The sequence below is a fragment of the Arachis stenosperma genome, chromosome 6 (genome assembly GCF_014773155.1).
Source record: "Arachis stenosperma cultivar V10309 chromosome 6, arast.V10309.gnm1.PFL2, whole genome shotgun sequence".
Taxonomy (NCBI): Eukaryota; Viridiplantae; Streptophyta; class Magnoliopsida; order Fabales; family Fabaceae; genus Arachis; species Arachis stenosperma.
In genome coordinates, this window is record NC_080382.1 from 20,833,374 (window position 1) to 20,894,321 (window position 60,948).

The following is a 60,948-nucleotide window of genomic DNA, read 5'->3' on the forward strand; positions in this document are numbered from 1 at the left end:
TTCCAACAGAGAGTGTTGTAACCTCCGAGTTCCCAGTTAACCCTAACTCTCCTTCGTCTCTGCATTCTCTCCGTCATCCCAGGCTCCCAGCCAGCAACCTCTGACCACCATCGTCACGGCCTCGTCACTGTCCGTTTCAGCCGGCCCACACTGCATCATCACCGCACCGCCCCGTGCGCCCTGTTCCGTTCGCTCTCTTCCCGTCGTTCGCCGCTCTTCTCGTCACCGGAATTTCTGACATCTTCATCCATTTCTCTCTTATCCCTGGTAAGATTCACTACTCTCTCCTTTTCTTCTTGTATTTTGGGATTTCAGTTTAGGTTTTTGCTTTTTTTCATGAATTTGATGGTGATTTTGATTTTTTGAAGTTGGTGGCTGTTGTTTTTGTTAATGGATATTTTGTTCTATGAATTTCTGATAATTGGTGGCTGTTTTTTTTTCATTTTTTTCATACTTTATTTTTTTTATATTCCATTAATTCTTAATTCTGATTTTATTAGCTGTTGCCTGTTGATGAGTTTATGCTATGCTATTCTGTATTAATAATTTATATTTTGTAGAATGAAAAATTCTAATTTGCTGCACCATTTATATATTGAATTATAACCCAAAACGGTGATACATGAATCGACTAAACATAAAGCTGATTCACCTTCTTATTGTGCTTAATTTATTGGTTGAGCTACTTTAGTACAAGGATTAAGTGTGTTTCAGGCCTCAAATTTCAGGTTCTTTGTTTGTTGTAGTAAGTGTTAGTTATGAGTTTTGATTGCAATTAGGATTCAGTATATTATTAGTTCTAAACTTAAGTTTTCACCTGTTTTGTGTTGTAATTTCTGACTTTAATATGTATGTACACGGATTTGAGAAAACTCTCCTTGCAGTGCAAAATGTGATTGATTGCATGTGGTTGGAAGAAAGTAATACATAGGTTTTAATCCTTGAGAGTGATGTAATTAGTAATTTGAAATTATGTTTTAATCCAAGTTAGAGCACAGATCTTTTTTTTTTGGGCGTTTTGTCTTTAATTATTTTCTCTATAGGTTTTTTTTCTTGTAATTCTAAAATTGGAATATATTGTTCCCAGTGGTTCCTCCAAATTAAGCTATCTTGACATTTGGATTGATTAGCTTAAGTTGGAAATGGTTAAAAGGTTAGCTGGCCAAAATGAGATGATGAAATATAAAAATTACTAAGTGAGATCCTTAGAATATTGATTACTTAAGGGATGTAAAATAAGCATCTAACTTCACAAAATGATCAAAACACAAGCTCTATAAACTGTTACTGCATGTGTATGTAATCTATAACATCACATGTTTGATATTTTTCTATGTTATAGGAATCATTAAAGATCATACTATTTTCCTGAAGTTTTTTTTCTGAGCCACAAATTAGTAGTATGCTATTTCCTGGTGCGGGATTAATTATATTGAATTAGAAAAGTACAATAAGGAAAAAGGCACTTAATAATTTGTTTCCTTATGAGAAGAAGTTAACGAAAAAGGCACTTAATAATATTTGATTTCGTGTTTATGTATTGAATTTTAATTTAGTATTTCTGTATTAAATCTTACTGTATAGGATGGATAGTTTAAGCTCAACTCCTATTGACAATAATAATGAGACAGAACAAACTCAAGATGCCGAGGGTCAAGCAATTGAAGCACATGTCCAAAGAACACAACAGGAAGGACAAGAAGAGACACAAGAGGGAGGACAATAAGTTAGCCAAAGTGTGGAAAACAGTCCTAACAAAAAAGGATTAACTTCTGAGGCTTGGAAACATTTTAGAAGAGAGCAAATAGATGGAAAGTGGAAGGCAATATGTAAATATTGCGAAAGAAAGATTGGAGGTGACACGAAGCAAGGAACTAAGCACTTGCATGATCACATTAGAATTTGCCTGATTCGTACTGTCAGGGGACCAAAGCAATCAATATTGAAAACAATGCAGCAATCATCAGGTTCGACAGGAACGGGAAGGCCAACGGATTCACTTTTGGTTGGAAACTTCACATTTAGTCAAGAGGGAGCACGACGAGCATTAACAAGATGGGTTATTAGGGACGAACACCCTATGTCGTTTGTTGAGCAACAAGGTTTTCATGAGTTTATGGCTGAGACTCAACCTTTGTTCAAATTTTATACAAGAAATACAGTGAGAAGTGATGTTGAGAAGATGTATGAAGCTGAAAAGGAAAAGCTTCTAAAATTGTTGAGAAAAAATTCAAGCCGCATTGCTATAACTACTGATATGTGGAGTGCTGATTGTCAAAACAAAGGCTATATGGCGATTACAGCTCACTTTATTGATGATGATTGGAACTTGCAAAATTAGCTTGTAAGGTATTATTTATACTTTTAGCAACTTTTAAATATTTGAATTTTTAATGTCATGATTGTTTATTATATTTACATTACTCTAGGTTTGCATATGTGCCTGCACCCCATATTGCTAAAGTTCTTAGTGATGCTTTGGTGAATTCCTTGTATGATTGGAATATAGATAGAAAATTGTCAACTTTAACGGTTGATAATTGTAGTACAAATGATGCCATGATTCATCTTGTGCTTGATAAGATTTCACCGTCTAACTTTGTTAAGAGAGGGGAATTTTTTCACATGCGTTGTTGTGCTCACATTGTGAATTTGATTGTGAAAGATGGCATGAATGCAATATATGGTTCTATTGAAAAAATCAGAGATAGTGTTTCTTTTTGGGTTGCAACACAGAAGAGGAAAGAAAAATTTGAAGAGACTTGTAGGCAATTGAATATTAATTATAGGAGAAAGCTTGCACTTGATTGTAGAACTAGATGGAATTCAACTTATCTAATGCTTGCTTCTACTTTGCCATATAGAGAAGTTTTTGAGCGTTTAAGACACCGTGAATCTCTGTATAAAGTTGTACCATCTGATGATGAGTGGGAAATGGCAAATGAACTTGTTGATAAATTAGAAGTCTTTTATAGTGTAATTGAATTATTCTCGGGCACTTTATATCCAATGACAAATTTGTACTTTCCCAAGGTGTGTAAAATGAGATTGACATTGAATGAGTGGTTGCTTAGTCCCAATGAGATTATTCATAGAATGGCAACAAATATGATTAGTAAGTTTGAAAAGTATTGGGATCAAATTAATGAAGTCATGGCTGTGGGAGCTATCTTAGACCCTAGGTATAAAATGAAGTTATTGAAATTTTTTTCCCTAAAATATATGGAACTCAAAGTGAGCATCATCTGCGCAAGGTAAAGAAAATGATGGAAGAATTAGTATGTGAGTATCAACTTAAGGCTAGGGTTAAAAGAAGAGCAACAAATGATGATAGTTCAGCTTTTACTTTGAATGTTGGACATGATGAAGGATCTTCAAAGAAAAAATTTAACTCTATCTACTTGCAATTTGTGGAAGATACATCTGAAAACTGTGTTGCAAAAACTGAGTTGGATTTCTATTTAGAAGAGAGTGTTATGGTAGATAAAACAAATTTGAAAAAATTTGACATTTTGGGCTACTGAAAAAATATTGGAGTGAAATATCAAACTTTACAAAAGATTGCAAGAGATCACTACAAGAAAAATACCCATTCAGCCACACTTTTTTTAAGCTACATTTGAAAAGCGTAGCCTATTCTAGAAATAGGCTACGCTTTTCTCCGTGTTTCCTTTTTGCAGGAGAATAGGAATCACATTTGTGGCATCGCTTTTCTTAGATATTATAAAGATCACTTATAAAGTGTAGCCTTAACTTAAGAGTTATGGGTTCACTTTTTACACCAAAGAGAACACTTTTAAAGTGTAGCCTATTTGTCATATTTCAGGTGCATTTTAAAAGTATTGCCTAATGTATTTCAAGTCAAATATGTCAACACTTAGTAAATTTTTTTCACCTTTCACCAAATATACAAGTACGCGTACAGTAGACACTTAGGCAAATAAAAACAAAATAACATGGCCACTGAAAACATCACTCGCGATCCCTAGCTACCATTCCCTTCATCACCCCCAAATCAGAGAAGACCACTGACGGCGTCACTGCTCACGGCGTCACCATCTCCACCACTCACTCATCTTCATCACTCACCTCTCACCACGCCGCCACTCATCTTCATCACCGGTTCTCTTCGCTGCGCGCTGACATCAGGAAGATCGACTCTGCGCTCGACTAAAAGCTTCTCTTTATTCGCTCACCGTCGTCAAGAAAGATATGTATCACCTTCATTTGGTTTCTAAAATCTGAGAGGGTAGGGTTCCGATTTTCGGGTTGCAATTTGGGGGTTTGGTACAAAATCCTTTGAATTCGTGAATTGATGAACATGCATGCTAATCTTGTGGTGCAGGAGAACTCAGAATTTGCTGGTTTCATTCCGTTATTGCTGCGGCGCAGCAGAACTCGTGAATTTGGGATTGTTGTGGCACAGGAGATCGAACTCGTGAATTTGGGATTGGGGTTTCATTCCGTTTACGCAGGTGAGTGATGTATAGTTCGTAAGCCAACTTTCATTTTAATTCCTTGTTCATATACATTATCTTTCAGTATAACAGAGGAACAACTTCACATTGTTTTTACGATTTTAGTTCCTAAGTTCCTAACTGAATCTACATTATAATAATTCTTATAAGTCAGAATTTCAATTGGATCCCAATTTTTTTTAAGTATATAATATTTACTAATAAATGTAAACAAAATATTTATATTATTTGTTGTGTCATACCCTGTTGAATATGAAACGAATCTACCAGTGGATTTTGCCATTTTGATTATATCCGGTAGAAAAATTTTACTTTTGGTAAATGGGTTTTGATTGGTGAGCTTGTTCTGAATTTTGGATGATGTTGTAGTAACTATGAGTTTGGGTTGGAAAATTTTTTTTTGTTCTCTTCTTGCATACTTTTAATTTTTTTCCCCTTAAGTAGTCACACTAAACCTTTTGGTTCAGTTATTATTGTCTATTATGAATGGATTTTGAGTGAAAAGCTTTGTTGTGTATGATGATTGATGAAAAAGCTTCCCTATTCCATCCATAATTACTTGTTCTATTAGGAATACACAAGCTCAATTAAATTCCAGCACTTCCTTTTTATTTTTTCCCTCTGATTTCTCCAATTCAAATCAATTTGCACATTTTAAAACTTGAATAATTAAAATCCTGTGTGTAGAGCAGTGTCAAAATTGGGAAATAGATTTTATATATAATAGATTTTGATATGTCAAAGTAGTGGAGTTAGCTGTATTAGCTTTTAGGGAAGTTTGAAGTTAGAGCCATAGTGGCACTTAAAAGGCATATCTAGTTCTAAAAGACATACAAACTTTTAACTAATTAAAAAGAAACTGTGATTTTTTAGAGATCTATTGTCATAAAAATAAAATTTGAGTTTCGTAATTTAATTGATTTGTAGTGTTTTCTAGGGAATATAATGTTGTAGTGCATTTTATATTGTAGAGCACTTTGATTTGATTTGATTTATAATGTTGTACTATATAAATCAAGAAGTTAGGGAAAGGACACTTCAACTAATGAGAACTATGGGCTCTTATCCCTGAAAGTAGACCCTCACAGATAAAGCACCCACTTATTTCCTCTGCAATTGGTTTTCTTCTCAGTATCATAACATCAACGTACTATATAGATAAGATAAGAAAATAGTTTTTAGTTTGATTGAGATTGTTCAATATTCCAAGCAAACTGCATATACTCCTTAATAAGAAATTTGAAGCGTAGCAGTGAGCAGTGAAATCTAAACTGAAATCATAGATATTGATATTGTTAGGGACAAGTACTAACTTGCCTTGTTTTGAAGGCATCAGTGGCACAGATCAATAATAAAAAAGCCGCATCAGAGAAATCTCATGAATTTTGGTCTCTTTTAAGTGGTAGTTTTGTTTGTTTATTACTTTTGAGAATAACTTTGATTAGAAAACATAATAGTAGTAAGTAGTAACAGAGCAGAGCAACACATGGAGGCAAAATCTTGGTAGCATTTATTAAGGTAATGGTAATAATGTGTTAAAATATGAGTCTTCACGTTATCATCATACTCTATCACTTGATAATAATTCACATCACTCACTGTCTCACTCTGCCCACCTCCATCTATTTTCATAACTTTACTTTTATTTTTTAAAGTTAGAACTTCCAAGGTTATATTATATCACAGGCTCTGCTCCGTAACAACTTCAAATCCGTGACTTATTGAGATTTATGATAATATTTTTATTCTTAATTATAAGTCGTTTAATAGTTAAACTGGTCCATGTGAAAAGATTTACGTTGTTCAATTCTGCATACTCCACATATAAAATAGTAATACTCCATTATATGTAGGACTGGCCAAAAATCCATTGTTTTTAAAATAAAAAGGGCCTTAAGATAATAGTGAAATACATTTTCATTATTATTTTGCTGCTTGAAAAGGGATAATCGGAAAGGTATAAAAATTTCTAACTGCAATATCAATATCAAGCATTCCCATATTCACGTCCACCAAAATTGATAGATTTCTATATATAATGTGACCATTGACAAGGCCCAAAGAGGCGCATGGATGACCCATGTGGTTTGCATGAATGGCTGCCAAGTTCATGGCTTACCAATTACCAGGATAATATTTTGATTAGCTCATGACTTACCATTAAATCGTCTCACTTCTACTGACCTGAATTGAGTTTTGAGAAGCAAGATTGCTTCCTTTTATTTTTAGTTACTCAGTTACTCATGCTTTGGATTTGAATTTTGGGCTGTTATCAGATTGCTTTTATTTTCCAAATAAGTTACCGACCTGAATTGAGTTTTTTTATTTTTTTCCCTTTCATTTTAATTATATCAGTTTAGAATTTATGAAAATAAATCAAGACTAAATATGATTATAGTCTAATCTCTTAGAATTTTACTTGGTAACAAACAGATTGAAGTTTTTGGTTAAAGCTCTCAAGTGGATTTTGTCAAAACATTGATCGTGTCATGGCAAGGTACAATGCATACTTTTTCTTTTCACTTTATTATTATGCTATTAATTCATGTGTAGCTCCACTTTGATTGCTTTATTAGTTATGAAGTTGTAATTTAACTTATTATTTATGTACTATAAATTCTTTGTTTTCCTTAATTTGTTTTGCTTCAGCGAGTTTCTAGTAAAATGTTTAGAGAATTAATACTTCTAAGACTAGGAACTATTTCCTAACCTAACTACAAGGCTATGAAGTCCGTTTCATAGCCCATGCCCCTTATATTTCATAACATCATTCCTCCTCTACTCTTGTTATCTTCACTTTACGACCCCTTATAAATTTTCCTCCAAAAATTTTAATAATTATCGATTAGATTTTGTGATATGCCGAAGGATTGGATGGATCTACCGAGGTATAGCGAAGAGTATATCAATGGTGTTATTAGTTTCTTAGAGTTTGCATACTTTGAGGGAGAACCGAACGGACAACAAATTCAATGTCCTTGTAAGAGGTGTTGTAACATTGAGTGATATAGAAGAGATGTGGTATTTGACCATTTAGTAGCCGACGGATTTGTTAAGGGATATAGAACATGGATTAATCACGGGGAATGGACAATCCTGATGGTGGTTGATGATGACACGGATGATGAAGGTACACGCGATGACATCGAAGGACTGCTTAATGATGCATTTGGAGATCATGCTGAGGGTGTTACTGTAGGTCCAAATGAAGAGGCTAAAAAGTTTTATAATTTAATAGATGGGGCAAGTCAAGAGTTATACCCGGGCTACAAGAAATTTTCTACATTATCTTTTACCATCCGCCTGTACTTGTTAAAGTGTTTGCACGGTTGGAGCAATGCCTCCTTCACTTCCCTTCTTGAGCTATTGAAAGAGGCAATGCCTGAAATTAACATACCTCCAACTTTCCATAAGACGAAGGCTATGATAAGAGATTTAGGTCTGGATTATAAAAAAATTGATGCTTGTCCTAATGATTGCCTCCTGTATAGGAAAGAACTAAAGGATGAAACACAATGTCGTGTATGTGGAACATCTCGATATACTGAAAATTCTAGTGATAATAGCGAGAACCAACCTCACAAGAAAGGTCGTCCTATTCCTGCAAAGACTCTGAGATACTTTCCTATAATTCCAAGACTTCAGAGATTATTTGTGTGCTCAAAAACGGCAGCTAGTCTGAGGTGGCATGATGAGGAGCGCGTTAAAGATGGGACGTTAAAGCATCCTGCTGATGGACTGGCATGGAAGAACTTTGATGAAATGAATGAAGATTTTGCAAAAGAATCACGCAATATTAGACTAGGCTTGTCAAGTGATGGGTTCAACCCATTTCGTAGCATGAATATTTCATGGAGCACGTGACCCATAATGTTGATGGTATATAACTTGCCTCCGTGGATGTGCATGAAACCTGAATATTGTATGCTTTCTTTGCTTATTCCTGGGCCACAATCACCTGGCAAAGATATTGGCGTGTATCTACAACCATTGATAGAAGACTTGAAGTTGTTGTGGAAAATAGGGGTGGAAACTTATGATGCATCAAAGAATGAGACCTTTCAAATGCGGGCAGCTCTTTTGTGGACAATTAATGATTTTCTTGCGTATGCTATGTTGTCTGGGTGGAGTACAAAGGGAAAATTGGCTTGCCCTTGTTGCAATAAAAATACCTCTTCTCTACAACTAAAACATAGTCGGAAGACAGTTTATATGGACCATCGTGTCTTTTTACCCATAGATCATCCATGGAGAACCAATACAAGGTCTTTTAATGGGAAGCAAGAATTAAGACCCCCTCCACCTGTTATAGAAGGAACGGAAATTTTTGAGATGCTACAAAATGTTGAGAATGTTTTCGGGAAGAAGCAAAGTACATCAAATAGTTTCCCATGGAATTGGAAAAAAAGATCAATTTTCTTTGAATTGCCTTACTAGCACAAGAACCCGCTGCGTCACAACTTAGATGTCATGCACATAGAGAAGAACATACTTGACAGTATAATTGGAACTCTTTTGGATATCCCAAGCAAGACAAAGGATCATCTGAATGCTCGATATGACTTAAAATATTTGGGGATCTGGAAAAATCTTCAACCAAAGGAGGTGAATAATGGCAAGAGAACAAAGTTGGCAAAGGCATGCTTTTCTATGACTGCTGCAGAGAAGTCAATTTTTTGTGGTGTTTTAAAGACAACAAAGCTACCTGATGGTAGTGCTTCAAATATATCATGGTGTGTACATCTAGGAGAAAAAAAATTTTCTGGGTATAAGACCCACGATGCTCATTTTTTGCTACACTACTTACTACCAATACCGATTAAAAGCATCCTTCCTGATCACGTGGCCATTCCGTTGATTCGACTAAGTTTCTTTTTTCGTCGCATATGCAAAAAGTTAATCACACTGCAAGAGATAGATCAACTGGAGTTAGAGATTGTGGAAACATTATGCCACCTTGAGAGGATCTTTCCCCCTAATTTTTTTGACATAATGGTTCATCTTCCCATTCATTTAGCAAATGAGGTGAGATTGGGTGGTCCGGTGCAGTTTCGTTGGATGTATCCTCCAGAAAGGTACATGTGTACATTAAAGTCGTATGTACGCAACAAAAGTCGCCCCGAAGGTTCTATTGCAGAGGCATAACTGACTGAAGAGTGCTTAACTTTCTGCTCAAGATACTTGCATGGAGGTGTGCGAACAAGACTTAATAAGCGACCTCGGAATGATGATGATCCTAATGACGACGAAGTTTTGCCTTCAAAGTTGTTTTCTAACAAAGGTCATTCGTTAGGCGTGGGAAATGGAGAACCAATTAATCTCGATGACATATCAAGTGCTCAAGCCCATGTATATGTATTATACAATTGTGAAGAAGTCGCAGATTATGTTAGGTAACTTAATATAACTTATGTTTATTCACTAAATCAAGTGCATTTAGATTTTTTCCGATCAAACATAACTATTATTAACTACAGAGAGCATGAGGATGAGGTTAACAATCAGCGGGGAACAAAATGGAGAAAAGCAAAAGTTCACAGTAAAACCTTCTCGCAGTGGTTTGAAACTCGGGCGAGGGATCCAGTTGTGCCTGTTTGGCTAAAAGAATTATCTCGAGGTCCAAGCTCTGTTGCAAGAAGATTTTCTGGATATATAATTAATGGATATAGGTTTCACACTGTGGAGCGTGAGGCAAGGAGAAAAACACAAAATAGTTGTGTCACATTAACTGCTTTAACTTCAAGCTTTGCAAGTGCTAAAGATAAAAGTCCAATTCAAGACACTGTAGCTTATTATGGCAGGTTATTTGAGATAGTAGAGTTAGATTATTTTGGGCGTTTTAAGGTTGTATTATTTCGGTGTGAGTGGTATGATGCTGGGAGAGACAAGTATGGTCTTACATTTGTTCACTTCAATAAGAAATGCTACCAGAATGAACCTTTCATACTAGCATCTCAAGCACATCAGTGTTTTTATGTGCAAGATCCATATGAACATAACAAACATTATGTTATGGAAACTATCCCAAGAGACTTATTTAAAACAAATGACGAATCTGAGTCTGAGGCCCGTCAAACCTTCTATAGTGAACAACACGAGCATATAACAAGTCCTGCCATACCAACTGATGATGGTGAACTTATTCTGGAGAGGAATGATCTACGACCTACAGTTATTGAAACGGTTCCCCAAGTGACTTCTGCCCAAGAATATGAGGCAGATTTCATTGGAGATTCTGATTCTGATGGGTCAGCCTAAGCAATTTATTGCTTAATATGTACATATGTATAACTAAGTTTTCTTCACCTTTTTATTTGTAAGTCATATTTTTGTTTTAATTTCTCATTTTGTTAGTGTTTCTTATAAGATATGTCACTTTATTGCTTATATTAACTCGAGTTAACTAATTTATTTGTGTAGGAATAAAGAATTTATTGATCTTAAAGCAACATCAAGTAAAAATTTGCTTCGACAATTTAAAGCCAAGAGACAAAAGATTGTAAATGAACGCAAGCAATATGTGATGCAATGTGTAGCACGTAATGACAAGGAGGAAACTATGCCAAGGTTGGATGTAGTCGAAAGTCAAAAAGAGTTGAGTGCAACCAAAGGAGTGAAGAAATGTATGTCAAAGAAGCTAGATTTTACTCATTTACAAAGCACACTCAGCACAATCAACAAAAGGATGAATTTCACGCCTGAAACCTTGGAAGTACAGCCCAGCATTCCTGCGCAACAGCCAGAAAATAAAAAAAGAAAGAATCACTTGACTGTGGCTATGGCTGAGAAAAAGAAGCATGAAGTACAACATGAACCGTCAACACAAGGCTTGAACAATTCTAAGCTTACAAAGGTGGGTGCAGATGAACTTAAAAGGAAGCTCGATGCAATTCGTAATATGAATAATAGCATGCCAACAAGTGTAAGCCAAGATCGGAGTTGTGTAAATTCTACTCAGCCCACAATCAACCAAAGGCATCAGCAGATTATTCAAGTCACACATGGTAGAACTCAAAAAAGGCAACATGACACTACTTTGCTGAGTTCAAACACTACCCCACAAGCTGAAGATTTAATGTCGGAGCAAGATGGATCAAGAAAGGAAAAGAGCAAGCCAAGGGTAAGGGCTATAACTATTGATGAATTTTTAAAATAAAATGGGATAGATGTAGAAATTGACGGACTAAGCTCTGAACTAAGTGATGATGTGGGAGATAGCTTTCCACTTGATGAAAATTATTATTCACATGTGATGGAGGACATTGATGATGACGAAGGTAATTTATTTCTATCATTTTTTATATTTTTTGTAAATCATAATGCTTAATTTTTCAATTGGCATCACTAATTACTTCCTAATTTTCCCCCTAATGCATGAAACTAGGAGAGCCAAAGAAGAAGAAAACCCGAGGAAAAACAACTTGCAAAGAGATTTATGCAAGAACTATGGAACAGCGGGAAGAAGTTATTTTTGATATTGGACAGCCAGTAGGACCAACCGATCAAAGTGTGTCTTATTTAACTAGTTTCGTAGGAACAATTGGTAGAAATAAAAGATTTGTGAGTCTTTTGTACACTAGCTGGCATGCTGTAACTCCTAAAGCTAAGAAATTCATGTGGAACTATGTTAATGTGAGACTCTTCTATTATTATTAAATGTCGATTATTTTAAATATAGGAAGGTGCGTATAACACTGTTGATATCATGCAGACCAAGTTTATCCTCCCAGATAGTGGAGAAAAGTGGGAGATCCAAGCAATTCGGGATGCTTGGAAGCGGTTCAAGGGAAAGATTAAGCAGAAGCACTTTGTTCCCTTTGATACCATCGAAGATATGGTGAAAAATCGACCGACACAAGTTCCAAAAAGTCAATTCATAAAATTGATCTATTATTGGAGTCATCCTACAATCCAGGTAAAACAGTTGGTACTTTAATTGCAAATATATTACTGTTTGTTAAGACATAAGCAAAATAATGAAATTTCAATTGATAATGTTGGAATCTGTCCTCTCTCATGCTGTACGAACACATATCCATTCTGATGTAGGTTCTTGAACTGAATTGAATTTTTTTAGGTTATATTGCTGCCAGTTCCATTCTGAACTTCTGAATTTCTGTATTTACAATTCTATTTTTGGGTACTTTGTTTGCTGTAATTTTAAGTTGCTGCAATTTTATTTTCTATAGTTCTGTTTTGTGCAATTTTATTTTCTGTAATTCTATTCTGTGCAATTATATCTGCTACTATTCTGGTTGCTGTAATTTTGTTTGCTGAAGCAAAATTTAATTATATTGTTCTCTATTTCTATATGCTAACTTTTTATTCAATTATAGTCAATAAGTGAAAAAAACAAGAAACATAAAGAACAGCAAAAGTTTCCACATCGCATGGGGCCAATCAATTTCAGAAGAGTACGAGTGGCTCTGGTATACTTATTTCATATTTGTGCTGGGATTTGTTTAGTTAATTTTAGTTATGTTGTTATAGACTTACTTATTTAAGGCTTTATTTTATAGCGCGCGACAAAGGAAACAAATGAGGAACCAAAAAGGTTTGAAATGTTCCTTGCTACTCGAACAAGTCGAAAAAGGAAGGAAGTTGATCAGGAAACACAAGTTGCAATTGTATGAGAATTCATTGAATTACTAATGATTATAAATCAAATTTAGGATACGGTAACTAATTCTATTTCAAATGTTTCTTTTAATTAGGATGAATTCCAAAACCGGCAAGCTGCTGGTGAAACAGATGAGGAAGCTTTTGAGTCTTTATTTGGAAAAGAACAACCAGGTCTGGTTAGGTGCTATGGAAGATCTATTACACGACGTGACTTAAAAAAGCATGCAGAAATTTCTAAACTCAAGCAATAACACCAGGAAGAAGTCACATCTTTGAAGGCTGAACTTGGAGACATGAAGGCCAAACAGCAGCACCAAGAGGCTGACCTTCATGGATTGTGAAACATGATTAAGTTACTAGTTCAGCGATCTGAACCTGGAATGAGGCCGAAAGAAATTGAAGCTTTGTTACAAGATGCCCAACACTCTCTAATTGATGCAAATAGCGCTCATGGATCAACACATATTCCAAACATAAATATGGTATGACCAGTTTTTTCTTATTCCCTAATATTTGTTTATATATTGTTAATTGTTAATTAGGATTTTGAGTTTAAAATTTTTATTTGTTAGAACTTAGGAGGATGCCATATCTTTTTAATTTGAACTGAAATTGAAGAAGATGGAAGCTGTGATTTAGTTTTTTTGGTTTTGTTTTTTCATTATGTAATTTTAATATTATTGTTATCAGGGTGAAAGTTGTAATTTTTCTGGTTTTTTTGGTTTTTCTGATTTTTCTGGTTTTGATTTTCTGATATTTCTGATTTTAGTTCCCATTTAGTATGAAGTTGTGTTAGTCCATTTTTTAGTTGTCCTTTATGGTGATTTATAGTATCCCCCTGAATGTGATTGTTATTTTAAAGCAAAAAACTTTGGTGATATGAAAAGTAAAGTAGTTTCAATTATCCTATGCCTCTCGGATATTGTATGTGTTATTAGTCTGTTAATTACTTTTTTCTTGTTGTACTTTTTCAAATTATAATTATTTTTCTATATAATTATGCAGGATAATTCTGAAGATGCAAATGAAGATTGAGATGCTTATCATGATGGTTTATTGACAAAGATGGAAATTAAAAGATGTATGGTTGATGATGATGTCTTTTATTAGAAGCTAAGATACATTTATATGATATAATATTTTTATTTTTCCTAGTTTATTAGTAGTAAACTCTAAGTGCATTATATGAGTATACTTATTCTAGTTTGAGATGTATGAATGCTCAAAATTATGATCATTCCAATATTTTTGGTTCATTGTATAATTATATTTTGTTTCAGTATAATTTTTATTGTTTAAAGATTATTGTATGGTATTATTATATATATGTATACATTTTTATTTTATAATAATTAACTAATTTAATTAACAATACATGATTATATATATAATTATATTCTCAAATATTAGAGTTTAGATAAAAAAATTGTTAGAAATTTCTGTTTATATATATATATATATATATATATATATATATATATATATAAACATAAATTTTAAAAAAAAATGAGGGACAAAAGGCTACACTTATATAGAGTAGCTATAGGTATATTATTTGCTACATTTATAAAGTGATGCAGTAGCCCTGAAAAGTGTAGCCTATTCTTTAGAATTATGGTAACTATTAGTGCTGAAAAGCGTAGCCTTAGGTCCTGAACAGCATCACTTAAAAAGCGTACCCTATTCTCAAAGGCGAGAAGCGTAGCCTTTGCTACAGAAAAGCGTAGCCTTTGAGAATAGGCAACACTAGTATAGGCATCGCCTACAAAAGTGTCTCCGAAGCCTAAAAAGTGTAGCCTTTTCCTAAGGCATCATTTTTTTTCGTTTTTGGCTACACTTTTCAAGTGTACTTGAATGGGTGTTTTTCTTGTAGTGGATTTTTTAGCCATTCCCATTTTTACTGTTGCCTCAGAGTCTACTTTTAGCACCGGTGGTCGAGTTATACATCCACATTGCAATAGATTGGATTGTGAACTTGTTGAGGCGTTAATTTATACTCAGTATTGGATACACTCTTCAAGTAAAAGTACTAATAACTCAAATTTTATTTCGTATTAAAGTTCAATTTCATGTTAAATTTAACTCTCGTAAATTGTTGGTTGATATAATATAGGTAAATCAGGGTCAAAGATTCTAATTCCTTGGGACTATATGATGGATATGGAGATTTAAGAGTTTAGGTAATTATTTTTTATTATGTCAAATTCTTATTAATTATATGGTATTCTTGTTTATGATGTATGTTAACATATTCATGTTTGTGTTGTATTTTAACAGAGAACATGGAGTTGTTTGTTGGAAGCTGAAGACTTTATTTTATGGCTTTTTTTAAGAATGGATGTTGTATTTTAAAATTTCGTTTTATGAACTATGATCACTTGATTTTATATTTCTTTATTTGTAAGTTGTAATCATGGATAAGATATGTATGTTTGTGATATGTATGTTTGTGTGTTGTTTTGACATTTTGTAGTTTTTTTATATTTTTTAATTTTTTATGGTAATTTTTATATAAATGTTCAACATAAGCAGATGGAGAATGGGGACCCGCGGAGAACACGGGGAACGTGGAAAATGGGGATGGGGGTAATTATTCTCCCATGGCGGGGAATGGACAGGGACGGGGACAAAATTTGAGGGTGGGGACGGGGAGCAGGGAGGCATCCCCCGCCCCATTGACACCCCTAGAAAGCACCAGATACAACACTAAGCGAGTTCCAAATTAAGGTCGCCACATATGCATTTGACCTTCAGCCAGACCCAATGTAAGCATTTTAATGTTGTATTTTCTTCACTGTGGAATTGGTTGTGTGGCCCAGTTAATCGCAGATTTGGTGCAGGGAGGAGCTTGTCAAATTAGGAGACGTAATCGTCAGGAGAAAAGAACTCCTCACACTCCGCCCAGGAAAAATGCATGACGATATCATTTTCTATGCTCTGGCCATGAGACTAACTCTGGGGAGTCAGACTCCGGATAGGCCAACTATTTGGTGCCTGCCCCCTCATTTGCGGTACATCTCACGTAACTCACATTGTGGCCACTAACAACTTGTTATGCACTTGGAACTTATTTTGTCCCCACTTTGTGTTTTTTTTAGAATGACGTTTTGGAGGCAAAGCTGCTAGCAGAAATGGTTAGGACTTACAAGGACACCTGGATGAAACCCTCCCACAATCTGGCTTACGTGAGTTGCTTTGTTTCTGTTCCTTGCGTGAAAAACATACATAACCCCTAACATCCTTTTATGCATATTAGTTGATCTCCTTTACAGGCTTATATTCCAGTCAAAGACATATCAAGCCACTGGTATCTGATGGTGGTCGCGTTTGATGAGATGAAGCTGTATCATTTCGATGCATGCATGGGGATGAGGAAAGCACCACACAGAAAATCATCATACGGAACTTGGTAATTTCCCTCCATGCACATTAGTTCTAATAATTGTTGTGTATAAATATTTGAAAATCACCTTCACTTTGCACCACAGGGAGATGAACTATCCAAAATTATATCCACCCTTGCATACCCCGCCTATTTCTGAAAGAGGGCCAGGGGAGTGATGTGCTTCGGCATAGCAGAGCCAGATGGCCTTGCATCATGCCAAATCTGGTGAGTTCCGAAACATATATGTAGTTCACGTTAACCAAACATCCTTCATGGTCATTCCTAAAACAAATTCTTATTGTGCAATCATGTTTCTGCTGCATGTGTTTTGAACTGGATGGCCATGGGGGGATTTCAAAGGAAATTCCTACAACAGGTTAAATCTGTTTACTTGGTTTTTCTAATTATGTCACCTCCGTTGCTGGTCTCTCGAATTAATGAAAGTAATCGTTATTTCGCAGGTGGACAACAAATCCATAAGGATGCAGACCGCCCTTGGCCTACTGTTGTCGCCCTTTAACAAACAAACAAGCTGAATTGGGAAGTTTGGGTCAATCTCCCAGAATTGACGGTTGTAACTTATTTGCTGCGTTACTCTTCACTCTTTCATATATTTTGTTAAATTTCTATGGATATATATGTTATCATGAAAACTTTTGTTTCGTTGTTGAACTATGTAATCTGCATTAGCCGTAGCTGTGCTCATACCTCAGTGACATGTGAACCTACTCTTTTGAATTCGATTTCGTTGTATAGCTATTGTTTTTGTGAAATGAATTAGCATGTTTTGGGCCTAATTAACGTTATGGCGTAAATCACGCTTTATTGGGCTAGATCAACGTAATAATATAAGCCCAACAACCACTACTTACTCAGATACTCCTTTATGCCCACAATATATGGGTCGATCAGTTTGTTTTGCGAACAGAACGGTTAAAGCCTTTTAATAAAGATTGATCCAACAAAAAAATTGTTTTAAAAATGAAATCTCGGTAAAAAAACAAAAAAAAGTTAATGTGATCCATCAGGCACGAAACCTTTTGGCTTGTAGAAGACAACTACATCGAAGGGTGATGGCACATAATCCTAACGAGTGAAAGTCTGACTACATTAAGTAGATAGGATTCACCCATCATATCTGCCCGATTCACACGCTATCCATTGTGTTTGTGTTCTTGTAAGTTGTGACTCTCAGAATTTCCCCTTCTTCTCCGTGGTGCCTCAACGAAAAAATGGCCGCAAGAGACGCGAGATTCCCGCATGCACAAGAGCAGAACGATGCGAAAGATGACATGGTTAGGGTAATCAAAGCGGCAGGAGAGCCGTCGTGACCGATGGTAGGTTACAGCTTCCTCTTCTGTTTTATCCAATTTTTGTGACTCTACTCTCCATATTTAGTTCTATCTATTACGCTCTATCTTAATATACCCATATCTGCAGCATCTACCATTACCAAATGGTCTCCTCCCCAATGCTAGCAATCATATCTACATCACAGTCACCGATGGGTCAAAGCAAATGTACAAGATTGCATGTAGCTCGAAGGGGTTGGGAGAGATAACTCCGGGGAGGGAATAGCAAAGGTTTTATCCGGAATAAAAGCTACAACCTTCTAACATTCTGCTGTTAAAGCACAATGGCAGGGACGACTTCAGCGTTTGCATCTTTCAGTCACCCGGAGTGGAGAGGACGTATGTTCTGTCCGGTGGTGACTCTGGCAACATGACAACCCCCCAGTTGCCAACGAACCGTCCACACGCTCCTCCACCGCCCCAGCATCGAACGGGGTGTATCAATATCCCCAGGAGCGCGGCTGCCGTTGAGGTGTAGCAGACATTTCGGTCCGACCACCCCTTCTTCATAATGCACATCACAAGAAGGCTGTTGGGCGTCCATTTCCTGGTAATGGCTTTCCCTCTCGACTATATACACACCTGTTACGTTGGCAGTATTTGGGGTCCACATTATTTGTTTTGTTCTTGTGCTGTTGGTTAATTTTTTAATGGTTGGGTTATGTGGCGGCTTAGGTGGTCCACATTAACTGTTATTCTTTTGCTGCTCGTTATTTTGTATTTGTTGGGCTATGTGGCATTGTAGGTGGTCCACATCTTGTGTGTTGTTCTTGTGCTGTTGGTTAATTTTTAATGGTTGGGTTATGTGGCGGAGCAGTTGTTGAGTTAAAATTCATTAGAAAAATTTGTTGATAATGTCTTTATTTTGTTGTTAAATTCGAATTTATTAGCAAACAAGCACCGAATTGCATGCTAACTGTTCATAATGCCATCATTAGTGGCCGATTTATTTTAGTTGACTTCATGCACATAGCATTCATGTTACACATGACTTTAAGTACATCTTCTTGTCGTTTTTGGTTTGCCCAACCAAATGTACCGCACTTTGGCGTCGACGTCAGCGACAATATAATACTCACTCTGCATGCAGGGGACATCTCCGTCCGAGTCGTTTACGGCCGATACGGGAGTAAGCGAAGGCGCAATTGTGGCACAATTAGCGGAGAGTGGGCAGAATTCTTGCGCAAGTGCAACATAACTGATGAGAAGCTGACCGTCTTTGAGATTTCCAAGACCAACCCGAACGTCAAGCTCTTGGTCCAATTTGTTGACTATGAATGACTGCAACTAAAATGATGAACATGCTGACCATGTTTTTTGGATTGCCTTTTGTTATTTGGCAAACAGATTATCCCTTAATATGTAACAACTCCTTGACTTAACTTTTTGTAGATGATACAGTGTTTGACTCCTTTTATGACATTTAAGTACTTTATTATATACCGTGTTCTTTATCTTGAGTTTCTAGAGTTAATCTTGCCTCCTACAGTCTCATACAGCAGCATGGATGCTCTAGATTAATTTGCAATTTCAATATAGCGCATAACAAAAGAATGTCATATCGCGGCCTCAATATGGTCAATTTCCAACTATAACAGTCCAGAATAGAGTCTCCTATAGCTACCCATTCTTTTTCCAAGCATAGATCATGATGCATGATCTTCTGAGAAACTAAAACACCTATTGCATAACATTTGCCTAATATGAACACCAATTACACGCCCCACGTTCCCACTGGAGTGAGCTGTGAGCGCACTAACCACAGGAATGGTTATGAAATTGTGCCCTGTGAATCATAGTCCTCGTCCAAACCAACGTTCGCTGCATCGTCCCATGCCAACTACAATGACACATTCCATTAGCCATGAACTACCAATCGATAAATGGTCAAAACATTCAACGAAAACGACGACTAAACAAATTTATTGACATTGTGTTACCTCCTCGAACGAGTCATCCATTGTTCCAGTTTCACCCCCACCCTTAGCACCAAAATATGATGCACCATCTTGTGTATTCATTTGGCTGTTAGGATTTAAGTGACAAGATAGTCAATTATGCCCCGTCTAGTGACAAAGACCGCACCTCTTCACCCCCTTCACCGTTTCCTTTCTTTGCCTCTTTCGACACCGCGCCATCTGTGGATCCCTCACGCAGCCCTCTAGTGTTGAAGCTTCTCCACCTTCATTGCGACCTCCTGCATCACCACAATCCTTTATCTCTTTCAGCCGCGCTATCTCATGAAGAACTTTATCCGTCATGTTGGCAAATTCAGCTTCGTCACGACACGCCAAAACACACATTTCCCTGCATAGATCATTCAACATCTAATTGCGGCAGGTGATCGTTGAATCTTAGCAAAACGGACCTTTCTCCATAAACGCCCTTACTTTGGAGCGAGCACTCTTGGACCAACGATCAAAACAAGACTGTCTGGTATGTCAGTCATCTCCAAATGTGCTAGCACTGCTACAATGTGATCACATGGTATACCAAGGGACTCCATTCGACACGAGCACTTGAAACTGTTACTGTCACCATAATGACGCACTTACCACTTCCTACGCGCATTAGCTGACCTCAACAAAGTGAATGTATCACAAGTCTAGCTCCATGTGTGTGTTCGTACCTTCAGTGTGCAAGCGCGGAAAAGCATGGGCCTGAAGTTGAAGAAAATCATCCTTGTGAGCTTCTTTGCAGCTGACCTCTCCAAATCATGAAACGGACTCTGTAGCACTGGTTCCCCAACCACGGATAACAGATCAGAGTGTGCTTCCCTGGACCTCATTTGGGATATGCTACACATAAACTGCTCAACAAAGTCCCTCAAATTATGGCGAGACTGGACAAATTTACCGAGCATTGAGTGCAACCCTTTGCACCTTGACATTGTACGAAAACCCCCAAAGAAGTTGCCACGTATATGTGCAGTTGCCCACATACTTCTCCTAGAGTAAAGGTTAGAAACCCATTGATTATCAGACAGACCCAGCGCATCGAACACATAATGCCAATGATCTTCAAACTTCGAAACCTCATAATTGAGCATCATGCATTTCTTAAATTTAGAAGTAAATGTGGGGTTGCTTAGGTTAGAAGTGGCATTCCTCAGCAAATGCCACGCACACAAATGGTGATAAGCCCCAGAAAACACCGCTTCGATTGTCTTTTTCATCGCTCCATGCCCATCTATTATCACACATCCAGGTGCTTTACCCTTCATGGCGTCCAGGAACTGTTGCAGCAACCAGGTGTAAGTCTGCTCATTCTCATTTGCAACTAGCACAGCGGCAAACACAATTGTTTGGTTATGGTGATTGACTCCAGAAAACACAACCAGTGGACACATATACTTATTCTTCCAATATGTCGCATCAAATGCCACGACATTCCCAAACAAACCATTATCCAGCTGACTGCAATTATCCGACCAAAATAGGTGCACCAAACGACCGTCCTTGTCCTTGTCCTTATCATGTTCATTTGTTCCAGGGCGGCTGCATCCATTTTCCTATGCCCCGGTAGCATGAAAGTCAGTCTATCGTCCAACAACTCGTGGTTGTGAACGTCCTGAAAGTACGATATTATCCATCTACCACTTTTCGAGTGCACGTGGACGCGCATTTCTGCCTCACAACCGCATCTGGTCTCCGCCTTTGGCTCACGTTTTCGTCGCATGCTATCGTTAACGGACCCCATTTCTCTGAACCCCTTTTGGAAACATACAAATTCTTGTTGCGTAACCTCATTCCTTACATTTTCTCGAATCTTATTCTTCCTCACAGCGAAACCATTCATATTCACATACAAACTGTAAAACAAGAATGCCACCGATCGATTCGGAAAATGGCACATCATAATCTTCTTTGCAGTTATTTCCTTGAAATTGATACACCCCATCTCTGCAATACCGTCGACTACTCTCTCTTCCCAGTTGTCAAAGAAGCTGTCCCCGAAATTCTTATGTGCATCCGACTCCACTCCTAATTTCCCATCCTCAACTTCGTCACCGAATTCGTCGCTACCAAGACCAAAGGCATCGCTTCCATCGCCTCCCTCTTCTTCAGCAGACAACGGTTGATAATATTCGTCCGTCGCGGATTCTCCTTCCATACAGGCCTGCGCAAAAATGACGTTCACAAATTAACATATTTTTACATAAGACATAATGATCTGTAACAAAAAATTGGCAAAACTCTACCATGCTCTGTCCTAACTTGTTTGCCACCCAAAAATTAAATTCTGAAACAATATCACCGCCAACAGCCACAGAAACTACTCAGCCTAGATCCATTACATTTAAGATTTTGCCGTCACTTGAGACGCCGGTTTATGGTCGTCACTCTTCATCTCGTCACTCTCCCAAATGGGCTAAAACTCAGTCAATAACCCATTCATACAGGAAATTCGAATGAAAATATGTATAAATTTAAGTGTCATAATACTATATGCAGAAATGTATAGATAATATTATAAAATATCTAAAAATCTGACACCAAAACAAAAATTTATATAAGAAATTACTGATGCATCCTTCTCCTCAATTGGACCAATACAGGCTATAACTCACCCCTCAAAGCCTACGAAGATGGAATCAATCGTCACTGATGGAAGTTGGAAAAAACAGAAAAAGCAGGATTTGGAATCAAATTAGCTCCAATTCTTTGAAAGCATCTCTATCCTTTGATTCCAAAGCTAATGGCACGTATTTTATTTTGAATTTATAAATTTTGTTTCTTGTTTTATGCGGAAGATTATGGAAAGAATCAAAGAATTATTATAAAATGGAGCAACTTGCGTGTGGAAAAGGTGGCTTTAAAAAATTGATTGATAAAGACATTTAAAATAAAGATATTAAGAAAAGATAAGAAGCTTAGAAACGAAACATTGAATAGGGTTTGGTTTTAGGATCGAAATATTTAATTAAATTGTCAGACGTTGAAAACTTGGATAATGAAATGCAACGACAAATTCGGAGCAAAAATATTAACATAATAATAATGCATAGAAATTCATGCAAAAGAGACACATACAATAAGTGAACGAACTTTTGATATCTAAACTTAAACTTATTAGCTTCAATACAAAAACGTACATAATATATATCGGTATATTGAAAAAGATTGTTATTAACTTATTATGTATATATAACATCAATTTAAGCTCAATTAAGCTTATATAATTTAATCAAACATGGTGGCATCAAATTTTTAGTTATTCCGAATTAAACCTTGAGATCTGTGCTTTTTACTAATACAAATACGAAAACTCTTTAAACCTCAATTTTATAATAATTATACAAAAAAAAGTATTCACCTTTAATTTGCAATGTTATAGAACATTAGGATTTGGATAAATTAATATTAGTTGAGAATGCAGATATTTTTTCCTTTCTCAATATTAAATAGACATTTGGCACTTTACTTGTGCAACGTGAGGACGAAAGTTTTGTTGTACCAAAACAATTACTTATAAACTAAGAATTTAATTTCTAATGTGTTTAACTTATAGTATAACTTTTCTATACCACTGTCGCATTATATTGATGAATATAGAGAGTTAATTATATATTTTTATAGTTATTATTTAAATATAGTACCAAATAATAAGATTTAATTGAACGACAATATATAAAACTTTTATATTATTAGTGCAATAATTAAAGTTCATTATCAAGATTGATTTTCAATGTATTGCTTTTGTTTAAATTGATAATAATATATTCAAATGAGAGGCAGTAAGCAATTAAAAATAGAGTTTCACTAGCAATTAAGAAAGGTATTTTGACAATAAAACATTACTAATATTAATTAATTAAAAATTAATTTCGTATACTTATTCATAAAAATAATATGATGAGAAATATAAACAATAAACATGAGACGGTATATTTAAATATACTTATGGATGTATTATGAGTATTAGGAGGTATAAATCTATGAGACCTATTATACATACAAGTTTTTTTGACTTACAAGCTATACAAGTTGCTCCAAATTCAAAAAAAAAAAAATACGCGTCCTTTCAACAACACATTCACTCTTCGTCTTCTTCCTCAATCAAAATGCAACTCATCAAGAAAAAAACACGCGCCCCTTCCACAACATGTTCACTCTTCCTCTTCTTCCCCAATCAAAACGCAAACCATCAAGATTCAAGGGACATTCGAAACAAACTACTACAATTTTGTAGAAACGTTCTAACTCCTTGCGAAGAGTAGAAAAAATTAAGAGGAAAAGATACAAATCTCCATCAAAAATCACCAGAAAAAAGGAAGAAACATTATTCAAGGTACAATTTTACTGTTATTCTAGGTTTTTCTTCTAGATTGTCTCTGCCATGTGTCTCATCCTTAACCAGCAAAACATTCAAAGATTTCAAGAAAAAATATACTGTTTCTCCCTATTTTGGGTGTATTTCTTAAATCCTTTAGGTGTATTTTTGTAATCGTTTGGATGTATTTCTGTAAACGTTTGGGTGTATTTCTGAAGTTCCATTATCTTCAAACGATTTCAAAGCTTGATTTCAAAAACCATGAAAATCGAAAAAAACGAAGCAAAAGAGAGAACGCACGAAGGAGATCCAACAAATTTGGCAAGAAACTCGAAAAAAAGAAACGAAATCTTTTGAAAAATGAAAGTTATATAGTTATGCGTTAATTGATTTGAATTGATTTAAAATTTTGTTAAAAAGGCACGTAACATAAGCAGCGCGTTTAATGGGTGGACTTCATTCAGACTTGTAAAGTTTGTAAATACAAAACACTTATACGTAAAAATTAATCCTAAATCTATCTAATTCTAATGATAAAATAAAACAAGTTTAACTATTATCTAGAGAATAGGATCTAATCTTATATCCATATATTGATGTTTATAGATATTTAAGGATGAAAAAAATTAATTATTACACCATAATTACATGATAAGAAATTAGTTGATACTCTATAGTCTATATTGCATTTAATATATTTAAAATGACATTATGAATTGGAAAATATCAAAATCCAAAGATGACACCTTTGCACAGAAAGAATGGATGAACAGAGAAGAGCCACGTGGCAGTGATCATGTGAGGACTGAACTCACAATGGAGCAGAAAGCGACCGACCAATAACATATCTCCACGTGTCCCAACCTAACATCACCCAACCCCTAATTAAATTCCCCCACGGATTCCAAAAATATCTTCAATCCACTCTCATCTCCATTGACCAAACAATGGCTCGCCTCTCCCTCCTCCTCCTCCTCCTCGTCGCCGCCGTCGCAACCGCTGTCGACGACCAAGCGGATCCCTTGATCCGTCAAGTAACCGATGGAGACCATCACATGCTCAACGCCGAGCACCACTTCACAACCTTCAAGACTAAGTTCGGAAAGTCTTATGCCACTCAAGAAGAGCACGATTACCGCTTTGGCGTCTTCCAGTTAGTTACTCCAATCTCTACTGTTATTAAGCACGTGACTTAATTCAGTAACAAGCTTCTGTTTAGTTTGTTAGAGAATAAATCGATGCTTTATATCGTAGATCTGGCGAATAAGCTTACATGTTTATGTTTCTTATTATAGCACGTGACTGAATGAATATAGTTCGTTAGATGACGGTTATTTTTCTGGTATTGTTAGTTAAGAGTTGTCACTGTAACTGGTTTTGTTTGATCGGTGCGATGTAGGGCGAACCTGAGGAGGGCGAAGCTGCACGCGAAGCTGGATCCGTCGGCGGAGCACGGTGTCACGAAATTCTCCGATCTGACGCCGGAGGAGTTCAAGAGGCAGTACCTTGGGTTGAAGCCGCTGCGGCTTCCGTCGACCGCTAACAAGGCTCCAATCCTGCCGACGAGCGATCTTCCAGAGAATTTCGATTGGCGTGACAAGGGAGCTGTTACTCCAGTCAAGAACCAGGTACGTATTATTATTATTATTATTATTATTATTATTATTATTATTATTATTATTATTAGAACTACTAAAATTTATTATTTTTAGTCATCAGTAGTTATTAATATTTAAAAAAATGGGATAAAATAGATTGTTAGATTATTAGAATAAAAAAATTGACTTAATAACTAAATGATGGACAAAAACAATAAATTATTCTTAGTATTTTTCTATTATTATTATTATTATTATTATTATTATTATTATTATTTAGTTTACTGCTAAAGTTTATTTGAAGTATATAGGTTGGTTAAGTCTAATTTTCAAGTATTAAGTATTAACTCAAAATGTCAAGTTGGAGGTATTTTCAGTTAAGCACTTCCAAAAATATTTGATCATGCTAGTTTAACCTAAGTTTTATTTTTATGTTAAATTATTCTGAATCTCTTAGTAAAAGCATATGTGTACTGGACTGAAAACATGACTAGCTAGGTAACAAAAGTTTGTGGTCCATGTTGGTGTTGGTAATTTTCTCTTGATTGATGACCCTGCGTGGCTAACTCTTATTGATGATGGTGTTTTCAGGGCTCTTGTGGTTCATGTTGGGCGTTTAGCACGACTGGGGCTTTGGAAGGCGCTCATTATCTGTCCACCGGAGAGCTTGTCAGCCTTAGTGAGCAACAGCTTGTAGACTGTGACCATGTGGTTCGTCCTCATATCCTTATTTAAATTTTCATGAAATTGTTGTGGTTATCAATTATGATGTTTAATTACATTGATATGTTTTGAGATTAGAGAATACTACATACTATAAATTTTATAAACTAACTTGCAAATTGAGAGGTATTGTGTGTAATTTGAAAAATTGATGTGATTTAATTTACCCTTTAACAAAAGATTCCCACACAGATAGTAAAATTGACCAGCACCTGCTATATGATATACCGCTTATCTTAGAAGCCATGATGATTGATGAGTGAATCAACATATAAGAAATCATTATGAAGATTTAAGATCTTAATGTTTTCCTGACATGATTTAGAATAGAACACAAGGTGGTCATTTGATGGATTTACATAGTTGTTGTTTGAAGTTGAGTTAACAGCTATGAATCTGTGACTTGCAGTGTGATCCAGAAGAATATGGAGCATGTGACGCAGGCTGCAATGGTGGGTTGATGAACAATGCTTTCGACTACATACTCCAGGCTGGAGGAGTACAGACAGAGAAGGACTATCCTTACAGTGGAAGAGACGAGACCTGCAAATTCGACAAGAGCAAGGTCGCAGCTACAGTTGCGAATTTCAGTGTGGTTTCCCTTGATGAAGACCAAATTGCTGCAAATCTAGTGAAGCATGGCCCTCTTGCAGGTACCTAATCTTAAATTGTTTCCTTACTTCCTCATCTGAAGAACTGTGTTTGGCAAAGTTATAAAATTAAACCTAATTCAAGAATAGTTTGTTCGTATGATGACAAACCTTGATGTTCTGTTTTCTGCTTTGCTTGGTACAGTTGGTATCAATGCAATATTCATGCAGACATACATCGGGGGAGTCTCATGCCCCTACATCTGCGGCAAGAATCTGGATCATGGCGTGCTCCTAGTGGGTTATGGCGCGGCCGGATATGCTCCCATTCGCTTCAAGGACAAGCCATTCTGGATCATCAAGAATTCATGGGGAGAGAGCTGGGGAGAGGATGGATACTACAAGATCTGCAGGGGTAAGAATGTGTGTGGAGTGGATTCCATGGTCTCAAGTGTAGTAGCTACTACATTTACATCTAGCAACAATTAAATTAAAATGCAACAAGGACTTTATCATTCTGGAGTTTTTATGTAAATAATAACATGTATGCTGTGAAATGTTCTGCTAGAAGCTAAGTAAGTATCTCTGTTTAGGATCTCAGGAAAAAAACTTCAATCTTCAAAGTTTGGTTATGTATTATCTAATATATGTATGCCTTATAAGTCCAGTGCCAAGATATTTGTGGCAACTTGGCCAGTAATTAAATGAACTGGAAAACTTTGGTATGAGATCTTATATCTTATGGCTTTCTCTAGTAATCTATTTCGTTTTATTATCGTTGTGAAAAATTTGATACATTCTTAAATAAGTGTAATCTAATTAATTCTTAGAGTTGACAACATTATTTCAGTTTTAGTTCTGATTCCCTACTTAATAACGTGAAACAATCTTCAATATTTACGTGCGCTATAATACTAACATGCATTGCCATATCTAAGTATGAGATATGACCCCTTAGACATGAATTCATAGCATTGATAAAGGGCTATCTAGAATTTAATCATTCGTCTACTATTTGAAAATCATAAAATTAAATCTCTGTATCAAATGTATAGTTAGAAATTTAGAATTTAATATCTATGCTAGCTGTAAATTTAATTTAGCAAATGAGTTTACCAAACTTTTTTTTTTTTATCTAGAAAAGAATCAAATATTATAAAGGGCTATCTAAAAGGCCAAAGTAGACATCCAAGAGTGGGTAAGGTAGCTGTGGGGCTACCTAGGAAAGAGGCAAATTAAGAAAGGGCTACATACTTAGGCTAATCAAATATTGCTTGGAGAAAACTACCAAAAAAAATATATATATTGCTTGGAGAATTAGGTGGCTGTGACCACTGACCTTTAAGTGAAGGTGGCATCTTTATATTAGTCATAAATTGATACAGCAAATGAGTGTGTTAACAGGTTTGAAGATGTTGCAAAAATGAAGATGGTTCACTTCAAATTAATCATCCAGGCAGAAAGAGAACCATCTTGATTCAAACGGTTTTATGGTCCTTTTCCTTTTGTTATTCACTATGCTTATTAATTTTATTTCTAGTTGGTTTTCTATGCAATGGTCCTTTCATTTTATTTTTTTTTTCATTCTTTTTGAGTGGCTTGATTTTTCTTGTGTGGTGCTCCAATCTCCTTTGAGTGACAAAACATTATGCAATTATTGAAACAAAAAACTGAGAAATCATGTTATCTACCTCTTCTTAGAGAAATCATGCCATCCAAGTATAGAGCTATTAAAGTTTAATTAGGTTAACCAAGTTGAGTTGGTCTAGTGGTTAGCTTACTAGTTCGTTTAAGCAAGCGTCGGAGATTTGAATTCTGCCTTATGTATGTCGCAACCCATTGGCTAACGGCAAACTCTTAAATGAAGTTAAGATCCGTGACGGATTAGTTATTGACCTGCCAAGTTAAAAAATACTGTAAAAAAGCAAAAAAAAAGTTTAATTAGGTTGACCCCTTTTTTTATAATAATTAGGTTGACCTTTTATTCCGCATGAGTTGACTCCGAAACAGCACACTAAATTATTGTGTACTAATACATGGTTGATCCAATTAAAGTTTATATATAGGCCTAATAAAAAAAAGACCAAACAGAATGCTAACCCAAGACTGTTGAGGCTTTCATGCTACTAGAGCCCACCTATCATAATGGTTTTGGAACTCTGAAAAAGTTCAAAACTTATTAATGTTCCATATTTGTATATTACTATATTACATCCATAACTATTTAAGGTAAAAAAAATTTAATTATTTAATTTTAATAGCAATTCGTAGTATATATGAATCATTACATAAATGTGCTAAGTAAACTTGGACTGACCCAAACTTTTTTATTTGTAGGAAGAAGCTATGTATATTGAAAAATGAAATTAAATCCCTAAGGAAAGCCACCCTAAGTTTGAATAGAATAAAATTAAAGTAAGCATAGTTTCTACTTAGCTTCCAGCTCTCTAGCTCCTGTAACTTTGGAAAAAGATATACACTGATAAGTATGCCGTAGTACTTCTTTTTGTTGAAATTTATAATCATATAATTACTATCATAATAAGTATTTACTCTTAACAACTTTTGAAGAGAATAAGATAATATGAAAATTTTGGTCAATATATAATATTGGACAATACTTGGAAATAGATAATACAGCTAAAAAGAAAATGATAAAAAGTACTTCCTACCATCCAATACGTTAAAAGAATCCTTTAATTTCTAAGCGTGTATATATGAGATCATGATTCATGCATGATTTATTATTTTATTCCATTTTTAGGAAAAGACATTATAACCATTTTTTTAATTTTCAGAATTGCATTATAAACTAGTTAAAAATATACCAAGAAAATTAAATAATATATTTTACTCTATAAATTTATATAATTTCTTTTATAAATTTATAAACAAATAACACTAAAAATAAATTATTAGTAAAAACATAGGTTTAATTACTGTGTCGATCTCTATAATTTTATTGAATTTTTAATTAGGTTTTTAAATTTGTTTTCTTTTCAATTAAGTCTATATACTATATTATATTTTGTAATTAAGTCCTTATTGTGATAAAAATATTGGAATTAATAGAATATTCCGTTAAACAAAATAAATATGTCTAATACTTGACTAAATATTTTATATAGTTTAACAAAATATTCTATTAATTTTAACGTTTTTATCACTGTAGATTTAGTTACAAAATTAATATGATATACGGACTTAATAAAAAATAAATTAAATAAAGACTTAATTAAAAATTTAATAAAATTATAGAAATCGACAGAATAATTAAGCCAAAAACATGTGTTGATGTTCCTAATAAGGGCACTACCTAGGCACAAATGCATGCGCATAAAAGTTGTGTCAAGAAATAAAGAAATAATAATGGAATTTAAAAGAGAAGAGAAAAAGGAAATAAATAGTGTTTTTGTTTTGTGCTCTTCATCTCATGATGACGATAACAAAAGGCTGGTTCCATTTTCTAATCCCTAATTAATTGAATTGAATTAAAGGAAAGAAGAGACGTAGTTGGTGAAAGCTAGCGTGTGTTACCTTGGTTGAGACATGATGACAATTTATCGGCTGAGAAGCCTATAATCCACTTAAAGAGAAACCTATAACCCAAGATCTTCGCTCTATACATAATCTATATTCTCATCACACATCATTTCACTCACATGCAAAAACACTCATTTGGACCCAACCCTAGCTAGAAAAATAACCCATAACTATGTCATCTACTATATATTGTTATATTAAATGGGGACCATCTCTCATCACAACCAACCCCCCGAAAAAAAATATTTCATTTTCATTCTTATCTTATCATCACTTGTTTTAATTTCTTTTATTTTGCAATCTACCCATTATACGTTGTACTTGCACATTTTGAAGATTGAGGCATTAATTCCTTCAATCGTTATGACCTTAAGCTCAAATTAAAGGACAACCTAACTTCAAAAGATTAGCTTAATAGATAGGGTAGTTTATATATAATTAATTTCTAATTTTATCATCTCTTTTGAGTTCTGCTTATTCTTCGGATGAGTATCTAAGCTTAAAACCCTAAATTTTTCATAAAATACTATGGTTTATGAAATAAAATGTAATGATTTTTTGATAAAATAAAGTATTGATTATTATATATTAAAACACGTGTAACTAAAGGACAGTGGTCTATTAAGCGTCGTATATTCGTTTAGCAACAATTTAAAACCGTCACAGAATTCTTGTAAAACTATCGATATTATTTGTTTTCCTTTCAGTGTATTACATGAAAAATAATTTAAACTTATTATTGACTTTAGTGGGTTTAAAAATTGGTTCATAAAGAAAAATATTCAAAATTTTATAAAGACATTGTAGTAGATGATGCATCTCTAGGATATGTAGAATCCAACACATCCAATCAATTCTAAGACTGGATATTATTCATGCTTAATATGAAATTTGTAGGGCTGAACATTTGTTTAATTTGTAGACCAAGTAACAAGTAATAAACTTTGAATAATAAACTCACATGTCATATTAGAATTGAAGGTATTTATATCAAGCATAAAAATTAAACTAGCTCATATAAAAGATGGGTTACGTTATTCAAGCTCTTATAAAAGTAAGGGTTAAAAAAAATTTTTTGTGATATTTATCTGTATTATTATAATACATCATCAAGATTTTAATTCCTATATATTATCAAGTTATGAATGCTATTTTTTTCTAAGAATTATCTAATAATGCATAGTGATAAAGGGCAATAAAGTAAATGGATGATGAAGTTAATTGCTTCCCGGTAGCCGGTAGGTAATTAACTACATTATGTGATCTCTTAATTTATGTGATATTTTTTATAAATGTTTCCATGAAATTTATAATAACTATAAAAATTTAATTAAATAAGTTATCATTTTTAGGTATTTTATAATTTTATTTTAGATGTTTTAATAATAACCTTGACTTATAAAATAAGAGATCAATCAATTTATACTTAATTTTTTTTCTTACAAAAAGAAAATAAATGTACATTGAGTTGATCTTGTAAATATAAATTTCATCATTAGGTTTTTTATTATAAAAAATATTGTTACCTTCACTTCAAGTGAATAATTGATGCATAAATTATATCTATTTTCAGAAGAATGAAAAAAAAAGAAATATTATTTTTATTTTGTAAACTAATTTTTTTTCAATATTTAAATATTCAAATAGTAAGTTGTAACTTTTAGAACAGCAATTGAAGTAAGGAAATTAGGAAATTGATTGATTTGAGTTTGGGAAATAATAAGGTGAAGGGAGGGAAAGCAAAAACAAGCACAAGGCTCGAGAGTTAAAAATGGATGATTCGATGGGACACCCAAATCATTCACATTCTCATTCTATTCACTCTCTGAAATATATTCAAAGTCATTGCATTATTACACGTTCAATTTATGTAAATAGTGCCATCTTATTATTAGTGTTACTAAAGTTTTACATAACCATTTGGGCAACAATATGTATATTGTATGTGATCTGATTATTTATTAGAATTCAGTTATGACATAATAATCTTAAGATCACATAAAACAACCAAATGAAATTATTATGTAGATGGTAATATTGTGTATATTTTTGTTGTTTGTTAATTTTTATAGAAAACAATCTTGGCAGTGCAGTATCTTCTACTGTTAAACCGCGACTAAATTGTGGCAGTTCTTTTAGGGTTTATTTTATTTCTAAATAAAAATAATTCAGCAACAAATAATATACTTAATTTTGTAAAATTTTTCATAAGAGAACTTAAAAAATAAAATAAAAGTGAAAAATGAATTTTCTTGAGTGACATACATCAACTACATATGAAATTAAAATTATACATAAATTTTATCGATAAAATTTTCATTCCATTTTTACTTTTCATTTAAACAAATACACTCTTATTACGTGGGTAACCTGAAATAGGTAGATTGGATTTGAAGGATTGACCCAAACGTTAAAGAAATGTGGTCTCCGATTTGGTTTAGGTCTGGGAGCCGCCGTCCGAGTTGTGTATGTAAAAGAATGGGAGGTGGTATTTGCAAAGACACTCCGATGCCTAAGTTAGCAAGGGAGTAAGCATGTTTTTAGAGTATTGGAACTTAGTTTTACCTGAGTGTGTCAGTGTATTTATAGTAGTGATCCAATAACCACCATTGGAGTAGTTCCACTTCTGCTGGTGGATAACTGTTCCTCTATCTTAGGGTTGTTGAGATATCACTTCTAGAAGTAGATGAGAAATTTTAGGGGACAATTACTTATTCGAATAAGTGTTATCTGCCAGCTCATGTCAATCCCGACCTATTTGGGGAGGAGCCTATGTCGAGCCCAACCTCTTTAGACGAGGTCGGATAAGTGGTGAAAACCAACCTTTGAGTTGGACATTTTTAACTTACTTAAATCTGGACAATAATATTGGGTCAGAGAATAACTCTTAAAGTTAAGAATATAATTAAATGATAAATGCATTTTCCACCAATAACATGTCGCTTTTGGAGAAATTAGATGAGGAACTTGACTTGTTTAGCTACCGTTAATTTCAAGATTCCATGTGTAAAAAAGTGAAAATAAATATATATTATTGACAATGATGGCTACTTAAATAAGTTATCTTGTTGGGCCAGCCCAAACCGACCTTGAAATTGGTCTACTAATTCAATCATGGAGTGGAAGTTCTACAGTAGAAAAACACCGATAAAAAGAGCAAGGTTCTTCTCAATTTTGACGCCAAAAAGAAAAGAAATGAAAAGAGAAAAAGAAAAAAAAAATCTCACTTCTCCAACCATTCTTTTACCAATAATAAATGGCATGAAACAACACCTTGATCAACCTCAAATTGTGATTACTTTTTTATGTAGTTGATTCTTCTAGCTTACATAATTAAGGAGAAGTCATATTAATATAATTTAGACATCTATAAAATACCTAATAAGATTCAAGGGTAAAAAATAAAGTAATACTAGTTAGGAAGAAAAAAAATAGTCCAAATAAATTTGTCTTATTTAGTATTTATTAATTTTAGTAATAATTAATAAATATTAAATAAGACGAATTTTAACTGTTTTTGGCAAATTTTTTGTTTGTTAATAAATATTTTCAAAAAAAAATTTAAAAGTTTAAGAAGTTCATGAGGAACCAAACGGGAACAAAAATTAAGAAAATATACTCTAAATGCTAAAATGAGGTTACACCAAATTATGATGATTTGAATGTTTAATTTTTCCCCTTAATTAGTCTAATCACTTGAGCTTATTATTAGGTCTTCCCCTAAACTAGTTTGTTTATAAAGTTGCTCTGATTTTATATAATTTTCATGTTTTCTTTCCCAAAAAGTAATGTATGTTGACCAGAATTATTGAATAAGAATTCATCTATGTTGATGAAGGAACGCACAATCAAAAATTGAAGGCATAATTTTCTTGGCCACCAATCAAATTTAATATTGATTATTCAAATATTAGGCTATGCACCTTTGATGATAAGGAGAAGCAACAAAAAAAGTTTGGTTAGCATGTGCTCTAAGAATTACTTATTAACAAACCCACATGAGAATAGTTTGAGTTTTAATATCTTTAAATATCTTTAAATAGAGAAAAATAACACTAAAACAAACTTTACTACCTTTGTTATATACTAACTTTAACTCAAGTAAAATTAAAAAAAAAAAAAAGTTTAAATAATTTCAGACCTAATGACTTGAGAAAGAGAAAAAAAAAAGTATAGTTTCCTTTTATATATGTAAATTACCTTTTTTAATGTATTTTTAGATTAAACAGATTTCTATAAATTAATTCAAAATGCACTTAAATAATAGAAATGTGATAATAATAATAATAGTAGTAGTAGTATATTAAAATAAAAGATGTAACATGCATGGTGGACAAGGTGCCGCCGAATAATAAAAATGGCAGTAATATATAGTTGGTGATGATGGAAAGTGATACGATCTTCTAATAAGTAGCAGCAGAAAGATGATTATGATTTGTTTTCTCGGGCCCCTAATAATAACAATTGAATTTTAGAATTCAAGAATATATAAAGTTTGTCTTTTGGGAATGATAGAATAGTAATAATAATAACAACAACAATGCAATAATAATAATAATAATAGAATTAATTGACATTGGTTGGGTGAATTTTTTTTAAACATGGGAAAATATAAATTACTAAAAGACCGAATGGGCTTTTTATTTTTAATATGAATTAGGTACATGTAATACGAAAAAATGAGGGTTTGAGTATTAATAATCAATGGTTCGGAATTATTCAAGAATTTGAAATTATCGAAAAATTTAAAATTATCGATTTGATAGAGGGAGCTATGTGCTATCAAAAGAAAGAAAGATTTAAAGGAAAAAATTTAAAAAAAAAATCGTGACTCTTATTTTTTTTGAAAAAAATTTGTTTTTCTTTAAATCGCTAGTTATAATTTATGTATTTTTTATTACTTTCTGGAATTATTACTCATTTTATTCCGACAATATTGTATTCCATATCGATGCATACTACAAAATTCACATAATACTATAATTTATAATAACCAAAAAAATTAGGCACCAAAAAGAGTAGTAGATTATTGTTTGTGATAAAACCTTTTTGTCGTATTGTATGTGTGGTTAGTATTATTGGATCCCAATTATTAGCGGTCTTTAATTTAATTACAATTGGGGCGCTTCACGTGCTGCTGAATCAATCACTCATTATTGAAGGTTTTATTTGATTCTATTAGTCCCTTTTTGACACTATGCTCAATTACTATTTACTGCTCCTACTTCAATTCACTATAAGCTATGACGCTTTGGCCCTCCTAATGCTACCCCTACATACTGTCTAATAATGTCTTTTAATTTGGACTTATTATTTTCAAAATTATGTGTGTTTCTTTTAACGTCCATTATATATATTCAATAATAGATGGATTAACAATATATTAAGCAAATTGCATTTTTAGGGAGAACACTAATAAGATTCAACATATTGAGAAACAAACATTGCTAAAGATAATTGATCTCCATAAATGGCAAATATCCATTTGAGCGTCTAACAATTTTCTTTAAGGTGTTAGTAAAATTCATATGGTTTTTCTTAAAGACTAATTCATTCTAGATTTAAAATTTATTAGTGATTAATAATTATATATATAATAAAATTAGAATTTTTGATATTTATTTAAATAAACTAATAAATTAGTTATTTGATCAACCAAATTAGTTAGTAAAATTCATATGTTTTTTACGGTGTTTTTTAATTGAGTTAACCAAACACTAATTCATTTTAAATTTGAGATTCACTTAAAAATTTGTTGTCACTAACTAATAATTAATTAATTATTATATATATAAAATAAAATTTAAATTTTTTATATTTATTTAAATAAATCAATATACTAATTACTTGATCAACCATAACGAAAAACAAATATTGATAGACACTTTTCCTTTTTCAACTTAGTTGAAGACACACAAAATTTGTGGATTGTTGTAAAATGAAAAAAAAAAAGTAAAAAAAAAAAGAAGGTTTGATTGTGTGTAGCTTTCGCTTTCAACAAGTGACAGCTAGCTAATAAGATAGCTGAGCATGAAGCTGTTTGATCCTTACAAATTGACCTATTCCAAACTTTGTTTAATTCATCTGCCATCTCTATCTTTTCGCATTACTATATTACTATTGCTGCATTTACTTCTAGAAATTCTCACTACCATACATGATATAACAAAAATTTAAAATTTATCAGATATTTCAATCATTTTCAATAATTAATTTTAATTATAAAAAATTAATCGTATTAACTTTTTATAATTAAAATTACCGGTTAAAAATTATTAAAATACTAATATACCAATATATTTAAAAGTTTTATCTTGCTATATATATATATATATGTTGCTTCAATACTACTGTAGGAACTATGACCATGGAAGACCTTAATTATTAGGGCATCAAATTTCATATCATATCATATTATTATTATTATGGCAGCTAAGCTCTTGGTACGTTTTATTTGAATTGTGGTGCATACCATTAATGAAGCAAATTAAAGGTCAACTCAACAGTTCTTTTCACATGAGATGACCTAATTACAATGTTAGGTCAGTTGGATACAAATTGTTATTATTATTATTATGGAAAATGAGAATTTGAAACTTTTATGTAATTTAATTTGCAATCTTTCTATGAGCATTTATAGATGAAATGTGCCGACCCACCAAAAAAATTAAATTTTTTTTTGACAAAATTGATCTCTTAAAAAATATTGAAATCATGGAAGAATGTATATATTATTATTATTATTAACCCTTCTATCACCTTTTGAAATAATTTAATTTCAAAGAAATAGTATTTTGAATTTTCTGCTAAATCTTAGATTTTAAAAAACGGTTAAAGCTAATTCTGTTTTAAAAAAATTCTCAAGAATAATTCTTAAGAATAAAAGGTGACAACAAATACTTATTTCTTATATAAAATTATTAGTTATTATTAATTAGCTGATGTGTCATGAAAGTGATGGAAGAAACAATGAGAATTTTTTGATACATCATCAACCATCCAATATGGTAATATAATCATCAAACATGGAATGAAAATTACATTCATCGAGGTTTTTGTTTGATGCATGTTCCACATTGGAAGGCCTAAACTATAAGACAGCAAGTTTTCATCATTTAATTAGAAATAATTTTATTTGAAGCGAGACAAAATTATATATATTATTTATTTAATTTAATATTTAGTAGAAGATATAGTATAGGGCTTTTCTTGAAATTAATTGAACCCAATTTTTTTTGTTTAATTAACACGACTTCTCACTAACTTAATTAATTAATTACGTGGTAGCCGGTTGGTATAGAGCTGGTTCAATTAATTAATATGTTTTTATGTCTTTCTAGAATGCTACTGAAATAGATACTAGTAAATTTTTGCTTGCAAGCTAGGGCAAGTTTAAAGAAAGCACAAACAAACATGCAATCGATGAAGCTCGTGTATGTCTCATAACGGAATAAAATGGTAAACAAACAAAGATATATCTAAATTATTCTATCATTCGCAAAAATGTTTTAAAGTTTGATTATCAATAAAAATATTTTTAAATTATTTAAAACTATGATAAAAATGCACTTTCGTAATATTCTTATACTTACTAAGAAAGTTAATTCTTGGAAATTAAAGCACTCGACATGCTTGGCTACATATTTGCATTGCTTGGTGAGCCCTATAAGATAGGGAGTATATTTATTAATTTATATTTAAGTAATGAAAAAAATGATGAATTAATGTTCTTTTCCTAATATCTTTTTCTTTAATATTTATGATGAATTAATGTTCCTCTCCTAAAAAACACATTGAAATTTTTTTTTTTACAATGGTTAATTAGTCCCATAAAAATAAATTTCAAAAATTAAATTAAGTATTTTTTTTAACAATTTCGTTGTTTTTCGAAATAATTATCAAGAACCATTTGAAACTTTCTTTTTTTATTATTATTATTAATAAAGTGAAAATACAGGTAAGATAACATTACAACATATATGTCCTAAATAGACTCTCCATTTTAATTTTGTTTCATTCATATGTTCTATTATATATGACTTAATTTTTAATTAATTAATATTATTTAATTTTATTGTGAAATTGTTTTTTTTAGTATTTATTTTTAAAAAATTTAAAATATAAATATAATTTAAAAAAAAATTATTCACACCATAATTTGTTGAGATTTTGTTTGTGCAAGAAAGTGTCGTACATGCAATGAGTAATAGCTCAAATAGCATAATCTCTATATTCAATTAAGAATTTGTGAATTTGAAGGTAAAAAAAAAAAAAAAAGTGTCGTACACAAGAACCGTTGGATTTGGTTATTGATGATGACGTGGATGATCTAAGCGGTGATTGAGACGTGTGTGATAAAATGTGAGTGACGCAGCACTTCTGCTTTTGGTTACATACTTAGATACTCACTTGAAAGAAAATCTTTACAAAGAAAACTAAATAATAAATATATATTTTGTTTTGTTTCGTTAATTATAGCGGGATGGTCAGAGAGAAAGTACTACCGGGTTTTCCGGTGCAAGGACGAATAAGTAAAAGCCAATGATGTGACACGTGGGCCAACCTCCTCCGTTGATGGTCAAAAACATCATTCTTATTTTCTTTTTGATTGTCTACGATATTTTTTTGTCACAGGACAAAACAATTTTATGGTAGATTTAAACTATATTTAAAAATTTATTATTATTTAATAGATTGTTATATACATAAAATAAAATTTTAACATCAAATATTTATTTAACCAGACAAGTGAGTTGAATCCTCGACAAACTTGATTCATGAGGTTGATTTTCATTCACCCATCAAAACTCTCTTTGATGGACAGAAGTTTTTTGTCCTTACAAACTTTGGTCAAAATAGTACCCTTTATTTTTGGAGAAATTTGTTCTTAAATGGTTGATGTGCATCTTGATCAAACAAAAGGACATTAGTGTAAGTTCAAGAAAAAAAAAAAAAAAGAGCGACATTGGAAAAAAAAATTTATTCAAAACTTTTGATGTATATATACAACAGACTTTCTGAATTCTTGTGTTTTCTAACAAGGTAGAAAAAAAATTGACCTCTATATTCTGAATTTAACACTTAACTTCCTTTATGCATTGTTGTATCAAAAGGAAATTAGTGCTAGCTTGTACAGTAAAAATTTATTTAGAAGAACATAAGTTGATCGAATAATCAATACTTGTGTTTTAAATAAGTGTAAAGATTTAAATCTAGATTACTTATATGGTAACTCATTAGTCCGGACTAAGAAAAATCGCAAATAAAGAAAATAAATAAATAAATAGAAAATTATACAATAATTAAGTAAAAATTTGTTCTTAAAAATGCCATGAAGTGGTGTTTGATATATTTATTATTCATTTTTTTTTACTAATTGTCTCGCTCTAGTAGATACGGTGTATATATGTAGAGTTCAAATTAATTAAATGTTGCACCCAATTTAATAATGAAGAATATATATGTACATGTACTCAAAATATATACAAATAGATAAGCAAGCTAGTATTTTTCTGTGAAATATTATTTGGAACAATTAGTATGATAGGATAATTAATTGTTCCTCTACACTTATCTTTGTAAAATTTTTGATAAAACAATCTATACATGTTGAAAGATTTAGATTATATACAAAAAGGGAGAGAACAAAATGTAATTAACTTTAGTAGAATCCATATATCACCCAAATTATATCAAACAAAAAAATGATATTAGTTTTGTGTGAATATAATTGAAATAAAGTAGAAACTATTTGTTTGTTTTAATTAATATAATTGTTTTTTCTGTTTTTTTTTTGTAAAATTTTAAATATTTATTTTGTTTATAATATTCAAGTAATATTGTTTTTTATTTTTTCATTAATATTGACATAGCTTTTAAAAAGAAAATGATGATAACATTAATTATATTAATTACAAATTTTCTGAATATATTTTTCATTTTTTTTTGTCAGAGGATACTATGTTGATATGTTCCCTTCGGCCCAGACTTTCTCTTTCTTTTCTCTTTTCTCTTTTCTCAATTCATAAATGAGTTCTATGGCGGCGAAACCACCACTACTTACACACTATTTCTCATTCCATTATTATTATTATTACTATTGAAAACGATAAATAAGTTCTTAGTCTTTTAATTTGAAAATAAATAATTTTTAGATAAAAAAAACTATTTATCTTTTTCTATTGTTACTGCTTCAACCACATACAAAACCTTCTCTTTCTCTTTAATAATCTTTTTATTTTTTTATTTTCCACCCTGAAATGTTTTAATCTTACTGAGAGTCAACCAAATAAAACACCCTCCAAAAAAATCAATTAATTAATTAAGTGTAGATATTTTTTTTTTAAAAAAAAAGCACAACTAAGTACTAATACTTTGCACTTGAAAAGGCAACAAAATTACAGAGAATTTATATAAGCTTTCTCTCTCTCTCTCTCGGTTTCTTCTTCTTCTTTTTAGCTTCTTCATTCTGCTATGGATGTTATCTCCACCACTATTTGGTGCAACCTAACATGGCAGGTTTATTCTCTCTAGGTCCACATCATAGCAAACAAGAAGAACAAGATCAAGAAGAAAACAACAACAACAACAACAGCAACATCCAATTGCTATTGAGAAACGAAGAGATCTACACCAATAGCAGCACCACCAACACCAACACCAACAGAGGGTTCGAGATATGGCCTCATCATCATCAACCAAGCTACTACTCCTTCGGTTTGGGTCCATCTAGTGAGAGAAACACCACCACAAACCTAAACGACGACGTTTCGGTGTCTTTCTCTGATGAGTCCAACCGGTTCGGGTTCACCGTGATGAGATCTTCTTCTTCTGGATCGGGTTTAGGAAGCGGCACCAATTGCCAAGACTGCGGTAACCAAGCCAAGAAAGACTGCCTCCACCTTCGCTGCCGAACCTGCTGCCGAAGCCGAGGGTTTCAATGTTCTACTCACGTCAAAAGCACTTGGGTTCCTGCTGCCAAACGACGCGAGCGCCAACACACTCTCGCATCGTTACAGCAGCAGCAACCCGGGAGAGCAGGAGAAGGAGAAGGAGGAGGCGATGTTCACTCTAGACGAAGTAGAGAAGCCTCCGCTTGTGTTCCCATGCCGATTACTACTACAGGTAAATTCAATTGAGGGAGAGATTATATGTAAGAATTGCAATTTCTTACTATGGTCTATTACATTATATATCATGAAATTCCTTGAAATGATTAATAAGCTTCATGATATGTGTCACATGCATTGTGACCCCTTATTATTATATGATGAATTTTGAATTGTTGGATATGATGAAATTAGGGTTGGAACTAGGGCAATTCCCTCCGGAGTTGAACTCACCGGCGGTGTTCCGGTGTGTCAAAGTCAGCCCAATGGACGCACCTGATGAGAGGTACGCGTATCAAACGGCTGTCAATATAGGAGGCCATGTTTTCAAGGGGATTCTCTACGATCAAGGTCCAGATGGTCCTTTCGCCACCAATGCCGCCGCCGCCGGTGAAGGTTCCTCCCATGGAGGAGGTGAGCCTCATCATCAACAACTCAGTCTCATAACAACCACCAGCGGTGCCGGCATCACATTTGACCCTTCACAGCTTTATCCGGCGCCGATGAACGCTTTCATGGCCGGTACGCAATTCTTTCCGCCCCCGAGAACCTAGAGCCTTAACAGAGTAATGTTATTTGAATATAATAAAGAGATATATCATAGTGATAAGAAGAGAGAAAAAATGTTTTTTCAATTTCAATACTCATAACATTGTATTCATTTTCTCCTCTCTCTTCTTATAGTTATGTTATATCTATTTTCTATGTTCAAATATTATTATTAGAGTGTGTATCCCTCTCTCCCTTTGAATAATTTAAATTGGAGTCTCTACTAGGATTTATGTTTCTTGATGGGAGGTATGTATAACATTATTATTGAGCTCAATGCAACTTATATATATTGTAGCTTCTAGAGAGCTATAGAGAGCAGTTAAGAAGTGTTCACAAATGATTAGGACCATGATGATCATTTCAGAGGGTGCACGAAATTAAAGGGTCCCCTTGTGTTTCTTTTGTTTTTGTCTTGTCCCAATCTCACTTCAGATTTTCATGCTGCCAAATACTAAATTCTTATTATATCTTATCGAAACTCTCAATCTTAATTTATCTTAAGCTAATTTTCAGTTCTACCAAATAATGTGTATCATTTCTTTTCTATACATAGATAGCATCTGGTTATGTGCAATTAATAATATTATTATTTTTACAATCTGTGATTTTCCTAGATTGATTTGATTTGATTGGATTATAGTATTTAGTTTTTTTTTTTTTTTCTGCTGGTTAGTGCTGTAGTCCATGATGCTTTTTCTCCCGTTTATCCGCGTTTTCATGGTGGATCAAATCAAAATGGAACAAAAATAGGTTTCGTGTTTGGTCAAGCATAGAATTTTTAAACTTTTCTTTTAATTCTTTGCATGATTTCTGGGGAGGAACATGCATAAACTTATTAGTATGTGTAGCAGATAATATTTGTCGGATTAAATCGGTATATTTTTTTATAGGTTTTATTTTGTAATAAATAAATAATATGTAACAATACTTTTTACAGAAAAATATTAGGAAGTCAACATTTAAAAAAAGAAAAAACAACTAATGTTTCCTTTATATTCACTTTTTGATGAGAGACAAGGTACAAACAATATAATGTGAAGAGATAAAATAGATTAAAAATATATAATGATAAGTCCCATATAATTTTTCTGAATTTCACATCTAATAATGTCTAAACAAATTATAATTTTAGATGTATGTATATTAAGTGCTTAACATGTAAAGCTCATAAATAATATTACCCAAATAATATATATGTTACGAATACCAACATCTATTATGTGGTTAAAGTAAAGTATTGATTTAAGTCTCAGATGAAAAAGTACTAAAGTAGCATAGAATTTTGCCATCAAGCATATTTTGGAGCAATTCAAGTTAAGATATTAATATTAAACAATTAATCATGTATTAAGATATTAATAAAAATAATTAATTTTTAAATTTATTATTTAAAAATTATTCAATTAAAAGTATGAATCTAATTAGATAATTGTGTAAAATTTTTTACATTGTCAATTTTTGAATGAATCAAGTAAAGTTTATAAAAATTGTAATACTTTATATTGAATCACACACACTAAAGAAGTGATTAAGTATAGTTTAAATTATTAATTAATAAACATGGCACGGACGGTGGGTCTTAATTAACCTTTAATTTGTTACTTTGTCTCCTAATACATTGGCAATTGTCCATTGATGAGAAAGGTCCAATTCATGAGTTCCAAAAGTGCTTTGATTTCACTTTCTAAGTTTCAATTGAAGACCCATTATTATAATTTCTGTATAGAACAATCAATTGCAAATTAACATAAAAATGGAGAATTGCAAGTAGCATTTACACCAACTACTTCTCTGAGGCACAATAAAAATTATAGCCACTGGAATAGACATAACATTGATACACCAATACATATAATATGGATCTCCATAAGATGTCTATTTCCGTATGCTAGAGTTGGAAAAGTTGCATTCTTAGCTTCTTCAATTCAATTTGGCTCATAAACGTTTTAATGATTCTCAAAGTATGTGCATGTGATGGTGTGTTAGTGTATATATACATATTCATACAAGTGGCTACACTATGTAACATAGGTCAAGGTACATATCATATGATCATAGCTAGGGTTAAATTCATAGACTTCTGGTTTTAGTTGATGAGCAAGAATCACAAACTTTACGGAAAAATTTCCCTAATTTTGTAATAAAAAAAACTGACCCATAACATGTGCTATACAACTCTTCACTTGATTGGGACATACCCATTATTATTACCCAAAGTCTCTTTCCTTCTCTCTATCTATATACACACTTTTTTGTTTTTCTATTCATGACCCTACTTCAATTCTTTCATATATTCCTTTCCCTTCTTTAATTAATTTCTTTTGATTCATTCCTATATTGTTGTTACAAGTGTTTATATATTCTCTTAATTAATTATTTTTCTTGACTAATTTTTTTTTTATCTTTTTTATTTGATTATATCTATTGCATAAATTGTAAACCGGAATGGTAAATTTGTCACATCTGAATAATATCATCAGAGGCTCAGAGCCTCGTTGAAGCAAAGGGGACGATGGCCCCTCAATTTTCAAATTTTCATATAAATTATAAGTAATTTTTTTATAGTTTGACTTCCTAAATTTTTCCCACCATTTGTGTAAAATTGATTTTATGCTTTTTTTTTAAAAAGATCACTAGTTAGATAAAACTAACACTAGGTTTTAAAGGACACATCAAGACAAACGATTTTTTTTATCTTTTGGATGGAAAAAAAGAAAGAAAAGAAAAAGAGACTACAAGTCTACACTACATATAACTGCTAAATAGTATATATGAATGAAATATACTATATGATCAACAATTTTGTTTAATCAACATAAAATGTTAATTAATCAAATATGTTCTTTCGTTTTTTTAAAGAAAAGAGAGTGAAAATAGAATTATTAGTGTTATATTGACTAATTTCTCATTTAAAAATTAGTTTTACAAAGCTGGTTTTCATTTTAAAATTGGTTTTTATATTTAAAAATTGATTTTTTTTTCATTTAAAAATCAATTTCTCTATTTAAAACTTATTTTAATAAAAATTATTTTAGCCTTTTCTATCTATTATAAAATCGATTTAAATTTATAATACATTTATACTTAAAAAACTAATTTTAAGACTTAAAATCATCAAACCGATCTTTATCAATTTGAATAACCACTTTTTTAATTGATTATAATTTATAAATTACTTTAAAAATTGATTATTTAAAATTTAATTTATATTTTTTATGAATAATCCTAAATATATAATTGTTTTGAATATTTATTGAGTCGTTGTTGTCATGGTTTAATTGTTTTGAATCCCTGCCAAATTGAATTAAGGTTTAGCTGATTGCAAGTTTCCAACCGCCTATTAATTAACAATTGAGAACTAGTTGCAAGATATTAACACTCAGCACCATCATTTGTTAAGGATTATATCTCTATTAGTACATAATTAAACGATCAAAATTAAACAATAAACAAGATCATCATGTTCACGCTAGCTAAGGCATGGATTTCACCGTTTTCTTTTTAATTAGTTTTTGCTTTTTCATGATATTTAATTTAACCTGGCAAATTAAAGTAAGGACTAATCCATTTGAGTCGAAATTTTATTACTTAAGCGAGTAAGTAATTGACTATTCGATTAATTTTAATTGGTTTAAATAACAATTATAATAAACCTAAACATATGCTTAGTCATTGTTATATATATTAACCGCCGAAAATGTAACTAAAATACATGGAAAAAAATTATAGACTGGGGTACGGTGAAGGTCAACAATTATTTGATATACCACTCATAATATTTTCAACATGAAACTGACTTTATTCTATCTTTGCCAAATTAAACGTACTTGAAATATATTTAATATCCATCTTTACATATCTAATTATTCCCCAATGACCTGAAATGTCAACTTTTCGTAGGCCTAACATTTTAACATCACACATTCACCTAAACAAAGTCTTGAACAAGTGCAATAATGCTATTACTTTACAAACAAATGCAACATCCAATGTAATAGAATGAGTGTTGGAGTATTTAAACTAAAAATGCAATGCAAGAAGAACATACATTGGTCAAAGCTTGTACGGATAATAATTGTATGGGGTATACGCGAATCACGGGCCATATCATAATATAGACTTTGTCTCTCCACTTGGGAATAAGCTAAGCATTATGCAATTTGTTTTCTTGTTCTTGTTCTTGTATATATACTTAGAGTGGTTATAATTATGCGTAACTATGATTTGTTATGATTGATTAAAATGTTTAATATAATACATATTTGTATTGTAATTATTAGTTTTATATAAAGACATTTTTATGAGCTAACTACTTATCAATATAATCTCAAGTTTTTCAGGTCAGAGATTATATTGTAAGTAAGTTTTGTTACACATATAATTATTTATATTTTTATTTATTAATTTAAATATTTAAAAAAAATTTATAATATGATATTAGAATTGGTCCATATTGTTCTTTCCAAAAAAAATTTAGTATAAGAAAAAATATTATGTAAGAAATTAAGGTAAAGCCACCTAAACACCTAGTTGATTGAGATCATACACAGATACTGACTGTATTATACACCTAAAAAATTTTGAAGGAATCGGTCTACTTTGTTGATTATCATGTTATTCTACTTAGCTTAATTAAATAAGTTGGTCTCTTATAAAAAAATATTTATGATTTTGAAAAGAAAAAAGAAAAGAAAAAACTTATTCTATAATACAAATTGTTTTTCTTTTAAATTTCAACAAAGATATAATTGCTTAATTTTTTAGAATGTATTACTAGTTTATATACCAAAATTAAGGTGAAAGGAATTTTATGTGATTTAAGGTACACAATAATTTACAAAAAAATAAAATAAAAGAAGAGGTATATATATAATATAAAATATGAAATTTAACTAATTGAATTCTATTGATATCTCTTTAAATAATAGATAATGTATAAGTTTGTCATCAAATTAATTTTTTAAAAAGGTTAAACCGATATGATGAGAAGTTTTTTTTGAGTTTATGTAAATCTTGCATAGATTTTATTTTTGTCTTTTTATTTATCTTATGCTAAAATTCTTTTTTTTTTTTTGAAGTCTAATAAAAATTAAACTCTAAATTTTTATGACATAAAAATTTTAATATGATATGATAAAATCATTTTTTTAAGAGTTTAAATTACTAAAAGGAGGCATATTAATAGATATAGATATAAAAGTAGTAGATAGTGCGAGCAAGAAAGAAAGTAAAGTAGCTAGGGTTTGAAATGATAGTGAGAGGAGGTAGGTTGTAGGGTTTGAGCAATGAATAGAGCGGCATGTAGATGGTAGCACAGTCCATAGCACCAAGCTGTTTTTTGCTACCTGCTCAGCTACTTATATACAATACACGAGTGGTCCAACTCTTACTCCAAACTCATCAACTCTAAATAACTCTTTTAATTCATTTATATATCTCTAATATAAATAATCTTCTAGTAATATATTATTTGTATAATTAAGTTTGATCCAAAAATTACTTATTTTAAAAATTTAAATTAATTATAAATAAAAATACATAAATGACGATATATTTTATAGATCTTTTTGTGTAAGAATTTTTTTTTTTTAAGATTAACAATAATCAAATTTTAGACGTCTTATAAATTGATGTCCTACTTTTAAATATTTAGTTTATAATAATGAAATTTGAGTATCTAAAAGCTTTATAGCCGAAAACAATCAATGGAAGACACCCTAAAAGGGAGATGCAATTTTTTGTGAGTACTAATAAAAGGTTGAGGACTTGTTGCAAAAAGGAACCGACATGCAAATGTACTAATTAAGGGTCCATGCTATATCCAACCAATATATATATATATATATATAGCTAGGAATAAGCTCTGAGAATTTTCATTTTTTTTGTTTGTTATGACTCTAAATTGATGAGATATGAATCTCCTAAAAGATAAATCCATCTCTAAAAGTGTTTGGAACTATGTATATGTATTATATATTATGCTTGGTTCTTTATGAAAAAAATAAGGTATTGTTAAATTAATATTTTTCTTACATTGTTAGGAGGATTATTTGTGAATTCTTTCTTATATTCCAATAAAAGAACACACATATACTTCAACAATGTAAGGTTTTCTTTGAAAAAAGAATATATAAATTCTTCATAGTGAAGGATATAGTAAGAAAATTATTTGGAGCACCATAACCTAAGGAATGATATGTGGTGAATAGTAGTGAAGGGTAGGTACAAAAATAAAGCTGTTAAAAAAATGGGATGCAGAAAGATTGTCTCGATCTATATAAATTTGATTTTTGAGTCTGCTGAATTTCTAATCATAGGGTTTGACCCATAGTCCTAACTGCCTTTATTTTGAGATCTCATATTCAACAATACCATTATTTTGACTCGTCATATTTTTAAAATCAAAATTCCAAGGTGATTTCAAACTCCTAAAAGAAGTGTTTGATTTTTTTTTTTATATAAAAAAACGACAATATGTAAGTTTGCTTTATTATTATTATTATTATTATTATTATTATTATTATTATTATATGCCAGTACGTACTTGATTCAACCCATTCAAATGATAAATGAGACTTGTATATGGCTTTCATATAAATTAAAACACAACACTTTCATGGGTACGAATACAACAAGATTGATATATGACCAAGATTTTGTAATAATACATATTATATATATATTTGCCTTAATGCATTGATACGGTAGGTTTTCATTTTCTTGTTCCGATGATGAGTAAAATGTGTTGGTACTTGGTACAGCATAACGTGGTTTTAGGGTCTAGGTCTAAATCCTATAGAGCTTTGGGTTATCAATAATGTTTGTTCTTATTTGTAGGCCCATATACAAACTTTATTTGGTCCAACCATTTTACTTAAGAAACTCTCAACATGATTTGTCATGTCTCAAATATAAAATATCATATATAGTACACAGTAAACTATTAAAAATATTCTATCAAATTTAAATAGTATTAAAATAGAACGAAAACAACTAAATATAATATATATTTATTATTTTTAACCTAATAGATTGAATTTTGATGTAGTATTTTGTAAGTATAATAAAATAAAATAAAATATTTCATCTTTAAATTAAATGATTTCTGCCAAGTGAATTTTTTTGCGATTTTTTTTGTATGTAATTAGAATAATTTTAATTTAAAGCAATGAAAAAAAAGCATCTGGAGATTAAATTTTACTTCAGTTTTTTACATGAATTTTCTAAAAAGTTATTTAAATATTCTCACAAAAATTTAGATTTAATACATAAATAATTATCAAATATAAAATTTATTTATCATTTATATAAAAAATATTTTTTATTATTTTTATCATATTCTTAAATATTTTAGGACAATTTGTGTCATTTTAATTTGTTAACACATTTTTCGTGAGTAATTTTGGTAATATATGCTAAGTATAAAACACCAATTTATGATAAATAAGAAAATATAGAGTAAAATTATGTTAGCTTCCCAAGTAGCTTGTTGGTTGAAAGCATGTACTTTTAACCCAAGTGAACTTGGTTCGAAGCTGGCACTCAGGAATCAGAACTGAAGGCATACATGAGGAAATTATTAAACCTCAAATGAGGTATTTCAAAATACCTCTCTTTTTGGGTTTTATTTGCACCAAAAAAAAAAAAATAAATTAGATACATAAAAGGATAACATAACCTTAGGATCAGAATACAATATGTAAAGGATATAACTATAGCCTTTAATGAAACAATATAGTTAGTGTAACATAGAAGGATATTTTTAAATAAACAAACAAAGAGATTCTTTTTTTTTTTTTTTGGGTCACAAAACAAAAGGATTCCTTCAAGCGCATAAAATAAATCTAGAATTCAATTCAAGAAAGCAATAAAAAACCCAAATAATATTTTGGGCTGAAAAGCCCAAATAAGATGTCAATAAGTTGGGTAACAATGGGGAACCTATTTAAGTTGATGGATCAAATGTTTGGATCAGAAATAGTCAAATAGGTAAAAAAGTCTTTCAAAACAAGGGGGAAAAAAAAGGAAAGAAGAAAACCCTTTTTTTAGTTTTTACCAAAAGATATGTTTAGTAGCTTAGTTAGGTAGATCAAGTAAAACTTTTCTATATTGATATCTTCCCAAAATGTAGAGACATAGTAGGCATGCATGACATTGAAAAAGTTTTCTATTTTTATATTTCAAAAGATAATAAGAAGATTTTCTAATAAATATGTATTTATAAACCCCCCCCCCCCCCCATCTTACTAATACTTTTAAACAAAATAGTGAAAATACAAAAACTAATTCTATTTATGTGTTTTTTATATATTCTCATTGTCTCTTTATGTCTATACTTTATATTGTACTTTTACATACTATGTATTTTCTCTTCATTTTGAAATAAGAGTTTCTTTTATCTTTTGAATTCATTAAAAAATTAAAATATCTAGATAGAATAATAGTCTAAAACCTAAAATATGAAAAAACAAATATTTAAAAAAAATTATGAAACACTATATTATAAGTTATATCACTCTTACCAATTTTACAATTGGTGGCACCAACCCCCTAATTGAAGATGGGAAAACAAGGCTTTGTCGGCAGGTAGCCCTTCATTGTGTGTCTTAAAAGTGTAAAAATATTATAAAACCAAGAAGAATAGTATCCCTTCTTTTGCAAAATTTTTTTTTAGGTTTTTATGTATTTTTCAACTGATAGCTCAAAAACTAATTTGTTGTGGTATTAAATTTTATTTAAAAGTTTACCACTTGTCAATGAGTTGCTATATATACAAAATAGAATTCAAATTTTCGACACTTATTTAAACAGACTAATAAATTAATTACTAGACTAACCCAACTTTGTTCCTTCTTCTGCATTTTATGATTGAACAAATTAAAACAAATGCAACCCATAAGGTAGCGATCCAAGAAGACCCATCACATATAGTAGTATTCTAGACATGCCATGCATATCATCTACATATATTTGATAATAAATCATACAGTGTATTGTTACATTTTTTTATAGGAAAAAAAGCCAAATTTAAATTGTTCTTAATTAATCACTTTTTATTTTATATTTTTATTTATTTATTTGTTTGCAAAACTAAAATGAAATTACTAAAATGCCCTTATCAATAGATACAATAATTTGGTATGTGAAAAATATGAATAAATATAAAAATTAATTTTTAAAGTCAATATTAATAATTTTTTTTTAAATTTAAAACTTATGATAAAAAAAATAATTTAAAAAATAATTGATATTAATGTACCGTTGATTTCTCATGATATTCTCCATCATATATATATATATATATATATATATATATATATATATATTAGGTAGAAACTATATATCATTTGACCTTTTAATTTTCATCGATTCTAAAGGGTAGTCAATAATGTCAATCTCCAAAAGCATATATAGTGATTATTATTTGTTCATCAAGAATTCTCACTACATACATATATAGATTGAATAATATCCCACATACACTTACATAACAATAAGCTCAAAGTATTCTCTTAATTGGCATCGGACCCAGAATTGAGAATATTCTCTATGCTGTATGCTTCATTATAAATGCATTTAGGTGACCATAACAAGTAACGTGTGTGGATCTTCAAAGTTCAAACTACTATATATGATAATATAATAAATTAAATGAGATTAATTATTTATATTATTTTTTGATTATGCCACCATACAACACAAGTTGCATTGGGGTACCCATAGCATGGATGAAGGTTGTAGTAGGTCTAGGTCATCCCGATTCCTTATCCTTTTGGGTCCACAAAAAAAAAGATTAACCATTGTTATTATTGAACAACCACAACATTAAAAGCTAACTACTAGTCATTCACATGGTTACTAACTTATTGGTACCTAGGTTAATAGGAATTATATATATATATAATTGCTTGACACATACTACATTAGTACATTATTTCATTCTAATGATACTATTTTTCTTAAATTAATAGAAAATAAATAAATAAATAAATAATTATATTTTTAAAACATTTGTTTAAATAATTTTTTTAAAGATTTTTTAAAATTTTACATAGAATTTTTTTTATGTGCCTTATACTATTTTTTTAGAATAATAAAGATTGAATTTTAAATTTTTTAATAATAAAAATTTTGATATTATATCATAGTATAATTTTTAAAAAAAAAATTAAACTGATAAATTGGTTTTTTTACTATATCTATATGAAGAATATTTTGTTGAAAGGCTTCTATCTTCCCATTGAAGAAAAATGTAGGGTTAAGCCCCATCTTGGTTTTTGAAATTGACGAGTTGCACTGATTTTATTTTTGACTTTTTAATTGTTATAATTTGGTTCTTCAGATTAAAAAAATGTACTAATATAGTTCCTCATGTATTTTTTGTCGTCGAAACTCAACACCGTTAGTGACGTAGTTAAGTCTTGTCACGCTAGACATATTAAAATGACGTCGTATGTATTTTAGCACTAAAAAAGACATTAAATAACGTCGTTTGAGGGTTTGAATAATACTAAAACGTTATACCTTTTTCTTTTAATATTGTTCAAATCCTGAAATAACATCATTTATTGTTCTTTTAACGCCAAATATGTATATCATTTTAATATGTCTAACATAATAAAACTTGGATTATCAAACTAACAGTATTGAGTATACACTATATTAATATATTTTTTTAAATTTAAAAGATCAAATTATAATAATTAAAAAATCAAAAACTAAATCAATACAACTCACCAAAAATTAAAATAGACTTTAACTCGAAAAATGTAAGACAATTCTTTGATTTGATCTTCTTCCTTGCCCTCTTTGCTTATAATTCAAATCTCTTGATGTATCTTTCACTAATATATGAAGATTTTCTTTATGAGATAGAATCTCTCAAAATTTTATTTAATTCACTCGGGATCCGTATTAGGCATAGGTCACTCATTACGTCAGTGTGATTAAATGTATTGGATGGTCGCTATATTTTATTCAATAATAAAAAATATTTAACGTTAGTTCAGTTATACTAAACTAAAACGCTTAATACAAATTGACATTTATCTTGTACCTTGAGCATTTAGTCAGAAATTTGAATTCTAATAATATTAATATGCATGAATAGAAGATTTTGACCAACACCTGTGCTCTTTCGAAAAGTCTTTAATTAGTATAATTGTGCAAAATAATTTAGTCATAAAACGAAAATAAAATTAAATTACATGATAAAATTAGTTTTATTCACAAAATCAAATACAAAAATATCAGTATACATTAAAATCAACCACTAAATTAATTATTATATATTTATATATAAAAAATATCTTATTTAATTTATTTTAATATATATTTTATATTTATAATTAATTTTTAATATATTGAATCAAATATATAAAGATATCCAGTAATACTAAGAGAATAGAAAAATAAATAAAATTTATTTTATTTAATATTTATTAATTATTTAATAGACAAGTAATTTGCACTTCTAAGTGCATGAAAATGGAAATACATAGTGTGAGTGAGTAGTGAGTATATGAGACAAATACATGCACAAAAGAGAGTCTAGATTCAAGAAAACACTATACACCCATCTCAATCTAATTTTTAATTGTAAAATATTATGCTAATTGCTATGGCCATATCACATTCATATTCATATTCTTATGCATATTGGCTTACACTTACTTACATCTCAATCACTTGCCACTTTTGTTTTGGAGTGTTTTGGGCAACCTCAATGGTTCCTCTCCTTTAATTTTTCTCTCTCCTCCCAAACACAACAAACAAACAACAACCTTATTCAACACAACACAGAAAACAGAGCATAGAAACAGAGACACTTTGATTTGATGAAGATCCAGTGCGACGTGTGTAGCAAGGACGAGGCATCGGTGTTCTGCACCGCCGATGAAGCCGCCCTATGCAACGGCTGCGACCACCGTGTCCACCATGCCAACAAGCTCGCATCCAAACACCAACGCTTCTCTCTTCTCCGTCTCTCCACAAAGCAAAACTTCCCTCTCTGTGATGTTTGCAAGGTAAGAAAACAAAACACCCCACTCACACTTTCTTCTCTTTTCTTCATCAAAACATCATGGGCACCAAGAATTTCTCGTCAAAATCTGATTTTGTCAATGATTTATCAAGTGGGCATGTGAGTTGCATCAGCTTTATATTAAGTAACAACTATATGTGTTGCAATATGCAAATCAATAATAATGATAACTCAAAACTAAAAATCTATCTTTTTTTCTCATTGAAAAGTTTTGGGTAGCAAGAATTTTTCGTCAAAATTTGATTTTGGCAATGATTCATCAAATGGGTAAGTAAGTTAATGGTATCATTTTTGTTGTGTTATTCTATAGGAGAGAAGGGCCTACGTGTTCTGCCAGCAAGATAGAGCGATTCTATGCAAAGATTGTGATATTCCAATTCATTCTGCAAATGAACACACAAAGAAGCATACTAGATTCCTTGTCACCGGTGTTAAACTCTCGGATTCTGCTAAACTCTATTCAGCCGCCACTCCTCCTCCTCCTCCTCCTCCTTTGATTGGAAGTAATAGTAGTAGTGACTCTAATTCCAAAGCTTCTCAGATTCGAAAATCTTTGGTATCTGAGCCGACTTCTTCAGCAGCATCAACGGGGCTTCTCCCAATTAAGGGAGGAAACTTGGTTGGTGTTGCCGAAGAAGACGCTTCCACGAGTACTCGCAGCATATCTGAGTACTTGATAGAGACTATACCTGGCTGGCAAGTTGAAGACTTTCTTGATTCATCAACTGTTCCCTTTGGTTTCTCTAAGGTATTAGACATTCAATTCTTAGGTACTCTAAAAGAGTAATGTTCCTTTAGTTCATTAGTAATTGTCTAAGTTAAAAGGTTGGACACTTCGACAGCAACTAACGAACGAAAGGAATATAAATACAAATACAAATTTCCATTCAAAATATATATATATTTTTTATTGTGATAATAACTTGGATCTGGTGAATTGTAGGGTGGTGATGAGATGTTTTCAGTGTTTGACGGTGAAATTGATGGAAATATGTATGCATTTTCAACAATGGAGAAGATGGGGATGTGGGTTCCTCAAGCACCGCCACCACCACCACCACCTCTTGTATATCCTTCACAATTTTGTGAGGCAAAAGATGTCACCAACAACAACATCAAAGGTAGCATCAGCAGATCAAGGTTGGGGGATGATAATTTCATTGTCCCTCAGATTAGTCTTCAATCCAACAACACCAAGAGACCAAGATATCTATGGTAGAATAATGCAAAAAAATAAAGTTTCCAAGTTCAAATCTTGTGAAGGACAGAACCCCTTTTCAACTATCAACATCCTTCTATCTTTTGTTTATGGTTTTGGTCATATTTTGTCCCTCCACTTTTTTTCTTTTTTATTTTCCCTTTCTTTCTTTCTTTATGTGGCTTGAGTTTCACTACTCTGCCAAGCAATGTTTATTTTGGGTTCATTTGACTTTTTTTTTTCCAAGAAAAGAAATCACCCCTTCAGATGAGATCAAAGGAGGTAATGTATTGTGTAATGATGAATTGGTGTAATGTTTTGTTGACCAATGTAAATATATAAGCCTTTCCAAGAGTTTTAAGAAGCACTTTTTTGGGCTATGATCAAGAAAGAATGAAAGATACAGTCGAAATAAAAATGCTAAATATCTAGATATTTTTGGATAATTTGCTTTTATTATTTGGGCATGTTTAGTTTGAAAATAAAAGAAGGTGAAAATTTTCAATTGTATATTATTTATTACACATAAAATCATTTATACTTTTTTTATGCTATATTTTACTTCCGAATCAAACATACCATATTGTTTCTATGCAAATTACATCTGAGTCTCATAATGTTGTCATCATGTGTAAGAAATAGTAAGCAAGAGAACAAATTGAAGAGTTAACTTATTTGAAGCAGAGAAAAAACTGATTGAAGTCATGTTCATGTTCATCCTTTTAGAGAGGGGAATGGGGGGCCTTGAAAGAGGGAAAAAGTTTGATGGGGGAGGTGATTGCATGCACATATGAATGTGATGATTGTGATTGAAATTTATAAGGGACAGTGACAGTGGAGTGTGACCTAAAAGGTTCTGAATGGATGGCATATGGCTTTGTCTCAATATAGCAATTTATGAGAAGTGGTTGATGTTATGGTGTACAATAGTAGGCTCATTATATTAGATTCAAATTCAATCAAAACATGTCAAATTGGCCCTTCTATTTGTAAAAGAGAAAAGCTCAAGTCTAACTAGAATTTATTGTTTTTTATTATTATTTTTAGTTATTAGTTTAATTTTTTTAATTTAATAATATATTTTTAGTTTATATTTTTAAATATTACTAACTAACTATTAATTAAAAATAATAAATTTTATTAATTTTTTAGTATTTTTCTTTATAAAAATATATATAATTTTTTATATATATATAAAAATTATGTTATATGGTATATAATATTAAGATTTTTACATCTTATAAAAAAGTTTTCAAATGTACCCAGAACATTGATGTTTTAGTAACGATTAATTTTAATTAATATATATTATATATATTTTTTACAATTAAAATTAACAGTTAAAATTATTAGAACATCAATATACTTAGTACACTTGAAATTCTCCCTAAAGCATTACACTACTATTTTCTATAGATATGACCATTATAGTTTTCTTAGAAAATCAATATGAATATGACAACTTCATAGATATTCGGTGTAATATCTTAGAAAAATAATTAGTACAAGTTATCATTAAAAAAAAAAAGTTGCATATATAACTCAATAACTGTAGTGTACCTCCATCATCATTGTGCTTTTGTTGTTCTAAAATTGGAAGTTGTTGATACGGCTTCCACTTTAATTTCAGTAGGCCCTATGAGTTTCTTTTAAATTCTTAACTCTTATTACTGTCTAAGAGGTGACTTGCCACAAGCTTTAATTGAAGTAGGAGCATAAGCCTTTTGTACTATGATCCGAATCTACTAACATGCTTGGCTTTTCCTTTGAAACTCTTTAATTAAATCATAATTTGGACAAGTGATTTGGTAAGATATTGTTGTCTACATTATTAAGAGTATTTTTTTTCTTAAAAAGTTGAAAAACTCTATTTAATTTTGTTAAGTATATATAGATTTTTGTTATTGATTGACAAATCCAACAATAATATTCATTAATGGTAAAACGAAAACCATTAAATTAAGTAGATTTTCCAACAATATTAAAAAAAAAACCCATGTAAGTCATTATATATGTTGAAAAATAAAGAGAATAATATCTGTTAGATACTTAGATATGCTATGGAGATATCAAGCAGAAGAGAGTTCTTGAAGCAATGAAATAATTAAATAAATAATTAAATAACAAGTTATCACCAATAAAGTTGAAAAACTTTAAACAATGTTATTGGAAACCACTACTATATATAGTATTATATAATATAATATTGCTTCATAAAGTTTCTGGATCAAAATAATTAGGATTAGAATAATACAAGTGGAGTGGAATCATTTTATGCGCTTCACTAAAAGGAGGAAAAGAACAAATTAAATCTCCTAGTAGTTGATGATTGATAACACTATTTTAGCTCATGGTATTCTATTAAAAGAGTAAGTCATTATTATAGTGGAGAAGAAAAAAAAATATTAAAATAGAAGATTCGAGTCCAACAAAGTGGAACATGAATAACTTTATTTCCGGATATAGAGGATATGAATATGAATACTTTATCTTGTTTATGATATTTTTCATGGTCTGTGGAGATCAGATAAGAGAACAAATTCTCAAGGCAAAACTCAAAACTGAAATACCCTCATATATCACATTAATAAGTCTTAATTAATTTTAGTCAAGTTTTTGCAGTGAATGAGATGTTGTTAAGGAATAAAAATTACAAAGTGTAGTCTATGTTTTGTCATAGGAAAAAAAAAGATTATTTGTACCTAACAAAAAATGTTATTTCTACCTTATAAAATATGTTTAGTTATGGATAAAAGTGAGTGATAGTTTTTACTTTCCTTTTATGAAGGATTAAGTACTTTTTTCATTCTTAAGGTTTGGGATGAAAAACAAATTTGTCTCTGACATTTTTTTGTTATTAAAATCATCCTTAACGTTACAAAATGTTATAAAATCGTTCTTTTTGTTCATAAATAATATTTTTCAGACAATTTTATCCCTAAACAAAAATTAAAAAAATACCCCTCATCCTCATCTTCATCAGAATAATTTACAACAGAAAAAGAAAAAATCAGAGCACAAAATTTAACATCAAGAAAATTTTTGAACAGTGAATCAATAATAGGGTTATCAAATTAAATTTATCATCAAAGTCAAGTAGTGAGCAAACTCAACACATAAAATTCTGTCTCAGAAGAAAGTGCTAACAACTAACAAGTATTTCAACTTTTCAACAAGAAATCAAAATTCACAAGTTTGATAAACATTAAGCCATATAAGAAACCGTCATCGTCGTTATTTTCATGGATCAACCAAAAATAGAACCAGATCACAGCAGCAGCTGCAACAACAGTAGAACCAGCTGCCACCACAGGCCACTGAACATTCAAACCCTTCACCCTTTTCCCATCCCTAGCAATAACCCTATTTCCATTCACTCCACCATTCATAGTATCAACTTTCTGGTTCAGTCTTCTGATCACATTCTTAGCCACTTCTGCTTCTTCCTTCAATTGAGCAACAAACAATTTCAAGCTCTTTTCTCTCTCATCAGACTTTTTCAGTGCCTCCCGCAAGTTCAGTTTCTCCTTAACCCATTCCTTCATATCCGAGCTCTTCGAATTTGCAAAGTTCTCCATTTCCTTAGTCTTCTGCCCTAATTCCAAACCCTCTTTTTTCTTCTCTTGAATCTTCTCCCTCAACTCCTCCTCAACCTAGTCCACTTGTTCCTCTCATCAACACTTTTTTCTCCAAAGCACCAATTTCTTCTCCAAATTCCTAATTTTCTCTTCACTCTCATATTTGTCCTTCTTCAGGAATTCAACTTCTTATTCCAGCAATTTCACTTTGAATTTCATCTCCAGTAGCAGCTTCCTAAGCTCAGCAGTCTCAGCCATCATCTCCTCGGCGGCTCTCATATCCGATATGGAGTCATGTTGGAGCCTTGCCAACTCTGTCTCCAACTCCGTCGCTCTCGCGGTGATCGCACTTGCAGAAAGGGAGAAGATAGTAGGGTGATAGAAAGGGAGAGAAGAAGAATTGGGGGTTGGGGAGGAGGTGGTTTCGAAGAGAATGGTAAAAAGAAGGGGATGGGGAGGGAAGACAGTGAAGAGACACCGAAGTAGGGTGGGGTGGGGTTTTGTTTTTATTTTTTAATATTATTTTTATTAAGTGTTAAGGGTAATTTGGTAAAAAAAATAAAAAATGACGATTTTATAACGTTTTGTAACATTGAGAATGATTTTAATAACAAAAAAAAGGTTAGAGACGAATTTCATTTCACCCCAGACTTCAAAGACAAAAAAATACTTAACCCTTTTATGAATGTACTTTATATTCATCAATTTTGTATACATGATGAGCTAATGTAAAAAAAAAAATCTAAGTTGTAGGTATAAAAAGTTTATCTTTACCTATAAACATTATATGGTAAAATTTTAGATTAATGCATAGCTTCACTTTTTGTTCTATGCTATATTTTAAAAAAGAGTTTGCAGCAATTATATCAATATATATGTGAACTTCAACTAAAAAAATAATTAAGTCAAATTTTTACTACTAATGATATTATTTGAAAAATAAAATAATAAATTTGACTTAATTAATTACTTTTTTTTAATTAGGACTTGTACCTCTTGTATTGATATAATTACTGTCAACTTCGTTTAGGATGAAGCATCCGATGAGAAAAAAATAGTCACGCATTAATAAAAAATTTTATCAAATAATATTTATAGGTGTAGATAAATTTTAATATTTATACCTATTTATACACTGATTCAAAAAGGTAAAAAGTACATCCAATAAAGGTGGCTTTTTATATTCGATTTTATAAAAGTCGGGCACGACAATGAAATATCTCCAACTATCTCTCTACTTTATTTAAAAGGAATATCTCAACAAAGTCTCAAAATAAATGGAACAGTCATCCACCATCAAAGATGGAACTACACTAAAAGTGATTATTTTTCTACTATAAATACGTTGATAGAACCTTAGATACATTCAAAACTCAATCCGCTAAAAATCTGCTTAAAATTTGCTAACTTAAGTATCAGAGTCTCTTACAAGTACCATCCCACATCCTTACGAGTAACTGAGAGGCGACACCTTGGCGCACAAATCGGACGCTGTCTCAAAAAAAGTTTAGATCCTACGTTTAGACCCAAATCACCATTTCAGATAACCCTCAGAATAATATTATAGAATTTTCCTAATCATCAATGATGAGGATTTATTTTGGTGGAGACAAGAATCTCTCCCAAAACAACACCAATCTAACCGGCAAGTGCACCGGGTCGCATCAAGTAATAAAAACTCACGGGAGTGAGGTCGATCCCACAGGGATTGAAGGATTGAGCAATTTTAGTTTAGTGGTTGATTTAGTCAAGCGAATCAAGATTTGGTTGGTTGATTGGTGAATTGCAGAATTTAAATTGCATTTAAAGTAAAGAGAGCAAGAAATAAATTGCTGAATCTTAAAGAACAAGAAATTAAATGGCAGAAACTTAAAGGGCAAGAAATGTAAATTGCAAGAATCTTAA

At 31.6% G+C, this 60,948-nt stretch overlaps 3 protein-coding genes across 3 annotated transcripts; all 3 read left to right on the forward strand.

The window, feature by feature from the left end:
• Window positions 1-25,003: 25,003 nt before the first annotated feature.
• LOC130933411 (cysteine proteinase 15A-like) lies at window positions 25,004-27,749 on the forward strand. The gene is made up of 5 exons (XM_057863022.1): window positions 25,004-25,263; window positions 25,510-25,738; window positions 26,300-26,419; window positions 26,841-27,084; window positions 27,227-27,749. The coding sequence occupies exons 1-5, from the start codon at window positions 25,058-25,060 to the stop codon at window positions 27,508-27,510; spliced, it is 1,083 nt and encodes a 360-aa protein (XP_057719005.1). The 5' UTR covers window positions 25,004-25,057; the 3' UTR covers window positions 27,511-27,749.
• A 13,249-nt stretch (window positions 27,750-40,998) lies between these two features.
• On the forward strand, window positions 40,999-42,737 carry LOC130936242 (protein EXPRESSION OF TERPENOIDS 1-like). Its single transcript, XM_057866284.1, has 2 exons — window positions 40,999-41,688; window positions 41,868-42,737. The coding sequence occupies exons 1-2, from the start codon at window positions 41,076-41,078 to the stop codon at window positions 42,224-42,226; spliced, it is 972 nt and encodes a 323-aa protein (XP_057722267.1). The 5' UTR covers window positions 40,999-41,075; the 3' UTR covers window positions 42,227-42,737.
• Window positions 42,738-53,889: 11,152 nt separating this feature from the next.
• Window positions 53,890-55,848, forward strand: LOC130935585 (B-box zinc finger protein 21). The gene is made up of 3 exons (XM_057865392.1): window positions 53,890-54,250; window positions 54,578-55,015; window positions 55,211-55,848. Exons 1-3 carry the CDS (start codon window positions 54,062-54,064, stop codon window positions 55,484-55,486), a joined length of 903 nt encoding a protein of 300 aa, XP_057721375.1. The 5' UTR covers window positions 53,890-54,061; the 3' UTR covers window positions 55,487-55,848.
• Window positions 55,849-60,948: the final 5,100 nt, after the last annotated feature.

What these genes read in the sequence shown, in the direction of transcription:
- LOC130933411 (XM_057863022.1), top strand. Translation starts at nt 25,058, where the DNA reads ATGGCTCGCCTCTCCCTCCTCCTCCTCCTCCTCGTCGCCGCCGTCGCA. An exon ending in TACCGCTTTGGCGTCTTCCA is followed by an intron (nt 25,264 to 25,509) that starts GTTAGTTACTCC and finishes GGTGCGATGTAG; the next exon opens with GGCGAACCTGAGGAGGGCGA. An exon ending in TTGTAGACTGTGACCATGTG is followed by an intron (nt 26,420 to 26,840) that starts GTTCGTCCTCAT and finishes TGTGACTTGCAG; the next exon opens with TGTGATCCAGAAGAATATGG.
- LOC130936242 (XM_057866284.1), top strand. Translation starts at nt 41,076, where the DNA reads ATGGCAGGTTTATTCTCTCTAGGTCCACATCATAGCAAACAAGAAGAA. An exon ending in CATGCCGATTACTACTACAG is followed by an intron (nt 41,689 to 41,867) that starts GTAAATTCAATT and finishes TGATGAAATTAG; the next exon opens with GGTTGGAACTAGGGCAATTC.
- LOC130935585 (XM_057865392.1), top strand. Translation starts at nt 54,062, where the DNA reads ATGAAGATCCAGTGCGACGTGTGTAGCAAGGACGAGGCATCGGTGTTC. An exon ending in CTCTCTGTGATGTTTGCAAG is followed by an intron (nt 54,251 to 54,577) that starts GTAAGAAAACAA and finishes GTTATTCTATAG; the next exon opens with GAGAGAAGGGCCTACGTGTT. An exon ending in TTCCCTTTGGTTTCTCTAAG is followed by an intron (nt 55,016 to 55,210) that starts GTATTAGACATT and finishes GGTGAATTGTAG; the next exon opens with GGTGGTGATGAGATGTTTTC.